We start from the raw sequence: 60948 nt of genomic DNA on the forward strand, positions 1-60948 counted from the left end.
GTGTGCTGAAGTCTGTGGATCCGCCTCAGGCAAGGGGGATTCTGACTACGAAAATTTTCACAGTTTGCTTATGTAATTTACATATGTACATGTGGTTTGGCGCGCCAGGTAGTGCTGACACGTCACAACTGCGCAAGCGCGCCACAACTCAGTAACTCAGGGAAGGAGTATAGTTACAATGAATTGATAAGTTGTAACTAGGGTCAAAATTGCATGAGGAAACAGAATCTGAAGTCAAAACAAGGTTATCTCTTAAGATGAAAAAGATATAAAGTAATTTATATGTAACAAAGGTAGAACAGGCAGCTTTTAGGTCAGCTGTGATGACTCTAAGGCTGACAAATAAGGTGTTTTAAGACTATTCAAAAGATGAGCATCACCTGAGCCAACCACAGCTGAGCATCAGCTGAGCCAAGGCTGGTCTACAGAGCATTGTCTGAGCCAAGGCTGGTCCACAGATAAGCATCAGCTGTTACAGGAGTGGTCAGAAGCTGAGAATTGACTGGGCCAAGATTGATCCAAAGCTGAAAATCAGCTGATGCAATACTGTTCCAAAGCTGAGCATTGGCGGGGTAAATGATAGTCCTAATCTGAGTCTAATCTGAGCCATGACTGGACTAAAGCTGAGAATCATCTTTTGGCCAGGACTGGTTCAAAGCTGAGAATGAGCTGGGCACCAAAGCTGAGCATGAGCTGGGAGCCAAAGCTGAGAATGAGCTGGGCACCAAAGCTGAGCATGAGCTAGGAGCCAAAGCTGGGTATCAGCTGACCAGAAATGAGGATTGGTAGTGCACAGCCAAAAATGAGGATCTCCTATGGAAATTCCAAAATGTAAGTAGATGGGAAGGAAATGTGGTTAGACTGTGGATACATGGTGGTTGGCCCGCTGGAGCTGGCATGATGTTGCTTGTCATGAATTGACTATTTTTTCTTCCTGGTGTATGCTGCTATGTTGCAACTTTGAGAACCGCAATTGTTTTTCATAAAATGATTTGTTGTGCAGAATGGGCACTAAAACATGTTGAAGTCTCAATCCAGCACTCCTTAACACAAAGTTGCTTACATATACAATCACCATTGGAGGCTAAATCAAACATCATCATAAGCACACACCTACTGTATTCAACAGCAAAAAAGCAATGTGTACTTACACCATTTGCAAATTGATGTCAAGTTAATAAAACTAAAGCCTAAGGCGGCTGCACCACTGTGAGTATCTGTCCTATAGTCTGCAATTAAAGTAGTTAAAATGGACTCTTATTAAGCAAGAAATTTTTTAATTATTATACAGACTTACTTCGCGCACGGCGGAAAAATCTTTGTGCACTGTGCAGTGCGCAAATTTCCAAACTCTTTGCACACTGCAGGTGAAGGAATCAAAGTTTTCAAGATTTTTTTGACAAATCAATAGAAAGGCCTTTTACTGCCCTCTGGGCAATTTTTAGGAGTTTTTTGAAGCTCCCTTGTATGCTGAAATCCAAGTTTATTAAAGACACAGTTTTATCTCAATTGTAAAAAACAAGATCAAGGGTCCCCCCTACAAAATAACAAAAGAGAGAAAAAAAATCAAGGTTTTCCCCTTATTTAAAACTTCCAAAAAATGACCGCACTAATCTCCATACAATAATTATTCAAAAAAATAAAATCTCAACTTAGGCCCCCAACAACAGAAGAGATGTGTACTCAGGCTCAGCCCCCAGCCCGCGTCTAGCGCGCGGGTCAAAAGGGATGGAGATGAAGGCCCCCGGCCAGCAGCTAAGGCTACGGACCCGTGGGGGGGCCACTCTTCGCCCCTCAGACTGCGCATGTGCAACAGCAGAGGGGTTGAGGGCAATGGATAGCGGGAAGTGCAGCGTCTCCAATCAACAATGGGCCTTTACTAAACAGATATTGGTATAGTATTGGTATTGTATTTTTTTGGTCCAATAACAGTACTGTTATTTCCATTTTCAGTAATGGATTTTTAATAATATATCCAATTACATGAGGATTTTTTCTTTTTGGAGAATACTATATCCAAATGAAGGAAGAAACAAAAAAAATCTCAATACTATACTGGCCAGATGCTGCCAGTACCACTACTTTGTAGGGATGAAAATCTATCTATTTCTTGGGCTTGGGGATCAGAGCACCCAAATCCTTTCCAGCCTCAGCAAAGTCCCCTGAGAGGGTAAAATCCTCACAAAGCCACATAAGGCTGCTGACAGATTGTGAAATAGTTGAAGGGATCAAACTACCACATCTGAAGCCACATACATCTGCAGCCGCAGAGAACAAGAGCTACCTGGTGTTCCTAAATAAGCCCATGCTATTGCCGAAAGGACCAGGTAAGTGGAATGGTTTGCCTGTACAATCATCAGGAGTCCACATTTCATTGCCTTATGTTTACACCTGGTTAAGTGCATTATCGCAGGAACCCGGGGGAAAAAAAAAGTTACTATACCTGTATTTTTTGTTTCAGAAAAAAAACACAGAATACTATACAGGCCACTTGGAACAATGGTGCAACAAGTATGATACATGTAATTTTATTGGACTGTATTGTATTGGAAAAATTCAAAAATACATGTATCTGTATTGCATTTGTTTTCCAAAAAGTGTACACATGTATCATTTGAATTGTTTGGTGAGACCAATACAAAATACATTTGTTGTATTTGCATGTATCTGCATGAAAATACAATACAATGTATAGCCTATACAATACTTGTATCGTAATTGTTGCACCATTGCTTGGAACAAGAGCCAATACTAGTACAGTTATTAGTATAGGTTGGTACAACCAGACCTATACTATAACAGAAAGGCCTGGTTATTGTAGAGTATAATATAGGCCCATTGTTGCTCCAATTGCCCTGGGGAATTGATAATCTCAAACACTGCCTCTACTTTAAGCAGTTTGTCCTTTGCTGAGTTGCTAGACTCGCCACCGCCTTTCTCTCAACTCTCTCTGAATCAAATTCACCGTTACCCTTGCCACAACATTGTACACTAGAGATCAAGGCGGCTGCACCGCTGCGGGGTCTCAAGACGAATGGCTGTGTTGCTGCACCGGCATACAAATGGCAAAACCACTGGAAAATCAAGAATTACCCATGGAATCTCCATAATTGATGAAAAAAATTCCCCATCTTGTTTGGGCATTGATGTAAAAAGGTATACAGTTTGCAATCACTTTCCTGCTAAGCCCTCTGCACACCCCTTATATTTCATTATCTGGTGAAACAACATTCCTAATAGCTTAACAGCTCAAATAATATGCAAAATTGAAGAATTTCTGAAAAATTTGGACTGTGTGGGTTTACAACTAAAAAATTATATGTGTTAGCAGTCATTTTCCTACTAATCCCGCAGAATACCCCATATATCTTATTTGTTTCCTGTTATAAAATAAATAAAATCATCAATTGTTCAATACTTTGCAATACCTTACAATGTGTTTCAGGCTTTATTTGCAAAAACCAGCCTGTAACTGCTGTTGTCAAGGGTATTATTTCATTCCTCAAGGCTACCATTAGCTAACTTTTCTTTGATATTATAAGATATGTTGCAGTTATGTTTAAATTAAACAGTCCACCGTCGTAGCACACAATAACCTCCTGCCAAGGGATGTCATGGGCTTGCTTGGCAAGCTCACACCACTGCAGAGAGGGGCTTTGTTGAGTTCAAATCTGCTCATGATGGTTCATTGGTTTGGCTCAGGAGTTAAGCAGTGCAGATTTGAAACATGCAGGGAGAAAATTGTCCACAAATTTCCAAACTTGGCTGACAAAAGTGAATTTTTTGTGATTTGAAATGAGCAAAAGGTACATCCAAAAAGAGGAACAATCAACAATGGATTAAATGGGTAATTGAGAAACACTACAGATCACAGAAAATCAAAACAAAAAATCTACACATATATTGGCATGATCACTGTGGGATAGATTGGATTGAGGACATCTCTTTTGGGTGTGGTCAAAATGTGAACATTTGACAGGGTCTCTGAGCAAGAAGAAAGGAGTGTTGTTCAAGACCTAACAAACAGTTGAAGATATCATTATGCATGGGTTTTCTTTTTCTTTTTGTTTTTGATGACAGGGGTAGTGTGTTATAGTTACCCAGTCCCAAATACTTTCCTCGGTCTTGATCTTGACTAAGAAACCACAAGGGTCTCTAGCGGTATCTGGCAAGCCTCTTTCACCACCAACAGTTGAGAATCTAGCGACCACCGGGGCTTTTTTGCAAACCTTGTTGAGAATTTTTGTGGCAGGTTTGGGCGCAAGGGAATCTAAATCATCAGTTTCAGTCACCTTCATTCACACGCACACTCTACTCTCTCTCTTGATTGTAGTTTATTTTTAGACAACCCAATTGATTATCTCATTGATAAAATGTTAACAACCTTGTTTATCACTTGGTTTCTGAATGCATTCTAAAGAATTCTATTCATGACCCCAGAAGCTATCAAGACATGATGAAGATCAAAGAAGAGTTACAAATATCAGATGAGCAGTTGGTCAAAGTAGATACCAAAGACTTTGACAATATGGATAAAGTTAGTCGCCCCAATACCACAAACCAATTACCTGCTGATGTTCATTCACTGACTGGTTTACTGAATTTTTCTAGACTCTGAAAGCAGCTATGAAAGCTTAACTTGGGCCTATAAGCTTGTCTCACACAAAATCAAATTAACAAATACATGTGTAGGAATACATTCCATTGACAGCCTTTCCCACTCTTTTTTGTCTTATTTAGTGTCATGATCCAAGAATCTTGTGGTGCCCTAAATGCGACGTTGCCATGATCATTGTGGCTAGCATCAGATCGGAGATTTGGCTCGGATGGCTCCAGAAATTCGCCGCCTTGGCCGTCTGGAGCATAGTTTGTATTGACCCCAGTTTTGACAAAGGTTCACCTGTACGTACAAAAACCAAATAAGAAAACCAAATCAATATCAGTTCCCACTTGTGGAGTGTTTTCTTCACGACTGATGATGCCGATGATTTGAGAGCGAGAGTTATTGAGGGAGTTGAGGTTGGAGAATATTTGCAAGTCGGAGATGTCCTTGCAGATTGAACAGTCAATGAAACCAATGAGTAAATTGATCTTCTCCTTGGACAGGTTTGGATTGTTTGTACCGGCTGGGTTCTTAGACTCAGATTGGATCCACGGGCGGCAATCCACACCTGCCTCCGTGGCGCTCAGTGAGTGGGTAACGGAAAGAGCGGCGGCGCAGCCTGGTGGCTACCTGCCGCACTATCTGTGCAGGTTTCTGCACCTGACACAGCCGGGACGCAAGGACGGGGCTCAACCTGTATAGCAGGAGCCCCAGTTTGTCGGCCTGCGGCCAATGATGTATTACCCCTGAAATTCATTGTAGAACTTATGTTGATGAGCAAATGCAACAAAAAAAAAACACATCCAATTAAATCAAAATATTGCACAAAAACAAAGGAACCCAACACTAATACAATGAATACATTGTGACTCCCATGTTATAAGTGTAAATTGGCAAATAAAGGTGTTGGACGTTAGGCTTAGGGCCAGGGGTGTTTTTTTAAAAAAAACTTGGTCCCTCGCCATGCTCCTGCCCTTCTCTATTCACCACTCGCTCACAGGTCACAAAATCAGGCAACAGGTACAGTATAATCAGTTACAATTTACAGTGTTCAAAACTCTGTTTCAGTACCTGCAGCAGTTATCAGGTTCAAGGGAACCCAGCGGCGTTATACGCCGCGGGTTCCCTAGTCTCCTCCGAGCAGGACAAAAACCTAGACTGCTCAGGGAGTGGGGTTCGAGGCGCTAAGCCCACTCCTTGCAGTGCTTGCTGGGCGGGTGGGTGGAGCAAAAAAGAAGGAAAGCAGGAACTAAGGTCCTGCGCACAAGTAATAGCAAACGGAGGTGGGAGCTACAAGACAATCCCTTGCTCATGCTCTGTTCGCTACAGTGGCCTTCTTTAGAAGGCCACTGCCCATGACAGCTCTCTGGTGGTTCTGGGGACCACCCTTGGCCGGAGCCATTCAGGTTGCACACTGTCTTGTGCTACCTGAACGCCCATAGCTCTGCCTACAGAGCGTGACAGAACGTGACCACTCTGGCTCAATAGAGTCTTGCTTGACATGCGAGACTCTTGAGCTAAGGTCACTGGCTCACCTCTGGCTCCCGTGGACACCGGGGGCCTCTGAGCTGCGCTCTGCCGGCCACCTAACATGATTTGAAGGACTTGCTTGATCTGAGATGAATTGAAGTTGGCTTGACTGATGGAGAACAGCGAGCTGGTCAAGTTCTTCTTTTCTTTCATCTGCTTCTTCTTGTCTTTCGCTGCCAAAAGAGACTTGGATGACGGGTCAGACGTCGGCGGCTTCAGGGATCCTGCCAAGTATATCAACGAGTCGTACGTCTGCCTTCTTATCTTAGATTCAGCAAACTCTTCAAGACCGGTAAGATCTTTTAATTCTGTAAGAATTTGGGGTGCGCTTTTACTCCGAAGGGAATAATCAACACTGGGCTTGAACTTGAGCTCTCCAAACGGTATGGGAGTTGCATCAATCGTGGATACAAGGATGATAAGTTTTTGAGATTGCCGCGGATTAAGTTCCGCTCCTGGCAGTATAGACCTTTGTGTCTGAACAGAAGACAGGCCTGGTTGGTGGTGAAAAGGTTGAGTTAGATTGATGGGGTGGTAATGTTGGAGTAACCTGCTGCTGCTGCTGATGGTGGGGGTGATGCGTAACCTTGGTCTGCAGCAGTGATGGTTGGTCCTTTGCTGGCTTGTTTGAGGCTGGAGGCAGTTCAAGTAGCAACGTTGGGCGGGAGTGGCATTGGCGTCAAAGGGACATGGCGGTGGCGCCACAATGCCCCCGACAGGTCGAATTCTAGGGTCTATGTATTCCAGCTTCCAGTAACGCACGTCAGATTTGTCGACTAGGAAGGCCAGAATATCCAAGCCGTAGCTAACGCCTTGCGGGTCAAAAATTCATTGGCGGCGTGGCGGTGGCGTTGTTGTCAAGGAAAAATACAAACGGAGTCAAGAGCAAGGCTTGAGGCGAGCTTGCTGGTTGATAATTATGGTGTATAAATGGGGGGGTGCTTTTGTGTTTGGATAATACCCCAGGGCGTCCTCTGCCGCTGTACTTCCAGCATGTGGTTCGTCCTCACCCCCTCCGCTGTTGCAGTTGCGTAGTTTGAGGGGCTAAAATTGTTGGCCCCCCTTTGCATAATGCCTTCAATGCGGTGCGCTGGGGGTCATCCTCTCACCGTTTTTTAACCCTGCTAGACAGGGATGGACGGTGGGCCACGGTGCATCAACTTGCTGATGTTAGGTTGCAGGTTGTTGTAAAATTGTGTTTTTTTGTTGATTTTGAAATTTGTAGAGGGAAAACCCTTCAAGTTTTTTTTTCTAGAAGTTGTAAAGGGGAAACCCTTGATTTTTGTTTTGTGATTTTTCAAGATTTGTAGGGAAAACCCTTGAATTTTTGTTTTGCGATTCAGAGGCTTTAATAAACTTGGATATCCACCGTTGCTATCTGCAACCCACCGCCACACCACCCTATCATTGCTGTACACTAACAAACCACCGTGGCGCAACCTGACTCAGACTCGTACATCATATCTGCTGTTCCTTTGCCTCACATTCCTTTCCCCTGTCAATTTTTCTCCATTTTTCCGCTTCACTAATCTTCTCCAACCTTTGCAGAAAGTCTTGGACGCACTCACCCCGTCCTGGCCTGCAGGGCCACAGCCATGCTTTCAGCTACAAACCCAAGCGGGCACTCATCCGGCCACCATCAGTATCAGATCCACCAGTCGCCCCAGCTCTCCTTGCTTGCATTCACCATCTCCATCCCTGAATCTGCAGGCGCCGCCTGCGAGCCCTCACCAACCAACACACACCTTTCATTTGTGCCTGTGCCAACCAGAAGTATTTGCAAGATCCAGGGCAAAGATCTTGATTGGGACCCTAACAGCCAGTTTTCTACGTTCACCAGTAGCGCCAGTAGCAGTAGTCGTGGGGGAGGGACAACAGCGGGGTTGCAGACGTCTTTGGTGTTGGGAGGTTCTCTCACCAGGGGAGATATGTTCCCACTCCCCAGGGAGTGCCAGAGCTGAATTTGATGTGAGTTTTGGTCGGATGTGAGCCTGATGTGCATCAGTAACTCATCCCTAAATGAATTGAAGTGGATGCAGAAGTGAGTCAAAAGTCAGTCAGAATTGATTTGGGAGTCAACACAATGTTGTGTAGAATTCTTTTGTTTTCTAGGTACAACTAGAGGAAAAAATATGATGAAATGATATTTCACCGAAGTCCAACTCATCAATTGCTCCTGTTTGATGATGTCAAAGGATAGGAAAGCAAAATTGCCATTCTTGAATGTAATTCCTGTAAAAAAAATGAGCTTCTTGTAATTCAAATTATATGCCCTCATGTACAAAATTAAAGTAAAAGTCAACTTGGTATTATTGGGTTTAGAATTTTGGAATGTGGTAATGTTGCAGTAAAATTAGTGAAACCCATTTTCTTGGAAATGCTGTAATTAATTTGAATTTGGCTAAAAAAATGGTGATAAACTATTGTATTGGGGTGAAAGTCTGAGGTAAGTCAAGGTTGGATTGCAGTGCCACCCCAGTTTGGCCACATATCCTGGCCTCTTCACAAAAAGGATTGTGTGATTTTTTTTTTTGCTTTTCAAAATCCACATGTGCACATGCAAGTGAACTTTTTTGCACTTTGCTAATAGTCACCCTAATGTACGCGCGTACATTGAGGTGGAAATATCACAGGATGGGCCTTTCACAGCCACATGGAAAGTAAAAACTTTGTGTTGAGACAGCAATTGTCCCCCTGATGTACGCGAGCACATGAGGGGGACAATATGACATACTGCACCTTTCACATCCCCATGAAAAGGACACACTGGTCATGGAGCCAAGAAAGGCCTATATTTTGGATGAGTTCTGGATGAATTCCAGATGAGTTCTGGATTATTCCTTGGCAAGTTATGGTTTATTTCAGGATGATTTCCAACTGATTTCAAGCTGACTTCCAGTCTTTTTCATTCCTATTCAATATTTCTTTACCAAAGGCCTCCAGCACACACTGCCAGCATAATTGGCTCGGTTGAAATTATCCCAGTTTAGCTGGGACACATACAACCAATTTGAACTTGGTTGATCTCAACTGATGAAATATAAATCCAAGGTACCCCCCTTGAATCATATTCCATTGGTTGAAATCAACCCAGTTTAAATTGGTTGATTGCATCCCAGTTGAACTGGGATAAAGTCAACCCAGCCAATTATGCTGGTGGTGACAGTTATGGAAAAAGGTTACGGTAAGGCACTCCCTGGGGTGTGGGAACATATCTCCCCTGGTGTCTGAGGGAAAAATGTGCGATGCTGGCAGAGCAGGCGCGCATAAAGATCACCAAGAACAAGCTCTGGGAGTTGTCCCTCTTTGAAGCCACTAACCACTACCCCTTCTTCTCCATGCCTGTCAAAAAAGCCTGACCCCAAATGATACTGCCAACGCTGAAAAAAATACAATAAAGGAAGTGTATCTGGTAAACGTTTTTCATTGAAGATGGAGACCTACATGTCCTATTTTTTGTTTTCAGCCATCATATACATAATAATGGCTAAAAACAAAAAATAGGACATGTGGGTCTGCATCTTCAATGAAAAATGTTTACCAGATACACTCCATGTATTGTATTTGTTTCAGCGTTGATACTGCATCCCCATTCTTGTTCCTTATAACACCGGCAGTGAGCCCATCATTACTGTTTGTATATTTGTTTTCCTAGCCAGTTTTCATTCTTAATCTTATTGGTTCTTTCACATCCTGTGTTTTTATTAGGACCTAATTGATCCCTTACAGTTATTCTCATGGAAATCTCAATGCAAAATCCGTTGGAATACCCATTTTCTTGCTCTTTCCAGCTAGAGATGGAAAACGGGTACCCGGCACCCGCCAGCAGTTACTCATCAGGGTGGTGGGTACCGCCGCCGCGGGTGCCAAGTACGGGTACGGGTGTCCGTTTTTGTGCAATTTTTAGGCGGGTACTGGGGTACTGCCGTTTGATACCCGCCAAAAATGCTACCTTTTTCCCGCTGTGGATGTCCCCCCCCCTGTACTGTGTGATATCCCCGGCTGCGGCTCCACCAGCTGGCCAAGAGAGATCCCTCTTGGAGAGCTGGTGTATGTACAGCCATTCCAAAAAAGCTTGGCTTTGTTGGAAGGAATTTCCACCCAAACTTTGTCTTGGATTTGCCAATAATCACTGGCAAGGTTGGACATATGTATATTCATGCCCGCCTCATTCTTATATGCAGGGTGCATATACAGCAGCCAGATGCCCTCAATCATCTCCTTCCTTTCATTTTTTCCTAATTCTGAGTTCAGAATCAAGCAATTTGACTGATTTTACCCTGGATGGCATACTGATCCTGTTTGCGAGGTTGGATGGTGCTGGTCCCAGCGGCCGGCGTGTTTTTTTTCCGCTACCAAATGGCTTGATTGGTGGGATCCTGCAAGCGACTGCGCTCGCAGGTCTGGATATCATGTGTCCAACCTTGATGTTGGGTGCACATACATTGGCAAATCCAGAAGGAATTTCCAGCAGAAATTCCTTCCAAAGAAGCCAAGCTTTTTCGGAATGGCTGTATGTCAGCCCAGCAAGAGGGATCCCTCTTGGCAAGCTGGTAAATAAATTTACACATGCTTGCCAAGAGGGAACACTGGTATGCACACACCAGCTCGCCAAGAGGGATTCCTCTCGGCGAGCAGCCTCTCGGCGAGCAGCCTCTCGGGAGCATGTATTCATACACCAGCTCGCCGGGAGGAATCCCTCTCGGCGAGAAGGTATACACACACCAGCTCGCCAAGAGGGATTCCTCTCGGCGAGCAGGTAATACACCAGCTCGCCGGTGCCCAAGAGGGATTCCTCTCGGCGAGCAGGACCTGCTCGCCGAGAGGTGGTGTGTGTATACCACTGCTCGCCGAGAGGAATCCCTCTCGGCGAACTGGTGTTGTGTATACCAGTGCTCGCCAAGAGGAATCTCTCTCGGCGAGCTGGTATGTATACTTGATCACCGAGATGAATCCCCTCTCGGCGGTAGGTTATATACTGATACCAGCTCTCCGAGGCCCAAGAGGGATTCCTCTCTGTGAGCAGGTACATACCTACAAAAAACAACTTGGCGGGTAACGCCGGTACCTGCCAAAAATACCTGGATACCGCCGCCGCAGGTGCCAAGTACGGGTACGGGTATCTGTTTTGGGACAAAAAAGCAGGCGGTACCCGGGTACCAATTGCCATCTCTATTTTGTGAAGGTGTCGGCTTTTAGCAGGCTGTCAACCAGGCCCATGGTCAGCGGAAGGGGATAACGTTTCTTCACTGTTAGCACGTTGAGTTTTTTGTAGTCAAAACAGGGGTGGAGGTTTCCGTCCTTCTTCCCAGTGAATAGAAATGGGGCCGCCCATGGTGATGTGGTTCTCTGGATTGTTGCGCTGGCCAGTCCTTCCGCAATCAGTGTGTCAAGTGCTTGGTTCTCCGCTGGTGAAAGTGGAATGATCTGGCTTGCTTGCGGTGTGGCTCCGGGGACTAGGTCAACAAAGTCACATTTTCTCCGTGGCAGTAGGCTCTTGGCGCTGGATTTTTGGAAAATGTTGATGAATCAATGGTAGCACTGCCGGACTAGTTCTTTGGTGGTCCGCACTGCAATAGTGGTCTTTCCTGCCGCCGCTAGCTGGGCAGAGGTCAACCACAATGTCTTGGCGGTGCTGATCTCTGCAGGTTAATGTTCTAGGAGAGAAAGGGGCTTGCCAGCCTCTTTGGAGAATGATTGCGGAAAATCTGTAGAGACTGTAAAATGAAGATGTGTCTGGTGAGAGTCAAACTCACGACCTCAGCTATGCTGAGACACATACTAGAGTGCTGCCTTTACCAACTAGGCTACAGACGCTTGTGGCTGCCAGCTGGGTGGTTGGTTGGTAGTGCTCATGGGTCGATCCGACAGCCCTCCATACTGTGGTGATACATCATGGTAGCAGACTAACAGACAACTCAACAAAATCTTTATTGGACTCACATTGCGGGGGCGGTAAAACACACACCCCCTTGTCACAAATCCTAGCTTTCCCCATCATGGGCCCTTGGCCCTCTGTTGAGGATGTTTGCGGAGTGGAAAATACCCCCAAAGAGGTAGCAAGATTGTCTTCAGGGTTCCAGTCAGGTTACAGAAGGGCGGGATTCCAGTCGGGGCGCGGAGTGCTATCTACTGGGGAAACATGCTTGCCAGCCGCTTCAGGGAGTATGGATGAGGGTAGTCTACCAAACTCACATTGCGGGGGAGGTAAAACACACACACCCTTGTCACAAATCCTTGATTTCCCCATCATGGGCCCTTGGCCCTCTGTTGAGGATGTTTTTGGAGTGGAAAAAACTGCGGAGGCAGTTGCAATGTTGGAGTGGTCGGAGCGGAGAGTGCGGGTGGTCCAGTCAATTGGGTGTCCGTGTTTGCAGATCCATGGCATTCCAAGAATGCCGCCGTACATGTCTTTCAGTTGGGTTATGATGAATTTTGATGGGTGGGGTTCTTCATTCAGGTTCAAGTCAATCTCATACGCTGTCCGTGATGTGGAGCTGTTGAATCTGGAGACGGTCTGCTTTGAGGAAGTGGTGTTGCGGAGTTGTTGGATTTTTGTCTTCTTGTCCTCCTCTTCTTGCCCTCTGCCTCACTTTCTCCCCAGTCCTTGTTGTCATCTTCATCTCATCTTATGATCGCCCACCTGATTGTTTCCTTTTAGCAATGGTCATGCTATCTCTTGCCGTACTAGCCTTGTGACTTAGTTCCCTACCTAGATTAGCTGATTAGCTTTCCCTTCTACTGTGTTCTCTCGTGCGTGTGCTCTGTGTGTGATTGATTGTATGTCACCTGCCTGGTCAACCTGACACTCCATCAGGTTCTTTCCTTTTCTATTCATATTCAATGTGCCTCTCACCCACAACTTGATTGTATGTAGATAGTCTATATGTAGTAGCCTCCTACAAGCAATCAAGCCCCATTGTTTCTTCCTCTCTTCCATCCGCGCCACCCTTGATCTGCATCCGGTGAGCACTTCATCCTCACTGCCCCCCCCTCTTGAGCTTTTCTCATTGGATCTCATCTCAGCGTGTTGTGTGTCAAGTTCAAATCTCAACAGGAGTAATCCCACCGCGGCGACATAGGACTTGCTCAGCAAATTGTGGGTTTCTCCAGAATCAATCAGGAAGGAGGCAGAACTGCCAGAAGGTAATGTGAGATTTCACAGAACTAAGATTATCATTTCACAATGAGCTAAGAGATCTATCTGTCAGGCACAGAGACTGAGAAGAATGAGAAACAATTGTTACCTAAGAGCGGATTGGTGGCCGGCTCTGGTAACGAGATAAGAGGAAAGAAATGAGCAGCAAGGATGCTTGGACCATGCAATAGCGGCTGAAGACAAATGTGTCTGTAGGATAAATTGGTCACTGCGAGTGGTGTCAGTGGTAAGGCTTCCTGAAGGTAAGCTTAGGAGAAGGTTTTTCTCTTACAGGGACTTGGTAGGCGTTGCGCTCAAAACTAGCCAATCCGAGCTACAAGATTGCAGGAGCTGCCAATTGCTATGTGCGCAAGATAGCGGTCAGCTTCTGTCAATCCTAAACGGGCACTGCAGCGCAGGACTTACCTCCTCTTGAGGGGCTGGTGATCCTGTCGCTGAGGCTAGAACCGGGACGGTCTTGGTTGGCGTCGGAAGCTGGTGTGCTGTGTCATAGAGTAAACTCTTGTCAGCATTGCTGTCCTAGCTGTGACGATCCCAGCTTACCTACTAACCTTAAAGAGGTTTGGGTTTGCTTGGTTTGCTTAGGCACTCCGTCTGTTGCTGACGTGACTAGAAGGGAGCAGAGGATTTAGCGTTAGCTTGATCCTTCTGCCTGAGAGGAGTGTCATGCATATGCATGCGCCTGAGGGTCGCGCGGACTCACCGATCCCCCCTGCGGGGTTAGGTTTCAGTTCCTTGCGCTTCCTTTGCTCAGGGCCTGGACCTGAGTCTTGGAATTTCTCAGGGCCTAGGCCCGAGTCTTGACAGGTAATGGGGTCTGGGGTGTGGCTCTGTGAGTTGTGATGGTGCAAGAGATGAAACATTGGGGATTAATTTCATTTCTGTTTAAAGTTTGACTAGCACCAATACTACAAGAAAACTCCGCTGAGCTCAGGAAAGGCACAACCTTCATTCCTGAGCACCTCCATTTTTTGATGAGTTGGCCCGGCCTTTTCCACCTTTATCTGCTGGTCCGCCGCCATCCTGTCCACTAGTTGGCGGATCTGATCCTCCATCACTGCAATCCTGTTGTTTCCGCAGCCTTTGCCCTTCTTGGTCAGGCAGTTGCAAGAGATATGGACCTGTACTCCGCATCATAAACAGAGGCCTTCCCGCATCATCCGGGTCTTCTCTGAGTTGGAGAGTCGGCTGTTTAACGCTGATAGGTCCATGGCGCTGGGGTCAATCTTCTGTTTGGTCAGCGCTGTTCTGGTCTCCGCTCTGCTCATTGCTGTGTCAATCTCTAGTGCTAGGCTAGCAACCTTGTTAATAGTTTCAAATGTGGTGCAGGAAACAATGAGCGCCATCTGGATGTTCCGCTTCAGGCCCTGGCGGTACTGGCTGATCAGGGTGGGGATTTCCCATAGAGATAGTCATTTGGGACCCGGGTACCGCACCGCTTTTTGGCCAATTTCAGGTACCTAGTACCGCACCCGGCACCGCCTGGGAGGTACCACGGGTACCGCTGGTACCACACCAGGAAAAAATTCATGTCAACTGGGGGCAGGTGACATGAAGGAACACAGGCTGAGACTCTGCCGCAATTTCAGCATGACTCTGTGCAACATTTTGTTATAATCGTTTGCACACCAGTGAGTAAGATTGAGTCAGATCATCCACCAACATTGCTGAACTCCTGAGCTCAAAAGTTGGAGTTCAGACTTTTGTTCAGCTTCAGTTGCAAGGATATGCATTTACACCTTGAGAAGGATCTCTCTTGACTATGGCCATTGTGTGGCTGGCCATTGCCATTGACACCACTCGATGGCCTGTACATACTGGCCATCCAGCGGGGCTTTGCTTGATGACCGGTACACATGTCCACCATCGAGTGATCCAGGGAGGCTTGCCTCTGCTCAATGGCCCATACACACCGGCCATTGAGCAGGGGCTTCCCTCTGCTCAATGGCCCATACACACCGGCCATCAAGCAGGGGCTTCGCTCTGCTCGATGGCCCATACACACCGGCCATCAAGCAGGGGCTTCCCTCTGCTCAATGGCCCATACACACCGGCCATCAAGCAGGGGCTTTGCTCTGCTCAATGGCCCATACACAGCGGCCATCAAGCAGGGGCTTCCCTCTGCTTGATGGCCCATAATACATACTGACCATCGAGCAGGGGCTTGCCTCTGCTCAATGGCCCATACATACCGGCCATCAAGCAGGGGCTTGCCTCTGCTCGATGGCCCATACACACCGGCCATCAAGCAGGGGCTTCGCTATGCTTGATGGCCCATACATACCGGCCATCAAGCAGGGGCTTGCCTCTGCTCAATGGTCTATACACACCGGCCATCGAGCAGGGGCTTCGCTCTGCTCGATGGCCCATACATACCGGCCATCAAGCAGGGGCTTGCCTCTGCTCAATGGCCCATACATACCGGCCATTGAGAAGGGGCTTGCCTCTGCTTGATGGCCCATACACACCGGCCATTGAGCAGGGGCTTCCCTCTGCTCGATGGCCCATAATACATACTGACCATCGAGCAGGGGCTTGCCTCTGCTCAATGGCCCATACATACTGGCCATCAAGCAGGCTGCTCAATGGCCCATACACACTGGCCATCAAGCAGGGGCTTTGCTCTGCTTGATGGCCCATACACACCTCAATGGCCCATACACACCGGCCATTGAGCAGGGGCTTCCCTCTGCTCAATGGCCCATACACACCGGCCATCAAGCAGGGGCTTTGCTCTGCTCGATGGCCCATACACACCGGCCATCAAGCAGGGGCTTGCCTCTGCTCGATGGCCCATATTGAGCAGGGGCTTCCCTCTGGTCAATGGCCCATATCAAGCAGGGGCTTCCCTCTGCTCGATGGCCCATATCAAGCAGGGGCTTCCCTCTGCTTGATGGCCCATATCAAGCAGGGGCTTCCCTCTGCTTGATGGCCCATATTGAGCAGGGGCTTCCCTCTGCTTGATGGCCCATATTGAGCAGGGGCTTCCCTCTGCTCAATGGCCCATATCGAGCAGGGCCTTTCCTCTGCCCAATGGCCCATATCAAGCAGGGGCTTCCCTCTGCTTGATGGCCCATATCAAGCCGGGGCTTCCCTCTGCTCAATGGCCCATATCAAGCAGGGGCTTCCCTCTGCTCAATGGCCCATACACACTGGCCGTCGAGCAGGGGCTTGCCTCTGCTCAATGGCCCATACACACCGGCCCTGTGTTGTCCTCCTTGATGCAAGGGCTTGGCCAAGTCCACCCCAAGGCCCCTGTATCATTGCAAGCACGAGCTGTGCCATTGAGTGAAGGGAAGCCCTAGCTGGATGACCAGAGAAGGGGAAAGCCCAGCTCATTTCTATATATGTATGTACATACATACATAAATACATACATACATACATACATACATACATACATACATACATACATACATACATACATCCATACATACATGTATGTACATGTTCTGAGCATAATATGGTCTGATGTGTTGATGAGCTATGCTAACCAAGTACATACATGGAGGTGAGCAGACTAGCTGAACATAAAATGAGCTCATTGCATGAGCAGTACAAGTGGTGGGCCGAGTGGAGTTGGAATGGAGACTGAACTGGAGATGCCTTCACGTCACCTGCCCCCATTTGACCTGAAATTTTTCCTGGTGCCACCTGTGATATTTTTTGGTGTGGCAGCGTCCTGCTGTCCTGCTTGCTCCATCCAGTTTGTTGCCGTCCTTTGCGACAAGCTGGAGGGCAAACAGGCCACTGTTTGCCGGGAGGGACTCTCCCGGCAAGCACTGGCTCTCCTCTTTGACCGGAGGAATCCCTCCGGTTGAGGAGGAATACACACCTCTGACTGGAGGAATTGATCCATCTGATTGGAGGCATGTACACCTCTTTGACCGGAGGAATGGCTCCGGTCAAAGAGGCAAGTCCACCCAGCGAGCTGGATATGCGTCCAGCTCACCCGGTGGACATCCCTCGCCAAGCTGGATACATAATATGTATCCAGCTTGCCAAGATGGCTCATCCCTCACCGAGATGGATACACAATATCCAGCTCGGCTAGGGAGGTCTCACGGCGAGCTGGACACATCCAGCTCCCTTGGAAGATTCCTCTCGGCAAGCTGGATACATGTGTATCCCGCTTGGCGAGGGGACTCCTCTCCAGCTCATCAAGAGCTTCTTCGGCGTCCGCGAGCTGGATACAATATATGTATCCAGCTTTGCGGGTGGATTCCCCTTGGCGAGCTGGATACGCCGAGAGGAATCCTCCCAGCTTGCTGGGAGGCCTTCGCCGAGCTGGATCTACCAAGTCCAGGCTCTCAATCCCCCGGGGGGTGGGAGGTACTTGTAGGCGGTACCCGGGTACTGCACCGCCCGGTACCTAGTACCGCACCCGGCACCGCTGCGCGGGTGCGAGGCAGGTGCAAGGGGGTACCCGCCAAGCGGTACTAGGTACCCGCCGCGGGTACCGAATGACTGTCTCTAATTTCCCATCCTGCAGCAGAGGTGTGCTTTACAAAGGAGTGGGTGTAGTCCGCCACGGATCCGGTCTGCTTCAGCACTCAAAGGGCTTATTCCACCTTCGCCTTCTTTTCCAGGTCAAAATACATGCCCCGGAAGGCCGCCGTGAATTCCGCATACGTCAGGGTGGGTGGGTCCACTGCTGCCTGGTCAAGGAATGGGGCGGCCCATATGCCTGCCGGTCTGGTCATGTAGGAGGACACAAAAAGTATTTGTGTTGTGTCGGTGGGCCCAGGAACAGAGCCTTGTTCAAGGTCATATAGGTGCCGACCTGGCAGGAAAACTTCTCCGCCACCACTCCGCGTTTGCCATTAAAATTGTCCGGTGTGGTGGCCAATACGGTGGTCAAGCTCAGTTCTCAGTTTCCGCTCTCACTGGGGTGGTGTGCCAAATCTGTTTCAAGTATCAAATTACATAAAGTGATGGTTGAATACATGAGAAGGATGATGAGATGAACAGGGGCCTGAGGACAGCGTGCACGAGATGAGGCGAGTGTGTATGGTGTGGAAGGATGTGAATTTCATCAGTGAAAAGAAAGAAGAAGAAAAGACAAAAGGAAAGAAAGAAAAAGAGAGAAGAAAGAGAGAAAAGAACAAGAAACTCTACCTGAGGACAGCGTGCACGAGATGAGGCAAGTGTGTATGGTGTGGAAGGATGAGGAAAGGTTCCTTCCACACCCGCTGCCTCAAGTAGTCTACAAGGTGTGTGACATGAGAGGGAAACACAGGTGACATGGAGAAAGCATAGAGGAAAGATGACAAAGAAAGAGAAAGAGAAAGAAAAACACAGATTTTCTGGCTCAACAAAGGAGATATATTCTTAGATTTATTATTGCATAATTAGATTCTGAAGGTCATTTAACCCCTAGTCACTCACTTGAACCACTAGGATAGCTCCACTCAGTCAAAAGTTATTTTGGTTAAATGGTTTGTGACAGAACATAATCAAATACTATAGAATTATATTTGGTAGTACATAGTATAGAATCAGGTACAAATACATAGTTAGGGTGTATTTTCTACAGGTGCACACACGTACCCCTGTATGGTTGCATGACATCATCAGTCACATGTTGGATCACACGTTTATCAGAAGGCTCACTAGCTAAAATCCCTCAACGGAAGCTTCCATGCATCAAAAATCCCTCACAGGAGAAGTCAAACCAGCATAAATCCCTCAACTGACTTCCCCACCAGCAAAAATGTGAAGCCCCCTTCGAGAGCTCACAAGCGGAGATTACATAAGCCACCCAACAGTCTCTTAAGCTTGGTTCCCCCGCGCCCTCCTAGCTCAGCAGAGAGAAACTGATACATCTCTCCTGGGCTAGGTGAGCATATTCCTTTCATCATTTCATTATCCTAGTTGTATGTACAGAGAGAAACTGATACATCTCTCCTGGGCTAGTTCTATCTGCAATACAAGAGTGGTTCATAGAAACCTTTTAGGCCTCGTGCCTCGTGCCAGCCCAGTTAGTGAAGAGTCCCTTGAGGACTCTTACACTTTTTTTTTCTCGAATACCACTCCTGGAGGTCCCTTTCGCGATGGGTTCCTCAATCATTTCATCTTTGTCGAGCATTTCGGCTCGTTTTCCGTCTTCGCCTTCGTCTTCGCCCTCGGCCTCGCTTCCCCCCCCTCTTCCCGAACCATCCACCAGCGACCCTTCTCTGAATCCCATTAAACCAGCGCGGGTTATTCTCGAGCTCCAATTAGCAGGACGTTGCTTCAGGGCCCTTGTCGACACGGGTTCCGAGATCGACCTTATCTCAGATAGTGCCGCGGACGAATCCTTCTTAGCTCGTCGGCCATTGGGACAACCGAGCTCAATCAGACTGGCGCTTGGAGATGGCTCAGCAACACCCCTCACCATTCGACATTACGTGACGACTACGTTGCGCATCGCTTGTCCATCCTTCATTTTTGAAGACGTACCGCTACGCGTTGGACCTGTCCTAGGAGATTTCGACATTATCCTCGGAACTCCGTTCCTACATCGACATGGACTTTTGGTGTCCGTAGAACTGCAGGCAGTAGAGTGCTCTCGCTCAAATACCCTGATTTACGACTACCGAGTGGACCCCGAGACGCCTCAGTCAGCAGCCGCGGTGTCCACCTCATCTTCTGAGTACCCCTGCGCAGATTCGGAGCGGTTAATCTTGAAGGAATTCGCGGACCTTTTCCCTGACGACATCCCAGCGGTTAGCAGTGAGATTGACGAGGATGTTCGGGCGTTGGACGACTTTTTTCCGAGAAAACTCCAAGACGCGGCGTCCCGCACTCGACATAAAATTGTTCTGACAGATCCCAACGCCGTCATCAATGAGCGTCAATTCCCCTATCCACCCAAACATCTCGCGGCGTGGAGGACTCTCCTGGATCAACACATTAAGGCGGGTCGTATCCGTCGTTCGACTAGCCAATATGCGTCCCCAAGCCTCATCATTCCAAAGAAAGATCCGACGGCTCTTCCCCGTTGGGTTTGTGATTATCGTAAGCTCAATAGTCTTACTGTTCGCGACCGCTCTCCACTCCCCAATGTCGACGAACTTGTCCGTTTAGTCGCTTCCGGCAAGGTGTTCTCGATCTTGGATCAAACGAATGCGTTTTTTCAGACCAGAATGAGAGAAGAAGACATTCCGCTGACAGCGGTCAAGACGCCATGGGGACTTATGGAATGGGTGGTAATGCTGATGGGACTGACGAATGCGCCAGCTACTCACCAGGCTAGGCTTGAGGAAGCGTTAGGCGATCTCGTCAACGACATCTGCGTGGTGTACCTTGACGACATTGTCATCTTTTCGAACTCGTTTGAAGAACACGAAACACACGTGCGCGCGGTCCTCCGTAAACTTTGTCAAGCCAACCTCTACTGCAGCCCGAAGAAGACGAAGCTTTTCCGGGGTTGTGTGAAGTTTTTGGGCCATTGGATCTCAGCCAATGGAATCGAAGCTGATGACGACAAAATAGCTGATATCCAATCCTGGCCGTCGCCGCAGTCAGCCAAGGGGGTAAAACGGTTTCTTGGTACTGTGCAATGGATGAAGAAATTTATCTGGGGCCTGCAACGCTATGTCGGCACGCTCACACCTTTGACAAGTTCAAAACTTGACAATAAAGCTTTTAAATGGGGCCCTAGAGAAGAGAAGGCTTTCCAGAATATCAAGCGCATCATGACGACACTCCCTTGTTTAAAGAATGTCGATTACGAATCCGACGACCCGCTCTGGCTTTTCACGGACGCGAGCGGTTCGGGACTCGGAGCGGCTTTGTTTCAAGGCAAAGACTGGAAGATCGCTTCCCCGATTGCTTACGAGTCGCACCAGATGACACCGGCGGAGCGCAATTATCCAGTCCATGAGCAAGAATTTTTAGCTGTCGTACATGCACTCCAAAAGTGGCGAATGCTACTTCTTGGAATGAAGATCAACGTGATGTCAGATCATCATTCTCTAGTTCACCTTCCCCGACAACGCACGCTGAGTAAGAGACAAGCGCGCTGGTCTGAACTCTTGGCGGACTTCGACCTCAATTTTAACTACATTCGGGGCGAAGACAACTCTGTTGCCGACGCCCTCTCCAGGAAGGATCTTCCCGACGACGAACCTTCCACAGAGGAAGTGACTTGGGTGGCGGCATTAACGGAGCTTGGTTTGTCAATTGCACCTTCCCTCAGAGAGGCCATTCTGACCGGTTACGCACATGACCAATTTTGCATCGCCTTACGTGATGCTCTTCCTCTCCGGACAGATTGCGTGGAAGAGAATGGTCTCCTTTTCATCGATGGACGACTGGTCATCCCAGCAAACTTCAAATTACGCCGATCACTCATTGATGAAGCGCACCTGCGCCTTGGCCACCTCAGATTTCTCAAAACGACCGCCGAACTCCGGCGGGATTTTTTCTGGCCACGGATGTCCACCGACATACGACAAATTCTCAAGCGCTGTGATACTTGTCAACGCACCAAGGCTCCCACTACAGCACCGGCGGGAAAAATGCTCACTCCCTCTTTCCCTTGTCAACCGCTGACAGACATTGCGATTGATTTCGTGGGACCGTTGCGCAAGGCGTCCCACTATGATATGCTTCTCACGTGTACTTGCCGATTGTCCGGATTCATTCAAATTATTCCGGTTCTCCAAACAGACACGACTGAAAAGACAGCGAGCCGATTCTTCAATGGGTGGATCGCCCGATTTGGCCCACCTGCCTCCATCATCAGTGACCGTGATAAGACCTGGACATCACGGTTCTGGAAGTCTCTTATGTCCCGGTTGAACATTAAATTTCATATGTCGACATCCTTCCACCCGCAAGCTGACGGCCGTAGCGAGCGTTCCAACAAGACAGTAGGTCAGATCCTGCGGTCTTTCACCTCCAAACGCCAGACGAAATGGCTAGAAGCCTTACCTGCTGTAGAATACGCCATCAATTTGGCAATGAACGTCGCTACGGGGATCAGCCCCTTTGAGCTTCTCTACGGACGTAAGCCCTCGCTTTTTCCCTCCCGACCCCAACCTCTGAGCGACACACCTCCGGACCTCCCGGCCCTCGATAAATGGATTAAAATTCGTGAAGGTGCTTGGGCCGAGGCCCGTGATGTGCTCTGTGCCAGCCGGGTCCGACAGGCCATTCAGCACAACAAGAAACACACAAATCCTCCTCCTTTGACAATTGGTACACCGGTACTACTGAATTCGGCCGACTGGCGCGGTAAACATCAAACTGGCGTCAACAAACTGAAAGATCGATTTGAGGGCCCATACACGGTCACCAAAGTTTCAAACTACGGCCAAACTGTGACACTAGCTCTACCTGCTGGAGACAAACGCCATCCGACATTCCACATTTCAAAAATCAAACCCCTCCGTGGCGAATCGGATACCACTTCGGACGCTGTCTCGACGCTCTCTGATCACTCTTGACATTCATCCTCAAGGTCTTATAGGGGGGGAGACTGTGAAGCCCCCTTCGAGAGCTCACAAGCGGAGATTACATAAGCCACCCAACAGTCTCTTAAGCTCGGTTCCCCCGCGCCCTCCTAGCTCAGCAGAGAGAAACTGATACATCTCTCCTGGGCTAGGTGAGCATATTCCTTTCATCATTTCATTATCCTAGTTGTATGTACAGAGAGAAACTGATACATCTCTCCTGGGCTAGTTCTATCTGCAATACAAGAGTGGTTCATAGAAACCTTTTAGGCCTCGTGCCTTGTGCCAGCCCAGTTAGTGAAGAGTCCCTTGAGGACTCTTACAAAAAATCCCTCACATTTTACTATATAAGGAGCCCTTCCTCCCCCCTCATTTGAATTCAGCATGTGAATAGCAGCTACCAACCAACCAGTCACTCATTCATTTAACAGTGTGATCTCAAACATCCACTCACCCAACACCTGTGATCATAATCAGGTTCTTAAATAGCTTGTGTCATTGCACATCATCTGCATTGTTTGATCTAAGTCTGATAGAGACTACTACACATAGTGATCTCTATCAAGGTTTTGCCACAACAATAAATAAATTTTGTTGTCAGAATCCTTGTGTAGTACAATAGAGGGGCAGGTCCTTCAAACCACCCGTAAAATAAATATTGCTTAACTGCAAATATCATATTTGTTATCTCCCCCTTGCAGAACTGCCACCCGTCCCAAAGGAGTTCTCACACCGGCATCAGTCTTCAAGATTCACAACTTCAAGACCCTCAAGAATCCATTTTCTCATTTCCAGCCTCCTTTCCCATTCTGTTCTCCCCCCATCCTTTCTTCCCTCCCTCTCTCAAGTCAACTCTTTTGATTTTTCTTGGTCCTAACACAGCTTGTGCTGTGGGTTTATTTTGCTGTTTTTGATTCTGCTCCTTCTTTCCTCTCACCTTTCTTGCTTCTGTTTCTTTTTCCTCCTCTCTCTGTTTTTGTTTTCTGCTTTCTTTTTGTTGTTGTTTTTCATTACCTAATTGTTTGATTCCTGGTTTCTTTTTCTCTCTCCTTTTGAGTGTTTGCTGGCTTTGTTTTCTTTTCTGTCTCTTTGATGGTTGTGTTGTGCGCGCGTGGCGCGCAAGGATATGATAAAATGCATGTGACATGTTGTCTCCCCAAGTCCAAGTTTGCTGAACTTGGAGGAGGGGAGCAGCATGGCATTCTGATCCGCCGTCAAAAGGGTAAAAAGAAGAGTCAAGAGTCCTACAAATCCCCCCCCCCCTCCGACAAATCTCACAAATCTTTCAAGGATCTTCAACAAAGCCGCCGCCAAGAATCCAACCCTTGGCGAAACAACTCAAAAACATCTCCACAAAGCTATCCGCTTGAATCCCTTGACTCAACCTTTTCTGGACCAATCTGTGAGGGCAGCCACCAGGCACCTATCCCCCTCCCAGCGCTGCCGCCGGCCTAGCACTGGGCGGAGCTCCATACCGGTTGGGCCACTTTGGGGGCCTTGGTTGCAGCTACCCCTCCTCCGGCGGTTGGTACTTGCTTCAGGGGGGTTGGTTTCTGAGTTTGTAGTGCGTCTACTAAGTCGGCCTCGGCCTGGCGGCGTTTTTTCTCCTCTTCATTGGCCTTCTTAGTGATGTTGGCCAGTTGTTGTCAGAGTTTGCACTGCAAGAAAAACTCTAGAAACTGCTTGCAGTTGAGATTCAAGAGCTCAAGGCAAGCTGTGCCTCATGCAAGAATCAAGCACTGGTTGATTCAATTTCCATGCACATTGCATAATTTATGCAAGAGTGAGTCTAAGGTACAAAAAAATGATTGCAGGCTCCAAAATACTGAGTTGATACCTGTCTGAATTCCCCTATGTGCACATATCCCTTTTGTATGTATTCACCCCTTTCATAATGTGTACATACCCCTTTATGTGCACATACCCCTTTCATGTGTGTGTATCCCTTTCATGTGCGGGTATCCCTTGCATGTGGGTGTATCCCTTTCATGTGCGGGTATCCCTTTCATGTGCGGGTATCCCTTGCATGTGCGGGTATCCCTTTCACAATGTGTACATACCCCTTTCATCATGCTTTCATGACCCTTTCATGTTTATATGTCCCCTTTGAGTTTTTTACATCCTTTTCAACCCTTTCATCATTCAGGTTTACATACCCCTTTGATGTTTACATATCCCTTTCACATGCAAATACCCCTTACTGCAGATATCCCTTTCATGCATACATACCCCTTTCATGCATACATACCCCTTTCATGCATACATACCCCTTTCATGCATACATACCCCTTTCATGCATACATACCCCTTTCATGCATACATACCCCTTTCATGCATACATACACCTTTCATCATGTGTACATATCCCTTTTATGTGTTAATAAACCTTCTCACATTCCCCTTTCATGCGTACATATTCCTCTCATATATTACATATCCCTTTCATGTGTACATACCCTTTTTATGTTATTCTAGCTGGATTCAATGGTACATGGAGTGTTTTCTAAAAGCAAATAAAAGGGTGCTCAGGGGGATGCTCATTTGCAAGGTTGAACATTTGTCTCAGCCTACTGTATGAGCACTACAGCATGTTAAGCATTGAGATGCTGAACAAGGTGCACACTGAAGGTGCACCAGCATGGAATCTGGGTGCTTGACTCCAGCTTGAGCGGAGGCCTGATTCAAGCTTGCTGCATCTCAACTGCAAGCAGTTTCTAGAGTTTTTCTTGCAGTGTTGGTAGCTTTGGAGGCATCTATTTAATATCTGGGACTGCGGTTGGGTGTGATGTTGGAGCAGGATATTTAAGGTTTCTAAGAGCGGAGTTGGGATATTCAAGGTTTTGCAGGCGGAGAGATCTGGTTTCTGTAAGAGCTTAGTCAGGATATTCAAGGTTTTGGAGTCAGAGCAATCTGGTTTCTGTTGGTCTGTTGGGTTTTTAATCTTTGTCTCTCTGAAGTAGATCCTGCAATATGTTATGGTCTGTTCTGGGAGAGGAAGATGGAGTCTGGGGTCTGGGGTTCTGGGGGTTCTGGATCCAAGATGTTAGATTGCAGGATGCAAAAGAGGCTTGGATCTCCAGCCTCTTGAACCTTGAGCATGGTCTGTGACATGTATGTGTAGTCTATGTACATGTGAGTCTGCGCTGAGGAGCCCACGCTACGGCTCATAACATTTACCGAGTTGATCTCTTCTTGAACCTTTTTGCTTGAGCTGGTTTTATTGAGAGCTGGTGGGGATGGTCTTGCACTTGATGCCACATCAACTCAAGCTTTCCAAGCATTGAAAACTGTGAAAAAAAAACTCAAGAAACTGCTGTCATTTGACATGCAATACTAAAAAGGCGCCTTTGTAATATTGCATGTAAACTGGCAGCAGTTTCTTGAGTTTTTTTTACAGTGTAAGGGGTTGTACATTAACTCTAAGACATATCCCTGTTTGGAAGGGAAATACAACTTGAAGATCAATAGCCGGAAGCTGGGATTGAGAACAGTTGCAATGAGGATTGCATCACACCTCATTGCCTTGTTAAGATATTTAGTTGTATTTGTGAGCATCCTTTTCAGCTTGCAATTAAAAACTTTCTACCTGTTAGATAGTTGTATCAGTTTTTACTAAACCATCTGCATTAATCCCAAGTTTCACATCTTTTTCACTTTCACTCATGCCAATCTTCACATCTGTTTCAATTAACAAGTTTCACATCTGTTTCACTTTCACCTCCCTTGTTATTAACATGTGCCTTATGCTTCCATCTAGTGAAACTTGTATGATAGAACTTATAAGTTGTACTTGCTGGATTCTATTGTTCCCCAGACTTTCAGAAGAGACGGAAATAATAACTTCATTTTATTCAATCATTCCTCTCAAGCTTCAAGGAACATCAACACATTACTACTTCAAGCTTGCTCAACCCTCTCAAATCAACACATCACTGTCTGGGTCCGCAGGCCTGAATTTCTCAAAACTTATCATTGGCTGGGCGTAAACTTGTTGGAGCAGATTTGACCCCGCCTACGGCTTGGAGCCACTGGATCATCCCAGTAAACTCCCATTGAGTGGATTCTCATCAACTCCTGAGTAACCCACCACTGAAAATCCTTGCAAGCATTGTACTGAATTCAGGTTTGGAGCAAGATTGCATCTTTCTCTTGATGAACAATTTGATGTGTTGATAATCCAAAATGAGTAAACATGCTGAGGAGTAATCACCCTCCATTTTCTTAGTCAGATAGTAAAATTCCTAAAAAATAAGATTGTACATGATAGATAAGTGTTTTTTCAAAATGAAGGGAATGAAACAAAAATAAAATCAATGATCAGCTCACACTGAGATTTTCATTTAATCTATTTACAATCTTCCACTCTTCTGGGTTAATTTCAACATTGTTGAAGTAATGATTTTTCACTTCTGTTTCAACTCTTGTCTCACACATCAGGTGTGCTTGATTGTTGTCTCTATCTCAGTCTTGTGCCTTGTTCTAAAACTTTCTGGTCTCCTAAAATATCCTCTGCGCCTAGGTCTTCTATACCACTATGTTTAAAAATCTTTGCAGGGGCATTTTTGGCTAATTTGCTCCTCACAACACATCACCCTTTGGGGTTGCTCAAAGTGTGATCAAAAAGGGAGTTTGGAATCCCCTTTGGCTCAGGCACTGCCCAGTGCCAGGGGGGTTTTATTGATGACCCCTGTGATAAGGTTGAATGGGTGCAACCAATGTAAGATTGGTCTACCAGACTAATATTTGATATCAGCAGGGCCTACCAATACATTTTGCCTTTGTTGTAATGTATTGGTGGGCCCCACCAATATATGATTGGTCTCCCAGACTGATATAATATTGGTGGGGCCTACCAATACATTTCCCCTTTGTTGTAGTGTATTGGTGGGCCCCGCCAATATAAGATTGGTCTCCCTGACCAATATTATATTGGTTGCCCCTGGTTGACCTCACTGCAGGGGGTTGCAACCAATGCAACCACTTTTGCAGGGAGGTTAGCAAGGGAATTCAGGGCCCGTCATTCATTAGTGTCAACTTAGCTGGCCAAACTGCAACCATGAAAAAGTACATTTGGTTGAATTTTTTGCTAGCCTCTGTAATAGGGGGGTTCACAATCAAGTTTCAAAGAAACTTTGCAGCCCATTTTAAGGCCTTTTTATGAACTACTTTCTTAAAAATATATCAACGTTTGGGTCTTCCTTGGCAATCAGAAATTTTTTGCTCTTTAAAAAGTTGTTCATAAAGGCCTTAAAATGGGCTCTAAAGTTTTCTTAAAATCCTATTGTGAACCCCCTAATGGGTATCATTGCTCCTGTCTTTCCAGTCCAGGAAACGCGGCAACAGGGCAGTTTGATCACTTACTTCCACCCCACATGCTCCTCCTGCTCATCTTTTCCTCCCCCTCGCCTTTGGCGACGCCGCAGCTTGTCTAATTACCACACTGAGCATTTTTCCGGCATTTCAAAGGCATGGCAAACGAGCAAAGGCAACAAATCAAAGAAAAACAGAAGCCTACGAGGGAGATGACCCATCAGCCGACGTAAGATGGGACAGGTGAGCGAGGATGTTGGCCGGGCTGAGCTGGCGGGTCAAGAGTCCAGTACTATACTCCTTGATCGACGGGTGTCCGGTCTTAGCCTCGAGGAGCCAGTCAAAGACGGAAAAAAGACTCCTGCTGGCTGATGTAAGCTCTTGAGATCCAGCTGGCGACATCACCGGGCTGAGCTAGTTCCTGATCTAATCCCGCTCCAGCGCTGCTTGGCCCGACCCATCCAACGCGCCCCAGCTGAAGAAAACCATCATCTGCTCATCAGTTTCCATGTGCGCAAGATCCTTTGGCTCCTCTCTTGAGTCGCGGATGCATATCAGAATTACCTTGGAATTTCTATCGGCGTGAAGAGGGTCTTTGGCAGAGAAGGCCTTGGGGATCCTGAGCTTGACGAACTACCAAGAAGCTTGTCAGTCAGTTTTTTGAGATCCTCTCCATCTTTCTCGTTAGGAATCGTGTCGTAGGAGGCTTAGGGTTCGTTTTTGTTGAGTGTACACCACGGGGCGCATTCCTGGAAATGCCCTGCATCCCACGGACGTTTCTCACTGAGATATGTCCTGAGGATGTCCGGAGGGCGTCCAGCGGACGCGAGGGGCACTGAGCATCACTTGGACGCTTCTGGAAGTAAAGGAACCCAGAATGTGGTTCGCGGTAGGATAGATAATTTCATGTATATAAAGAGGAAGACTATTTATGTACATGCAATTATCTAAGCACAAAAGGGGTCTAGGAGAGAAAACTCACTGTAACCTCACTGGGTTACAACACTCCCCCCTCTCCTAGGCTCCGGACATGATCCTCCCCCGGAATCTTTCAAAAGGCTCTTTACCCAAAGCCTTGGTGAACACGTCAGCTAATTGATCCGCCGTGGGTACCCAGGTTAACTGAGTCTTGGCGTCAAACAGCGCCTGGTTTGTGAGGTAAAATTCACGGTCAACGTGCCGTACACGTTTATTTGCCGAGTCGTCCGTGCTTACCCGGATGGCGGCTTTGTTGTCACAAAACAGGTGACCTGTGAAGTCCCTCTTGAGAATGTCAGTCAGAAGATGCTTTACCCACAGGACATGCCTGGTTCCAATTCCCAGTGCCATATACTCAGCCTGGCACGTCGAGGCTGCAATTGTCGCAAAACGCCGCGACGCCCAAAGAACTGGGCAGCCGTAGAAGCTGATGAGTATACCATATGTTGACCGTCCAAGTTCCCCGCCCCATGACGCGTCACAAAAACATTTCAACGCTTTCTTACTCTCGTCGGGAACTAGATCCAGTTGCAGGTCCCTCGATCCAGCCAAGTAACCAACCAGATGCTTGACTCCTTTCCAGTGATTTACCCCTGGTTTTGCCGAAAAACGCGCTAAAAGGTTAACAGCAAATGCAATGTCGGGTCTAGTACCTACTGCCAGAAAACTGAAGGCTCCCAGGATGGAACAAAAAAGTGTCGAATCCTTCTCGCATCCGTTCGGATCCGTCACAAGCTCCAGTGAAGGGGGGAGTGGCATCCGGGTGATCAGTGCATTGTCCCAATGCTCGCGCAGAATCTGATCAATGAGTTTTGGCTGCCGGAGATGGAAACCTTTACTGGACCTTTGAACCTGTAGCCCGACAATTGACTCAATGCCATCCGTCCATTTGATCTCCAAAACGCCTTTCAAACCCGCCTCCAATCGCCGCAGTAGTCCATTCGAAGACCCAGTCACGATTCCATCGTCGACGTGGATCCAAATGATCCCGGTTTCCGCCGCATGCTGTAATGTATATAAGCTATTATCATATTGGCTAGCTTTGTAACCCAAACCTGTAAGAATGCCTTTCAGGTGGAGCCACCAGCACCGCGCTGCCTGCTTAGTCCCATACAGGGCCTTATGCAGCTTCATGGCATATCCCGGCGGAAGATCCAGTCCTTCAGGGGCCTTTACCCAGACCTCCTCGTCAATCAGCGAGTTGAGGTACGCTGCTACAAAATCAAAAGACCGGACCGGCCAATTGAACTTCGCCGCCAAGGTGAAGAGCAATCGCATAGAGACAAATGTCGCAGTTGGCGCAAAAGTCTTGTTGAAATTGTATCCCTCTACTTGTGTAAAACCCTTTGCGACATAACGCGCTTTCCAGCGCACAACCTCCAATTCGTCATTCATCTTCTCAGCAAACACCCAACAACTGTCCAGCGGCTTCCTGTTGGCCGGGCACGGGAGCGCTGACCAGACCTTCATGCGCATCAGATTGTTGAGTTCTTCCTTGATAGCCATCTTCCACTTGTCCCACACAGGGGATTTCATTGCCTGCCTATACATCTTTGGAACCGCGGCTGCAAAAAAGGAACATTCCTGTAGGAGTTTGTCCACGACAAGTTCTTGCTCCTGTACCTGTAAGTCCGCACTGAAGTCACCCAGCGTCAGTCTGTTCATGATGAAATTCAGCTTGTTCTTCTCTCCCGGTGGGACAGCGGGAGGATCAGTAATGGGATCCTTGACCAACGGGGTCTTCATCGGTGGGACAGGTAAGTTACTCAACGTCTTGTATTCTGCCGGTCGTGAGTCGCGCCACTTCACCACCGCTGAGGCAACCAATTTGTTCGCCGCGGGAACCCAGAAAATCCAGCCCTTGCTGTCATCGCAGTTCGCCACCACGCGCCCTTCAAGCGCCCTCTCATCCAGTTTCTTCCGCTGCTCCACTGGAATGTGGATGAAACCCGTCTCGCCGAAGATCCTAGTCGTATCAAAAACTGGTTTCCTACTGAAGAAGGCTTCCCATGGAGATCTGTTGCCACTTGTCTTGTTAGGTAGTTTATTCAGTGTGTCACTCGCCCAGATGTAACTGAAGCCCCAGAAAGACTTATCCAGCTTGCTGTCGATCAGAAGAGTGCGCCCCATGTCATTCAGCGTCCTATTGTACCGCTCAATCGCCCCATTCTGATAATGGTGGTATGGAAGCGCCCGTTCAGCAGTTATGCCCCGGTCTACTAGGAAATCAAGGAAAACTTTGCTGTTAAATTCCCCGCCATTGTCGCTGTGGATCGTTTTCACCCTGTCGCCCGTGATCAACTCCCAGCGCTTGATGGTCGCGATCAGCAGACCACATGATTGATCCTTAGTCTTCATAACCTTTGCTTTGGAGTACCCGGTACCAAGATCCCGGACTGTGAGCACAAACGACCCCCCATTGAAAGTCGGCACTTGGAACGGACCTATAATATTGCAGGAGATGATAGAAAGCCTGTTGATAACCCGGTCAGTACTCCCTAGTCGGTTTGTCAGTACACTCTTGCTGATAGCGCAATTCGCGCATTTGATACTACCAGGTGGGAGGACTCTTGGTAGTCCAATAACCTGGCCAAGTTTACACATATGTCTTATGGTCCTCAGGCTGGCGTGGCCAAAGATACAATGCCAATATACCAGTGTTTTTTCATTTGTTGTCAGCTCCTTGCCATCAAAACTCTCAGCTTCTGGCACATCGACTGGGATCACAAAAGGAGGTTTTATTTGCAGGCGCTCTGGGGTAGAAACAGGACAAAAGGAAACGACAGGTCTGGTTCTCAGGGGAATAACAGGAGGGATAGGGCACGCGATCGTGGCAGGGTTGGTCAAAGGTTTCGGGAACACCCATTTATTCTGGTGTTTGACAAAAGGACACGAGAAGAGATGCTTTTTGTCTCTTCCAAAAATCTCATAGGAGTCACGTTCTACATCATACGTAAAGTAACAGTCAGCTTTTCTGATTGCAGCTAGCGAGATCAAAGTCGTCCTTGCTAGCTTACAGTATAGCACCCCATGGACAGTAACCCGTTGGTTGTCAGCGCCACTGAACTGCAGGTCGCCTTGGCCTGTGATATAGGCGGCATTTCCTTCGGTGGCTACTTTAAGAGGAATGGGGATGGGTAATGAGCGGAAGTTGAAGAAAAAACTGCGGTCACCACAGAGGTGTTGAGACGCACCAGAATCCACAATGGGAGCTCCATCGGCCATGTCAACGTTGATTTGGCCAAAGTGTAGATCCGCCAGATCGTCGGCCAAGTCTCCCAGTTCCACAATGCTGGCACCTCCCCCAGAGTCATTGCCGGAGGTTCCCACATCTGCCATCCTCGCGCTGGCAGGGGTCGGTCTGCCCATCGGATTTTGACTTTGATGCGCTTGATCAACCCGCTGAAGTCGATATTGAGGCCGATAAGAATCGCCTCTCTGGCGTTCGAAACTTCCCTGCCGAGGACCGGGTTGTTGGCCCGTGGCTTGTTGGAACTGCCGGCCGGGAGGGGTCACAGTCGGGTAGGTCCCTACTGAACCGGCCGGGGCCACGATCGGATAGAAAGGCTGGAAACCGGATTGTTGAGTGACCGGGTACCGATTGTATGGGCGAACGACCGGAGGACCCCTATTGAAGTTGCGGGGTTGTTGGCCGGACTGTCGGAGCGGGCAATGTCGGAGTTGGTGGTCCGGGGATCTGCAAAGAAAACAAACACCCGCCTGCATCACTTGAAAATCCGCCGCATCCGGCATGTTGTCGAGATTCATCGGTGCTGCAGGGATTGCCGCATTCAGCCTTTCAGGCTGCATGTTCGTTGTCGCCGCCTCCGCCCTCATTGCTAAAGGGGTCTCCTGCACCCCAGCCCGGTCTGGGCCTCGCGCCTCAGCTTGATTCCGCATGTTCGAGCGAACCTGTCCAATTGTCCTGACAATGGTGTCGAAGTCGTCCACTGTTTTGGACCTCGATTGGCTCATTGACAGCTCCACTCGCCGGTCCACTTCGTCCATTAGCTCCGGGTCCAAGCCGAGGCCGTTTTGTAGGATCAGTCCAGCAATTTCATCCCGCGTCAAGCTGATATTCATCCTGCGTAGCTCGTCCAATTCGTCATTGATGGCGTTGCTAATCGTACCTGTTGTAGGATGATCGCAAATGTTGAAGCGCAACAGTCGTTGAAAGGCTGCAATCTGGCCACCGCGGCTGATGACATTGAACCGGAGTCGGATTTCTGCGAACATCCCATACACTGTTGGGAAGCGACTAAGAGAGCGCCTGAGAGAACGATCCACAGATGATAGGAGAATCGATCTTGCAATACGCTCGTGAAGGGGACCGGTGGATTGATACATAAGATAATCCGGGTCGTTGATGGCGTCGCGCAGTCGCTCCTCGATGAAGTCGCCCCAAGCGCCAAAATTGCTCCCGTCAGCAAGCAGTTGATCTTCATCTCTGATCTGGCCTGTGATGGCCGATATGATGCCGGCCGCATTTCTGTCGTCCGCGATATTTATCTGCGCTGGCAGTCTCGGAGGGGGAACAGCGGGATCCACTGCACCCTCAACATTCGGATCGTCGGCCGCAACGTTGTTGCGGTTCATGATGTTTCGGATCAAGGAAAAGAAAGAGGGGGTGGTTGTGAAAAGGAAAGATGGGAAAAAGAATTGAAGTCAAGGGAAAATAGGAGAGAGGTGCTTGGGAAAAAACTGATGTTGAGAATAATTGGAAATGGAGGTTCGGGGAAAAAGGGAAAGGGAATAGGGGTTTTTTTTATTTTTTTTTTATGTATTTTAATCGGAGGACGAAGTGAACTGGAGAGGAAAGGAAAGGTGTAAGTATATGGAAATACGGTAGATACATTCTAAGAGGAAAGAAGGTTTGGATTGACGGGGGTAAAGAGGGCAGAGGTAAAAGAAAAAATTGATGATTGGTATCGGCGAAGACAAGAAAATCCAGAGAAGGGTCGGCCACGTGTCGATATTTGTGAAAACTCTTTTCAGCCCTTGAACTCAGCGTCCTGAGTCAAGATATACACTCGGATAGCAAGTCCTTGTGTAGCTTATTTGGAGAAATGAGAACAGAGGACTTTCAGAGTTCGGAGAGTTTAGGATAAGAGGATAGAGAAAACGTGATTTGTTTTTGGATGATGATCAATCGATCTTCCGCGAAGAGAGTCAGAGACAGACAGAGACTGTAGTAGAAACCTTAGATGTAGAGAGAGAAAAGAGGAGAATGATAACGTTTGGATCCTTTAGACGAGAATTTGAGGGCTCATAACCTAAAGGAACCCAGAATGTGGTTTGCGGTAGGATAGATAATTTCATGTATATAAAGAGGAAGACTATTTATGTACATGCAATTATCTAAGCACAAAAGGGGTCTAGGAGAGAAAACTCACTGTAACCTCACTGGGTTACAACAGGAAGCGTCCAAGTGATGCTTGGCACTCGGAAATGTCCACTGGACATCAAAAAACACCGTCCAGCGGACACTCCCAAGTGAGATTGTCCGATGGACATCTTGATGTTCCACAAAGCTCAGCATCCATCGGACACTCCAGCCAGAGTGTCCGATGGACACCAAAAACCACTGTCCATCAGACACTCTTGATCAAGAGTGTCTGATGGACACCATGACTCACTATCCATCGGACACCCAAGCTGGAGTGACCAAAGGAATTTATCAATTCAACCATTGGAACAAGTCTCCAATGGCTGCATCTTGTACTGTCTAGATTTCAACAGTCCAAGATGTTCAGCTGCCTGTTGGGTGGCAAGAGGGTCTGCCGTTGCAAACTTGACCCTATATAGATTTTGTTTAGAGACCTTGCACTAAAGGCATGATGTTGGCGCACACCGCCAGCAAACGGCTGATGTAAACCGGATTTTGTCACGCTGATGAAATCCAAACTCAATTTCAAACTTGCGCCCCGGGTGTGTCGTCAATTGTTGTGGATTTCGTCACCTGCCATTCTCAGTGGCAGGTGCAAGAGGAAAGCACGACCCCCTCGATGGCCGGTGCTAACCGGTCATCAAGGGGACACACACACCTCCCTTGATGGCCCGTCTGTACTGGCCATCAAGAGGAACACCCTACATTTTCTCGTTGGCCAGTCAGTACCGGCCAGCAAGAGTAAGGCACTGTTTGCACTCTTGATGTGGCCATCCAAAGGTGATGCATATACCCCTCGGTGGCCTGTCAGTACACCGGCCATCGAGACAAAAACACTAAACTCTCAATGGCCCATACTGGCCGGCCATCGAGAGCAAAACTATTTTCTCAATGTGTATACACATCACCCTTGATGGCCCGTCAGTACCGGCCATTGAGAGGAACATAATACACTCTCAATGGCCTGGACTGATCGGGCATCAAGAGGACATACACACCCCACTCAATGGCCCGTCAGTACCGGCCATCAAGAGGAATATACTACACTCTTGATGGCCTGCGCTGACTGGCCATCACGAGTGCAGCGCTTTGCTCTTGATGACCAGTTGGGTCAATGTGCAAGGTGTGTATGTCCTCTCGATGGCCGATCAGTCCAGGCCATTGAGAGTGTATTATTTTCCTTTCAATGGCCAGTACTGACGGGCCATTGAGGGTGATGTGTATACACATCGAGAAAAGAGTTTTGCTCTTGATGGCCGGCCAGTACGGGCCATCAAGAGTTTAGTGTTTTCATCTCGATGGCCGGTGTACTGACAGGCCACCAAGGGGTATATGTGTCACCTTTTGATGGCCGGTCAGTAGCGGCCATTGAGAGTGCAAACAGTGCCTTACTCTTGCTGGCCAGTACTGACCGGCCAACAAGATAATGTAGGGTGTTCCTCTTGATGGCCGGTACAGACGGGCCATCAAGGGAGGTGTGTGTGTCCCCTTGATGACCGGTTAGCACCGGCCATCGAGGGGGTTGTGCTTTCCTCTTGCACCTGCCACTGAGAATGGCAGGTGACGAAATCCACAACAGGTGACGACACACCCGGGGCGCAAGTTTGAAATTGAGTTTGGATTTTGTCAGCGCAACAAAATCCGGATTACGTCACCTGTTTGCTGGCTGTGGCAGTTGGTTGTGGACCCCGCTTACCTCACACTGCGACCCGCGAGCGCGAACCCCAGGCAAGCAGGTTGGTGTTCAAGCCCCACTCAGGCCACGCCCTTCCCCCCGCCCCCTCCACACCCCCCGCATCTGTTCCCCACTACCCACCCAGCTCCATGGCCCCCCGCGATGAGCGCGAGTGAGCAAATACACCAGGGCATGGATGGATTTCCTACATTTTTTTCCAACCTGGTGATAGTGGAGGACTTCCCTTTGATTTACACGGCCGTGTAAAGTCAGATCTGACACGTGTAAAGCCAGATCTGACTCACCTTGTATTTTTTAGCTTTAGAGCTTTTCCGCAGGCTTGAGATGCCAGAATACCTGCCAGATTCACAACCACAGGTATTCCAGCAACTCGGGCCTCATCCCTCATTTGTTAACCCCATCGAGAGTACACAACCCTCTTGATGGCCGATATAGACCGGTCATCGAGAGGACCATCCCTCTCAATGGCTGGTACAGACCGGCCATTGAGAGAGAGGGCACCACCCTCTCGATGTCAGATCTGTGCCGGTCATCGAGAGGACACAACTCTCTCAATGGCCGGTACAGACCGGTCATCGAGAGTACACACCCCTCTTGATGGCCGGTACAGACCGGTCATTGAGAGTACACACCCCTCTCGATGGCCGGCACGGACCGGTCATTGAGAGGGTACAATGTCCTCTTGATACCCAGTACAGATGTGTCCTCTGTACCAGTTATCAAGAGGACACATCCCTTTCAATGACCGGTCTGTACTGGGCATTGAGAGGGTAGGTCATCAAGAGGACAAAACGCCGGTCATCGAGAGGACTCAAGCCTCTTGATGGCGGGTACAGATGTACCCTCTCGATGACCGGTCTGTACTGGCCATCAAGAGGGATGTGTCCTCTTGAGGCACAGGCCGGTCATCAAGAGGGCTTTGTCCTCTCAATTGTGCCAACCATTGAGAGGGTTGAATTCTCTTGATGACCGGTACAGACCGGGCATCAAGAGGGTTGCGTACTCTTGATGGCCGGTCTATACCGGGCATCGAGAGGGTTACGTACTCTCGATGGCCGGTCTGTACCGGGCATTGAGACGGTTGAATCCTCTCGATGATCGGTCTGTACCAGTCATCAAGAGGGTTGTGTACTCTGGATGGCCGGTACAGACAGGACCCAGGAAAGCCCCTATGGAACACAGTAACCTAAATTCCCATATTTTTGAAAAATTCATACATTTTTGGGGCTCATTCATACACGTTTTGTGTGTAGGTTCAGAGCTTGGTCTAAGAATTCATACAAATTTTGTGCCTACGTTTTTTTGGACAGCATTGATGCTGCTGCCAAGGGGGGGGGGGGAAGAAAAGAAAAAAAAAACTGGGAACCAGACTGCTGTAACTGTTGAGGGGGGGGGGGGGGGGAGGAATGGGGTCACTTGGGCAGGGTTATTAAGAAGGACAGAAAGTGGGATGCAACCTGTGGATGGATTGGGTGGCGCAGGGGGAGGTGGATTGATATACTTTGTATATAATTGTGGTGGTGGTACTGGAGCCGCAGCCAGAGGGTAGACTTGATTCAGACTGAAAAATAATTAGCACTGTTCACGTAAGCTAAACATCAGCAAGATTGAAATAAAGTTTATCCCATTGTTCCAGCCAATTTGGCTGGGAAAGTATGCTGATGTATATCTCTCACATGGTCATAGATTTCTTACGTGAACAGTGCTATTACAGACAAGGCTTTCAACCTTAGCTTGAGCCCCTGATTCTCATACATTTTTGGTTACTACCCCCCTTGCCCTCAGAAAAAATTCATACAATTGAGGTGAGTACCTTTACCGACCAAAATGACCATTCATACATCTGGGGTGCGTAGGTTTTTTGGTTTTTGACAAAAAAATCATACATTTTGGTTACTGTGTTCCATAGGGGCTTTCCTGGGTCCTGTACAGACAGCTATCGAGAGGGTTGAATGCTCTCGATGACGGGTCTGTACCGGCCATCGAGAGGGATGTTCTGTTTTGATCTAGCCGCTGAAAAGTGCGTGTAAAACCAGGGTGTAAAAATCTGGCTTTACAAGTGCCAGATCTGACTTTACACGGCCGTGTAAATCGAAGGGAAGTCCTCCAGTGGCTGATATCCGGTGGACGTTTGCATTCCATCCAGTGGATGCATTCTGGTGGGACGTCCGCCATCGCGCAATGCAAGTGGCATCCAGCGGATGTTTCCTGCAGCGCCAGAGCTGGACATCCGCAAACATGTCCATATTGTCCGATCAACGTCCGCGACGGCCCGTGGTGTAGGGACGAAGATCGGTTTATTCTTGAGCGTGCCCTGGGCCTCTTCTTCCAGCCGCTGCCGATCTTTCCATCATATGGCCAAGAGTTGGCATCGGGGGTTCGAGTATTTACCCGACCTAAGACGGGGATAGCTCGCCGATCATACGGAGCACACCCGAAACAAACCCCAAGAGGACCAGAAGAACGATTGAAGTCGAAGAGGATGCAAAACCCACTCTCGTATCAATGGATGACGAACAATAACAAATCGATCAGACTGCTGTCATCATTCCTCGGATTCTTCGATATCAAACTCGGAGTCACGATCATCTGTCTGATCTCCCTGCTTAACAAAGTCGTCGGCTTCTACGGTATCTTGGCCATCTTTCATGGCGCTAACCTCATTCAAGTAAGTTTCGCCCGCTGCATAGAATAAATGACCTATCCGCTAAACTTCTTCTTCCTCTTATTTCTTTTGCTTGGGTAAATGTAGATCTCAATGTATTTGTACAACATTCTGACGATCGGTTTGGTAATTTATGGACTACAAGCAACGGGTGAAGTGAACCAGGCTTCTCATCGATATCATCATTCCACAGGAGCAGAAGAAAAAATCGGATAACACTGCTGACATCCAATCAAATATTATGTTTCAAACCAAAACTCGACTGAATATGATTAAACGCAAACGATCGACCAAACGTTACCGATGTGATTTGATGTCCAAAAGGAGAACCCAAGACGAACATTTATCTACGCCAATTCTCTGCTTTTAGATCATCTGATTTCAACCCTCTATCTGGTCTACTTTGGCGTCGAGTGGTACTTCAAAAACCCTCATGATGGCCGAAGAGAGGCCCATGGAGACGCACAAAAAAATGTCGGTAATCAATCCGTTTCTTTCCCGGGTCCAAACTTGTGACAGAAAAGATTATTACTTTGTTTTATTCAATAAACGCCCCTGACATCTGCAAACTGCCAATAAGGTATCCAAAATCCTGACTTGAATTGAACCTGCTGAAAATGATGGTGATATAGATGATGAATCCGGACGCGCCTATGCTATCACCCGAACTGAGGAAACATGCCGCTCAAGCGATCTGGAAAGAGGAGCAAGGATTCGCCAGTGCGATTTTAGGGCTAGTATGGCTGACGAAAGTGAATAGGGAATCTCTTGCGTTTCGCACCTTTTCTCGAAACTGAACCTGACGGGGTGTCCTGTGACATGTGATACCAAAGACTGACGGACGTTTCTCTCTTTTCTTCGGCTGGATCGGTGGCGACCTGATGATGATTATAAAAGTTATACTTTATCTTTGTCGTTTATTCATTTGCGCTCCATCTACGTCGAGGCACTTACACCGCTCTACCACTCTCTCGGCCCCCATCAACGATATCCACTTCCTCCCGACTACGAGCCGTCTCACGTACCCTCAACCCCAACTCCTCAAGTGCTGAACTTGGCGTGAATCCTAGCAAATTCTCTTGAATCATTGGTCTAAAAACTCTTCCCCCCATTGTTATTATTATTTAGCATCCCTTTTTCTGAAGAACGATCCAACAGCAGCTTTTTTCGATTTCAAAAAACAAGTTAAAATACTTACTCATGTGGGATGATGTATTGCATACAGTCAGTCAAATTAGTCGAATCAATCAATTGACGATCGAAAAACTTACGATAAAAAAAGGAAGAGAGGGAAGTGTGTTATCATACATGCATTTGCTTGACAGGCCTCCACCGATGCGGATATTTATCACCTCTCCAAACCCATTCTTATGAAAAGAAATATATAGAGTTACAATCCATCCAAACTGTGCCTCGCATGAAGCAGCATCACTATTTGAGCCTTTGGAAAATGCAAAGTTTGATTGTTCTATATACTATCAATTCAACCAAAGTCTGTCCTCCATAAATTATTTGGAGCTTTGCGAGCAAACGACTACACATGGGCAAGAAACACTACACCGCCGACAATCACGACAGCAATGAAGATCATATCTCGATGAGACCGCCTTACAGTTGATCTTTCAGCCACCTCGAACGCTCCTGGCCAGTCCGACTGAATTAGAACCGGTCGGATTGACCTGTCTGAGGGCCTTGTCAGAGTGGTCGGCTTGTCTACTCAGGTGGCCGACTGTCTGACGACCTTTCAGGCCAGCCGATGCTCATGCCACACCCTTCGGGACCGTCGGCTCGATCCATGCGGTGGGCCGACCCTGATTACCAGTGCATCGGCATGGTCGGACTGCCCTTCCCGTCGGCTTTGGCGTCAATTTCACTCGGTCGAGGCTGGCCCTGGCTGGCCCTTTGGAATGTCCGACGCCGCGCCCGGTTGGCCTGGCCATAATCTGACGTCGGGGCAAAAATGACGTCGGCACTGCTCTACAAGTGGAGCCGAGTGTAGACTTGCACCCATCAAACTTGTAGGAGGATCGAAATAAAAAACATATAATTATATTTACATGTCGTAATACCGCCTTCATCATGCTACTGCGTTGGTATTTTAGGCTCAGGCAACACACACGTCAACACCCTACTAGACCCTATTATACTTGACATTGATTCACTCAATTGTGACTGCAGAGCCGATTTGGATCTGTCACTTTCTGGAATCAGAATTGACGTTGAAAATGTTGCGAAGCTTAATCAATGCATTGGCTCCACTCTACCCATTTACTGCCTCTTTTTTTCTGCTCTTGCTCCATGGATTGTCATCCGGTGAGTAATTACTTGATTCTCCATAGTAAATAACTAAGCACTTGTTCTAGCTGCTGATTTTTGGGACGACGTGCATCAGGTCTTGGATCTGAGGAATGTCTGAGCAACATGGGTAAGTAAGAATCGACTCCAAACATCTCTAGGAAAAAGCTCCCTCACCCTAACTAATAACTGGTCATTGCACCATTGAACAATTCTTTCTTCTTCTTTGGGATTTCATGTCTCAGGAGAAGTCGACTGGATTCAGGATAGTGACGGACAGGTGTACCAGCAAGCCTGGTCACCCATGTCGAACACATGGGTAGGCACACCTAAAGGTAACCAACGACTACTTTTTAAAACATCATCGTTCTGTGATTCATACTTAGATCCCCAGGAGTTGTGGCGTGCATCAGATGACAATGATACCGGGCCCAAGGACTGGAACATGGCAGATGGTTCAGTTCGGTCAGGTTACATTGAGAACATGCATGACCACTATCAGCCCAAATCCTACAAATCAAATTTACAAGGTAGGTGTGCAAAGTAAACCTATGTCAAACATCCTTGATGACACATCCGCGCTGCTTTGCCTTATCAACCTCCATTATTACCATATTCTTATTTCAATCCTGTGTAGATGCAACGGTCGAACAAGTTCGCAAGAGAAAAGTCTACACGGATACCAGCGACCTCAGCGGTTCTTTATCTAATCTTCCCAAAGAATTGCTTCAACAGTATTCGGCTAAAATATCGAGTAATCCCCCTGAAAAAGCAAAACTTCTTGACTTATCTTCGCACGGCATACAATTTACTGGAACTGAGCAATACATAAAAGGCGATGGAAACTGTCAATACCGCGCCTTGTCATATCTCTGTTTTCAAAATCAAGATTATCATTCAGACATAAGGAGATATGTTAACAATTAGAAAGTGGAAAATATAATGAATCGATTGACAGTGAAAAGCCCGGCGAGTTTTTTGCAAGACTGAAGAGGAGCGGGCAATGGGGTGCAGAACAGACGCTTGCAGCTGCGGCGGTTGTATTCCAAAAGAAGATTATCCTGCTTTCTCTAGCCTCATCACCACATTTCCAAGAATATGGAAGTGGACCAATTGATTGTGAAGCGCCCGGTTTGCTCTTCAAGGATGACCACTATGAATTGCTTTTTTCCAAGGGAAGCCAAATCTCCAATGACAACAGGATCTCAGAAAGTAACAGAATCTCCAAGGGAAGCAGAGTTTCTGAGAAAAAGGGAGTTTCTAAGAAAATCAAGGTTTCAAAAGAAAAAATAAAGACTAAACCTCATCCCAACTCTTCCCTCAAGGGCTCTTCATCTGCTTCCTGTGATATTTATATGATTGCCATGATGTTTGTGATGCTTGTTAATCTGCTTATCATGTGTTTTTGCGCCATGCATTTTGATTAGGCTCACAAATTCTTAGCACCCTCTAGTTAAATGATTGAACAGAACACTTTTTTCAAGAGGCAAATGATGAGGGGTCAGTGTTTAGGCACTCCAAAACATTACCACATGCACTCCAAAAATGGAGTGCATTACTGTGTACTCCAAATATTTTGGAGTGCACATTTCATGCACTCCAGAAACTTGGGGTGCGCACTTTTCCACTCAAAAATGGAGAGCATAATTACCTTATACTCAAAATTAAATGTTGGAGTGCACACTTCACTTCAGAAAACATGGATTTCAAATTATCGCACTCCAAAAATGTAGTGCATTCCTGTGAATAAAAATCTTTTTGGAGTGTACAATTCATGGAATCCAAAAATACTTTGACTTTATAACTCCCTTTAATGGCTGGTCTTGACACACCATCAAGGGCTCCACACTAAACCCAATGGCCAACAAAGACCAGCCATTGAGAGAAATGGAGTGCAATAACATATTGATTACTATTCTGTCCCAGTTATCAGCAGGCAAAACTCTTCTCAGTAATGGCTAGTCTTTACCAAAGTTGATTGAGATCCTAACTCAGCTAAGTCCCTTCTTGGTTTGGAGGGTCCCTGCGGGAAGTTGTCCCCCCTCCAATAGAGAGACTTAGTTCAGTTAGATTGAGATTAGGTTTTCACCAGCAAACAAGGTTCAGTAGACCCCTTTCAATCAGCCCATTTAGGCAGCAAGAAGTCCTCCACTATTGAGCTTCCTTTATTTAATCAGGATAACCAAGCTGTCAATACATCACTCAATAATAGACCTCTTTGGAGGGATGTTACATTTGGTCATAAGTAATGTAATTCCAGGAATGCTTGGACAGATTTTTGAGCTGTGCACACCATATCATATTCATGGGATCCTGAAATTTGAGTTCAGGGTTTTATCTCTTTATGCTGTAGTGTGAGCAACAAATCAGGCTTGGATGAGAAATGACCACAAGCTGTGTTGGGCAGAAAACCAAAACCTCTGAAGTGCACACTCCAAGGCCATAACTTTAGCTCAATCAACATCAAGCTTGATATTTAAAACATTACAAGTTGGATAAAAACAAAAACAATATTTTTGATACAGAAATACAAACACATCAGTCCCTCCAAAATCCCAATTTGCTTACCTATTAGCCTTGTAGCAATATGAGCCTGCTTCGCAGCCAGAGCCTGTACCTTGAGATTTATCATCACCGCAGGAGGGATTATTTATTCCATGGAGCCTCACGCCATCCCTACAATCTATCCCCAATCAAACTTGTAGGGGGATTGGAATAAAAATATGACATTATGTAGTAGTACACCTTCGTCACATTGCTGCGTTGCTAGGCGCATGCCAAACACAGGTCAACACCCTGCGAGTCCCCACTACTTATCATTGATTCACTAAATTGCAATTTGCGACTGCAGAGCCAACTTAGTTTGCTTCTTGGAAGTAGAAGTGATGTTCAAAATGTTACAAAGCGTAAGCAATGGATCTGGTCCAGTCTACTCATCCCTTGCCTTGTTTGTTCTACCAATGCTCTATGGATTCGTGTCTGGTGAGTGTTGAGCCTCCATAGTAGCTAAGGAGCTCAGACGCACTTATTCTAACTACTAATTTTTGCAACGGCGTGTATCAGCTCCTCGACATGGGCTATCTTGGAAGAAAGGTAATAGTAAGTAAACCTCAAGAATCGACTTCAAACATATCCAGACAAAAAGTTCCATCACCCAAACTCATAACTGATTATTGCATCTACGAACCATTTTATTTTCTTTGGGATACCATGCAGAAGGAGATTCCTGGATTTATGAGAATGAAGCAGACGGGCTATTGTACCAGAGGACTTGGTCAACTAAGCGGGATAGATGGCTAGACGCACCTCTAGGTAACCAAAAACTACTTCTGAACATCACTTTGTTATTGATGCTTCATTGTGAATTGAGCCAAAAATGGGCTCTGCCTGGTACGCATTAAAATCAGATGCCCCGATTGGGTCCATGGGGGACGCGGTGGCAGATGAATCGGTTGGGTCAGGTGAGGGGGAGAATTACGTTAAGAGCATGCATGACCACAAGTCTCGGCCAGAATCCTCCAAATCAAATTCACAAGGTGTGTAGAGTAAACGTTACCATGCCAAACATCTTAAGAACACATCCTCGCTGCTCGACTAAGAAACGTCCGTTATTGTCAAACTCTTGTTTCAATACGGTGTAGGTGCAAAGGGCAAACAAAATCGCAAGAAGAAAGTCTCTAAGGATCCAATCAACCTCAACGGATCATTGACTGGGATTCCCCAAGAATTGCTAAAAGGTTTCTCAGCTAAAATCTCAACCAAACCCCCTGAAGGAGCCAAACTGGTTAGCCTTTCTTCGGAGGCCGCCGGGACACCTCAATTTACTGCCACTCATGAGTACATAGAGCGCGACGGAAACTGTCAATACCGGTCCTTGTCATATTTCTTTTTGCAAAACCAAGATTTTCACTCAAACATAAGGGAATATGTTAAAAATGAGTTAGAAAGTGGAAAATATGATGATTCAATTGTGGGTGACGGGCCGCAGGATTTCCTTGCAAGGCATGAGAGCGATGGGGAATGGGGTGTAGAACAGACACTTGCAGCTGCGGCGGAGGTATTCCAAAAGAAGATTATCCTGCTTTCTTTAGCCTCATCACCACCATTTTTTCGACAATATGGAAGTGGACCGATTGATCGTGAAATGCCCGGGTTGCTCTTCAGGGATAGCCACTACGAATTGCTTTTTTCCAAGGAAAATAGAATTTCCCAGGGAAGCAGAGCTTACGAGGGAAATAGGCTTTACGAGGGAAGCAGATTTTGGGAGGGAAACAGAGTTTACGAGGGGAACAGAGTTCATGAGGGAAACAGATTTCATGAGGGAAACAGATTTTATGAGGGAACCAGATTTTATGAGGAAAACGGATTGTCAAACAGATCAAACATAATCTACCACGGAAACATCTTTCCCACGGAAAGAACAAATAGATCCCATCTCTCCTCTTCCCCAAACTTTCTCTCATTGTTTTCCACTGATTATTTTGTCATTTGGCTCTTTTTGGGTGTGCTCTTCTTTCATAATTGGTTTTTTTGATTAGTCTCACAGCTCGTGAACACCTTGAGTTGATTGAACCAACCAGTTTTGTTAGAGGGGCGAAGAATGAACAGCCCTGCCCTCCTTTTTCCTTTTCAATCACGCTCAATCACGTTTAATTTCTTAGTTTAATCCAATTTCATGAGCCTCTTTGACTAAAGAATGGATTAGATTGCTTTATCAGAAATTCCGAGTCTTGGCAAAGAAAGGTATTGACTTCTGACGGGGAGATAGATATGGACTGAAGATGATTACGAGAGCTTGATAAGTCCGGCTTGCAGTTGATCTTTCAGCCACTTCGAACCATCTTCCTTCGTTTGATCAGGATACTCGATCTGCCGATCAATCACCTTCTCAATGATTTGGCCTAGATGTCTTCCTGGCTTGGTCCCTAATACTTCACATATCTCTTTCCCCTATAATTGTTGCACCAAAATTCATAGATCAGCCTCAGATGGGTTTTTCTAGATGTTAAATCTTGCAGTGAAACCCTTTTTGTCTAGAAAGTTTGAAAAACGTACGTCTAATCTTCTTTTCTCAAATTCGGGCGTGACAACAAAGGTTAAGTCTAAGTCGGAGATCTTTTGAAAGACCAGATCATAAGACGAGATAATCGAGTTTTCGAGATCGGGTGATGACTCTGTAGTAAGATCATTATTGCCGAGGTTTGGCCAGAGATCAGCTCAAGAGAAAAGTGAGACGAAACGTAGGTCTATGAAAGCAATCGGACTGACGGGATTGAAGATGAGTGAGCTCGATGACCAGAGCGAAGAGGAGAGAAGTTTGCCAGTTCAAGCTTGCTTCAGCCTCGGGCTGCTTGAGATCATGAACATCGGGTAGCCGGAGAAGACGGCCTAACTCGAGCCGGACAGACGAGCTTTGCGTGTTCAGGAGTGATTCCAGATGGGCTGAGTTGAGAACCTCGAGTGCCCGGAATAGGTGAGAAATGAAATTCTTGTCGTGGGTTCCTAGCTAAGCGTGTTTTCCATTCCAAACAGTGAGCGCGTGATGTAAAGAAGAAGGAAAAAATCCTTAAGAAAAAAGTCAAAAAGATAAAACATCCAGCATTCGATCAGCATGAAACTCTTGCTCACTTTCAGACTCTCCATCAGGACCACCTCGCCAGCCCAGACCTGCTTCTTCCCTGTCTTGGCTTTCAAGAGGCGATAAGGTACGAGTGCACAAGCGAGGAAAAGACGACGACTGAGGGCGACCGATTGCGGCAACAGTTTGGAGATATTTGGGGGTAGAGCGGGATCGCTGGGGGCGGCGGATGGACGGAGAAGCCGGGCTAGCCACTCTGCCGTCTGGACTGCCAATGATGACTCCAGTGGTGTATCTTGTAAACTCAAAGGAGGGCTGAAAACTAAATTGTATAGCCCCAGATCTTCGATCATCTTGAGCGACGATAGCGGATCCCGACCTGTTTTCACAAACAAATCAGCTCCGGATGCTTTAGATTTCATATCGATAGAAGAAAAACTTTTATCGACTCTTACGGATGCTATCAAACTAACCTTTCAGCATCTTGTCAACTTCAGTTCCCACCCTCTCCCTGCTAATCTTTTCCTTTAATGCAACCTATTTGGATGACAGATGAAGATAAAGTATCAATAAAAACGGACATAAATGCTTTACTTTGAGGAAAAGGGTCTTACTCTGATGGGTTCTGATTTAGCAGCAGAAATGATATCGGAATCTAATTCGAATCCAAAGCGGGTAGCGAACCTAATACAACGCAGTAGGCGGAGAGGGTCGTCCTTGAAAGTGTGCTCGGCAGGGAGTGGGGTCCGGATGAGCCCCGCTTCGAGGTCTGCGAGGCCCTAGTAAAATAAAATAGATGAAGGTAAATCAGTGTTGGCATTGACCAACTGAGTAAGATTTGTTTTCTTGTACCTTTCCAGTGTGATCTTCTATCGCCCCGCTATGAACGTTGTAAAATAATGAATTGATCGTGATGTCTCGTCGTAAAGCATCCTCCAAAGGGGTTCCAAAACTCTAATTGTGTCCCAGAAAAAAAAAACACGTTGATAGGCAGCAAAACAAACAAGAAGGCTTTCATAATCTGTCGCAGCAGAAAAAAGGGACGAGTATATATTCGGAGGGGAGTCATAGAGACCTACGACGGCGCTTGGGATCCGACTATCCTGATCGCCATATTCCTCGCTTCTGAGTTGGACAAAGTCGAGGTCCAAGCCGAGGAAAGTAGTCGTAGCAGTTTCGAGATGTTTACTCTGGTCGGGGCGGGCCTCGATGGTTGCGATCTTGCCCAGCTGGAAGACTTCCGCCTTCTCCTGCCCATCTCTCTTCCGATCGAGCTGCTCTTTTCGATGTTCGTGAAGATACTGCGAAAACCGGGTTGCGAAGTCTTGACCGGTTAACGATGAGATCGCAATATCCAGATCGTTGGATTCGACCCCAAGCAACTGTATACATGTACGAGAATGAGTTATCAGTATCCGCTTCGGGATTTGGGTATGTGTAATCCTGACCTTATCTCTGACCCAGCCACCAGCGATTCTGAGGGTGAGGGAGTCGAGGTCTTGATTCGCCGATGATCTGAGACGTGAAGTACATTGATCGAGCAGTCCGCAGAGCTTTGATTCGGCCCGGTTGAGGGTAATCTCGTGGTTCTTGATGCCCATCTTCGATGGCCTGAATGGTTTCTTGTGGGGATGATAGTTGGTATCAGTCGTCCTTCGTTTGAGACATCCCATCAGTGCTGGTCGTTGGTCGAGCTGCTTCCTGAGTAACTGGGCCAGTCTCATCAGCCAACCAAAGCATCCAAGTATGAAAGTGTAGTGGCTGTTCGTGGTCAACAAGATCGGACAACACAACCATAAAACATCCCAAGACACAACCTCGTCACATTTGGAAAGTGGAACACAGAAGCACCGCATCCCTGAATGTAGCCTAACATATTCTAAATGAATGTGGTTGCAGACTTGCACCAAAGCGCGAAAAAAAAACATACGCTGAAAAAAAGAGTCATTGTTACATAAAATCAATTGAGTCGTGGTGTAATCAGAGAGTAACATAAGGTAACATAGGTACCGAAAATTAGACAGAGTAACATAGAAACCAAAAATGAAACTACATAGTAACCGGAGAATGAAAAATCCCAAAGGGATGAGCACATGAAACGAGGAACAAAGATCAGCCAGCCGCTGATTGGCATGGCCAACCCACTCTCCCCGTTAGCGAAGTCACGGTTACCTTGATGGAACAACATGACTTATAAGTGTCACTTCTTTCCCCCACCCCATCCATCCCATTCACCGTACAAACCCCCTTCCCGTCATATACACTCGTTGAGTTGTACCATAATTATGACCTTCATCGCTTCCTGAGAGTCGTCCATTCACCTTCATCTTCGTTGCCCCGTAACCATTTATCGCACCTGAACCCTTGCAGTCAAGACCCTCGCCTCCTCAAGTAAACCAACCACCTCAATCTCTCTTTAAACAACCCCACAGACAGCTCGGTCGAATTCGCAACAAACGCCTTTGAGTGCTTGCCAACTCTCAACAAGGCATACGTTTTCTTTAACGCTGCCAATCCGGATTCCTGCATCTGAAATGTCAAGGCGCGAACCTCCGCATTACTGAGCCGAGAAGTATCTGCAATCCCACGAAAGACTGGCTGAAGCGTCTGAGACAGGCCCGGCGAACGCTCTTCTACCATGTGCAGAAGGGCATGGCATACACCTTGATAGTGGTTCATGGTCGCCGGCGGTGTGGCATCGGCCATGGTGGTCCTATCCTTTTTCTTCTTCATCACCTCGATCGCACGCTTGAGGATGGTTATAGCCGAGTCGAGTCCCTTGCTGGCTGCTCCCTTCGAGTGAGGTGATGTTGGGTGACTGAACTCTTTGTTGAAATGGATTGGCAGGGCATTAGTGATGCAGGTAAGGTCACTAGGTGTCGCAGTTGGGGGTTCGAGTGGGCAAGCAGTAAGGTTTGGGTGTGAAGCGATGAAAGTGGGGATAGGTGGTGGCGCAAAGCGGCTGCGCTTGGAATCAGTCGCTTCGCGAGGTGAGAAGACACCAGAGATGCGTCTCTTGTGCATCCCTGATTGCGTGGTCTGTACGACTTCGATGTCCGAGTCTCCGTCGATAAAGGTTGGGTCAATGGTGTGTACGCTACTAGGTGCCCGCTCTACCACCAACATGCGGTACTCTCGGGCCAGGTAGTACATGTGAAGACAACCACTGCCAACTTGAGTGAAATGTTTGCAGGAGCAGCTGATCAGGCGTGCTCTGGAAAGCCCGACTGCTGCCTCGTAGTGGACGTGATAGAATCGCAAGCCCGGAGCTGAGAAAGATGAAACAACAAACTGTAGTGATATGTAGTACATTAGACATGTGAGTATATACTAGTCACCCACGATCAACGATAAAGAAAAGAGCTCACGTGCAATGTATACCGATGGATCTCAGTACCAATCACTGCCAGATGTTCCCTTGTATATCCGTGTGCCCGGGTCTTAGATTGTTGCTGGTATAGATTTGCCACTTGCTTGTGGAATCCAGTATCCACCTGGTAGAACTCATGGCTGAAGTGAGGTTCGACAACATCACAGAGAATTTGAATCAGCTCGTCGATTCGGCGACGCTCGGGTGGGGGAATGAATTTGGTCTTGAGTATGAGGTGCCATGCTTCGGTGTAGTTGTTTGTATGCATGTTCTGGTGAGCGGTCTTTGGGAAAAAAGGTTCTCTAGTCAGATATTTTGGTATTCAACAGCTGAGAGGAAAATATAGCACTGACGACTCTGTAGAACATTGACCAATGTTTGATATGCGTGTACCACTGTGAGTCTACGTACTTCGCAAAGGGCTCGTCAATTTCCCTCCATTTGCTGAGAAAGATCATTGCTCGGCTTTTCGGGAACGTTTTTGCATGCATCAGCTTTTGGAAGTCGCTGATCGCCTCGGCTGAACGTTGACCCAAGTACATTCTTGCCTTTGCCTTCATGGCTTTCATGACATGGAAGTAGCACCAATAGTGCCTTGGTGCTCCGTCCGCGAGGTCGCAAAAACACGAGGAAACCGCTGTCTTGATTGCCAATGCACAGTCGCTCATGACAGCATGAGGGACCAGCCCAGACGAGGACCGTAACCACCTGAGGATCTGTTCCAAGGGTTCACTGAAGCATGTAATTGAAAGTCAAGAAAAGATTAGCGGGATGTGAGTCAAGAAAGAATGTGATATTGGGCCACTCACATTGCAAGTGATCCCGTAAAAGCCCAGCAGACCGGCAATCCTTTGCCTGTGACTGGATTGCGGATCATGACGGTATCAAGACTAGCCTTCCGATTGCCCGAAAGAAAATGGTTGCTGACCGCGTTGTGAGTTGTGTCAACAAATAGCATGGTGGTCCCGTGCGCGAGCATCATTTCGCGTTGCCATGGGGACTGGAGCGCAAAAAGAAACATGTTGGAGTCCACAAGTGCCGGGGAAAAAGTGTACCATCCAAGCCCGTCAAGGTGAGATTGCCAGAGGGCCAAGGAGGTGAAGACGTTTGGATCCCGTCTTGCCGGAGCGATAAGTCGGGTGTGAATGAGATTGTGAACGAGGTCATACATAATGCGCCGGCCCTCGGGGGCAGCAGAGACGGTCTTGCAAAGCTGATAATGTGTCAAAAAGATGGTGTCAATGTCTTTTCTTGTTGGATTATACAAAAGAAAGTTGTCTTACTGTGTTGAGGTCCGGGGCCAACAGGAGCTTTTGAATCCCCTTCCATCCAATGCCTGAATCAACACGGTTGACAACCCACTGGTGCACGGAGACAGGAAGACGGGTGGCCTGCATGTCCTCAAGAGTATTGAGTTTGTGGCTGTGCTTCCAATGCCACTTGACTCTCATGGTGCTTGTAGGAAGGTGGTGTGAAATCTCAAACTTGGCTTTGCAGCCACACTTTCTATCGGATGCTTCTTTGCGGGAATTGAGAGGTGCTTCGTGGTGGCCACTGCGAGGACAGGCGTAGAAGATCTTGAAGTGGCACTCCGGTGGGCGGCCGGCTTTCCGAGATGAAGAGGCGGCGGCAGCGGAAATAGCTTTATAATTGTCGTATCCGTTCTGGCGGGTCCATCGCACCGTCTCCTGCATCTTCTCAACAAAATCATATGCATCCCCCATAGAATGACCCGGTATAGAGAAGCAGAATGGGTGTTGCGGGAATGAGGGGGCTACACCATTTAGCCGTTGGACCATTCGCATTGCAGAAGGGTGGGCTTTCGTGCCGTGGGGGGCTGGCACCTCTGAGGTGGTGGGTTCGGGTGCAACATCTTCGATATTGGCAATGAAGGGGTAGATTTCTGTCATGGTTGGGGAATAGGATGGCAAGAATGATGGGATTGGCTTTTTGTTGGTGGGGGAAGTGGAGAGACGGGAATCAGAGATTGGGCGGACAGAGTCGACTCGAGGGGCGCTGAGAGGAGGAAAGTTGGGTGAAAGGTGGCGGAAGGGGTTGAGAGCGGTCAAGAGAGGGAAACTTGTGCGGAGTCAAGAGGGGGGAAATTGGGGAAGTGCAAAGTTTTGCGGTGCTGTGATGATAAAGTAGAAGCTCAAAATTACAACAAAATATCCAAAACGAGGTATGTAGCTTGTGTCACCAACAAGAATAAACAAAGCTGAAAAATGAAGGGTTGCGAACAAAGCTGAAAATCAAGGGAGGCACCGGGCCTGAGTAACACAAAGGTGGGGAAAGCAGCTGGGGGTAATGCTAGGAAATGAAACAGCTGAAGTGGGATGACAGTTAACGGAGGGCCAAGCTGGCCCTTATATGAGCCTCTATGAAAGTGAGGCTCTCCTTGGGAAGCTCCAACTTAGGAAATAATTCACAAGGCGCACAGGCAAACACGGTTGGGGTGTGCTCATCATCCCAACCCAATCAGTAAGGTATGTAAGAGCATTTATTGTTTTTGGAGGATTAGTAACTATGGGGATTTAACCAAATGAGGAATTGGTTAGGTTATTTTCAACCCCCGAGAAGCACCTAAGTATGCTATGAACACTCCCTTTTCCGAGTTTTTCTTTCCCTAACATCCCGTTGGACCACTGTTGACCATCACCAAAGCTCACCCGGTGGTCCAAGAGGGCCCAAAGAGTGAAGAATTCCATCCAGCAATTGAAGCTTCACCTCCTCTGATTAGGTACAGCTATCTCGGGCGGCATAAGAGCTCATCTTTCCAGGCGACATCCTCAGCTCAACATTCCCCCATTTCCTGCACCCGAGGCCTCCCGAGGCTAACATCAAAATATATTGATGTTGTGCATGCTGCAAGATTCGTGCTTGGAATCAGCTAAAAAGCCAAGAGGCCCTTCATATAGAGCAGGTATTTCTATGGCACGCAAGATACGACTGCCCTTCATCGGGCCTTGCCGATCGCCATCTCTGCCAACCATCAGATTCGACAGCTGAGATCCCCGACAAGGGTGACGGGACCAAGCACCACCACGGGGGATTCATGGCAGAAGGTGAAACAACCCTGCCAAGCCCTTTAAGGTTGATCTTCGTGCCCTGCAGGCTGAACTAATTTATCCCCGTGTGGATGGGGCTGGCCACATTCTTCTGCCCTTCAACCACCTCCCTCCACCCCAGCTCTCTCCAGATCTCTCCCGCCACTCCATCCCACAACGATGTCCCGCCCTCATCGGCAGCCACCCATTTCTCAGCCGGCTCAGTCGTCCTCATCGGCTGCCCTTCAAAATCCACCAGCGGGTGGTCCCAATCAGCCCAAGCGCAGTCGACCCTCTGCTAGTCAGTTCGAGACACATTTTTTTTTTTTTTTTCATGCATCAAATACATGATCTGAAGAAATTTAAACAATTTAGATAAAGTCGTTCACTATCAGTCCTAAACTGCACAAGCTGATTTTCTCTTCTTTTGTTTGAATCTTTGAACTCCAGATGAGAAAGTTTATCAAGAGCTTCGCTCAAAATCCGCACTACGACGCTCATCCATGGACCCCAATAATAACTCTCAAACCCAAGAGGCAGACGTCACTCGATTCGACGTACATGACCCTGCGTATCGACCCCAATCAGTATACGTCTTTCCGTTTGGAGAGGATTCATCGGACGAAACCCTTCGCGCGATGATCGAGAGCGTCTTGCGAGATGGCATAATGATCACGGCTTGTCGACCACCTTTAAGACTAGTGTCCTTTGACATGGAGTGGACTACCGACCATCGTGCTCGCAAGCCACGACCGACCTCGTTGATCCAAATCTGCGGCCAATCGATCACCCTGATCATCCAACTGGTCCACATCCAGAGGCCCAAATGGCACCTACATGTCCTGCCCACGCCCATAGCCGAGTTCCTCAGGGACCCGTTTGTCGTCAAGTTTGGCGTCGGAATCTCCGGCGATGCCGACAAGCTGGCCCGTGACCGATTCACTGACCCCACTGGATCTAAAGTTTATCTGAACGCCTTCCTTGAACTCCTTGACGTCGCCAAGCTCATCGATCCTACCGCCCGAGAAGATATCCCGGCCGACAACTTCTCTCTCCAACGCTTCGTCGCCAGGTACCTCGAACAGTTCCTCCCTAAAACCAAGAGTGTAGTCACTTCCAACTGGGAATCATCTTACCTCTCACCCACTCAATTAAGCTGTCAGTTCTTCTCATCCACCTCGACCACTCTTTTTTTTTCTTTCTAGAATTGCACCACGTACTCATTTTCCCTCCCATTTTATTCTCATGTTTGTTTAAACAACTGGTAGACGCCGCTGGCGATGTAGTTTCGGCTATGCGAGTCTACTTGAAACTGTACATGCTACCAGCTCATCATCCTCGATTCATGCCACCAATCAGATACGCCGCTCCACATACCATGTAATCCGGTCCCTTTGGCTAATCTTCCAGCCCTCTGTCAAGTATGTCTTCTCAAGCAAGACCTAAAAGCATTCTCAAACAGCAATATAGCAAATCTTTTTGTTTAAAGCTGCTTCATAAAACAAACGAAAGGACGAAAACAAAGAGCCGAAGCTTATGTTTCTTTGAATAGTTGTAAACACTTATAACCCCACTCGTCTAAATTCCTACAAAAAATTGAGTTGGACATGCTACATATAAATACAAAAATGAATCTAGTTTCTTTGGCCTTTTTTCTTCTCTTGTCTGGGTTATCGATGCTCTGTATTGCTCTGTATATCATCCACCATATACATACATACACACCACTAGCATATGCCCTCTGATAAAGCCAAAGATGGATGCTATTGAGGCACTGCCCGCGGGTGAGAATGGGTAGCGGTTATTGTTGCGCAAGCACGCCTGAAGTGAGGAAGAAACAAAAGAAGCACAACTGCCATCCAGGCCTTGGGTCCTGGGTTATACCCAAATTTGACTCTGCCGGAGTGCTGATCATTGTTGATGCGGACCTTTGGATTCTGGCTGGTCGGACGCAAAAACGGGTGGGAGATTGTGCCTGAGGGCATCCGCATCGGTGCGGGAGTAAATAGGGTCGGAGTAGATTAGCCTAATACTGGATTACCGCTAATCCAGCCTGTCAACCGCATCGGTCCGGCATAAACACAAGAGTAAACTGGCTACTACTTCATCTACCCTGGTCATCCACATCGGCTCGATTTTACTACCAAACAATGGCACCAAGATTCCTGTTCAACGAGGAGGACTTCAACACTCGACGACACCTGTCATACATCCACCGAACGAACCAAGAACTCCTGAAAGAAGTTGACAACAGTTACCTTGATTCTAGCAGCTCTGAGGATGAAACACGACCATCAATCAAGTTAATTCGAGCGCCCAACAAGGACCGGTGCCACCTGAAACACCATGAAGAGCTTATGAACGACTATTTCAAGGAGGGCTCGCGTTATGACTCGGACGATTTTGCTCGGCGTTATCGCATGGAGAAGGGGTTATTTTTGCGTATTCTGAACGATCTCACGGCTCGATACCGTTACTTTGTTCAACGCCCGGTGAGACTGGTTTTTATTTCTTCAAAGATCCACGGCAGCATATCTGATTAATGATCTTTTCCTTCTCTGTAGGATTGTACTGGTAAATTGGGCTTGAGCCCGCATCAAAAGCTCACCGCCGTTATTCGACAGTTGGCGTATGCAATTCCCCTCAATGCGACCGATGAGTACTGTCGACTCGGAGAGACCACAGCTCGACAAAACATGGAACAGTTTTGTGCTGCCATTCAAGAAACATATGGACCAACCTACCTACGCGCCCCAAACAAAGAAGACCTCAAAAAAATTCTCGCAGAAAATGCAGCCAGGGGCTTTCCGGGATGCATTGGCAGCCTAGACTGCATGCATTGGGAATGGAAGAACTGCCCGACAGCACTCACTGGACAGTTCCAAGGCAAAGAGCAGACCCTGACCGTCGTACTAGAAGCAGTCGCCACAAAGGACACCTGGATCTGGCACTCCTTTTTTGGGACGTGCGGAGCTCTGAACGATAAGAATGTTTTGGATCAATCGCCTCTGTTTGATGCGGAACTTGCGGGGACGTCTTGGGGTGTCGAGTTTGAGGTTGAAGGCAATGTTTACAAGCGGCCTTACTATCTTGTTGATGGTATTTACTACCCATGGTCGAATTTGATACAATCCAAATCTCTAGTTGCACAAGATCGAGCAACGAAACTCTTTACGAAGCGGCAAGAGTCAGTCCGAAAAGATATTGAACGGACTTTTGCAGCCCTTCAGGGCCAATTCAAAATCCTAAGGGTACCAGCAATGAGTTGGTACCCAGGTGATTTAAATGCTATCATGACTACATGTATAATTCTCCACAACATGATTGTGGAGACCCGAGCAGTTCCGCAATCCTACCCACCACTCCCGGCATCGACTAAATTCATTGTGGTGACATCAACAGTGGCTCCCTCTCTTGCGCAACCATCTTGATTTGCCTCCGCAACTCGACCTGTCTTTGCTTTGCCGCCCAACATCTTGAACTTGGCCACGTGCCTCAGGAGTTGCCAGGGTCGCTCATTAAGAAAATGCTTTTTAACATGAGCATAGTATTGCTCGCGAGCCATCGTCATCCAATCCTCAGGGGAAGAGCCAGACGGTGGGTGTTTTTCAATTCGATCATACAGCACTGAGAACTTCAGGCAAGCTTGCTGCAAATTCTTCCACCTGTTTGCATCAGAAATCAAACAAACAAATCATTAAACGCACAAATAAGTGCCATAAAAAATAGAATCACAATATGAACAGTAATTCACCTTGTTTGTAAAGCTGCAGCATTGCGAACGGGTCCTGGACTGAACTTGGTGAAATCGTTGAAAACACGCTCCCAGAACTTGTCGATCTTTTGGTTATTTGATTTGATTGCGTCCTCGGAAATATGAACCCAGCTTTTCGCAAGCTGTTTGTCTTCCTCTGGGGTAAAGTTGGGTCCTCGGCGTTTTGTTGGATTGGTTGAGGCAGGGGGAGACTTGGAGGTAGGGGCTGGAGCTGGTGCAGAATTGGCTGCTGGCATGCTGTTCGAAGCTTGGGCTGGGCTGGCGTATACACAAAGACTTGTTGAGGTGGGGTGCGTACTCGGCACTCCTAGCTTAATCCAGCTTAATCCAGGCTGTTTTGAATATTCATCTTGCTATTACTCCCAGGATTAGCGAGGAGGAAATCTACTCCTCGCTAGTCCAAATTGGACTCCTGGGAGCAACTTAGCCCGATTAAATCGGGCCTGGTGCGGTTGCCAAGGAGGATTAGTTACGCTAATCCTCCCTTAACCCGCGACCGATGCGGATGCCCTGAGGTCCTGCTATTGAGGCACTGCCAGCGGGTGAGAATGGGTAGCGGTTATCTCAATCGGCGCGGGAATTGTTGCGCAAGCACGCCTGGAGCAAGGAAGAAACAAAAGAAGCACAACTGCCATCCTGGCCTTGGATCCTGAGTTAGACCCAAATTTGACTCTGCCGGAGTGCTGATCATTGTTGATACGGACCTTTGGATTCTGGCTGGTCGGATGCAAAAACAGTTGGGAGATTGTGCCTGAGGTCCCGGCAGCAGTTGTTTTATTGTCATCCAACATTCCAACTGACATTTTCACAGGCTGAGCATCACACGGACAAGCTGGATGCCCTACTTTTAAGTGGATAGCATCCAACTGACTCCGCCTGTAGCATGATGGAGTCCTGAACTCAGTTGGATGCTGTTTGATCATGAGTACGGAGGTGCATCCGTTGACAATTTATTATAAAGGTACTCTGACTTGTGCCACTTATCCCCATCCATCCATCCTCATCCGTATTGCGTTGGTGAAACTTACACTCTTTACTTGTACTTACATATTTATACCAACATGCTCTTCCCACCGTACCTAATCCTTCCCAAGATTCCCCCTCCCACCCTCAACCCACCGTCCCTGCCGTGTTTATCCAACCAGTTCATCCACCTATTCCTTACCCTCCAGCGTGACTGTAGGTCAACAGCTTCCCTTTATACATGTCAAATAGACTGACACTGTTTTTTTTTTCTTTTTTTCTTTTTCTGCAGCTGGTTTGGCTGAGGTTGCGGACAACCATTGCGTTGCAAACTTTGCCCTTGATGCTGTCGGCGCATGTTTGTCAGTCCTTGCTCAACAAGGTATGTCTTCTTTCCTTTCACCGCGCCTGCCAAATATTATGTATATACTGATTTTTTTGCATGTACTTAGGTCCAGAATTGCTGATTACACGGCGGACGCACTTTTAAGGTTTTTCGCCGAAAAACCTTCGAAGTGAGGGTTCTCACTTGGAGGACCTCCGAAGTCGCCGTCCTTTGGATGATCTTGGAAGAAAATCCGAAGATTTTCCAAAGGTGGGGCAAAAACTTCGAATGACATTCGAAGGTGACAGAAATATCCGTCCGACCACCGGGTTGGACCGGATAAAACCTAATTTTTTGACATCTCACTCTACTCCGAAGTACATTGGGAGGAAGGACCCTCCCCTCCCAATATTCTTCGGAGGACCTTCGAGTGCCGCTGACTTCGAAGGATCTTCGGAGGCGGAGCCCTCCCCTCCCAATATTCTTCGGAGGACCTCCGGAGGACCTTCGAATGCCGCTGACTTCGAAGGATCTTCGGAGGCGGAGCCCTCCCCTCCCAATATTCTTTGGAGGACCTTTGAATGCCGCTGACTTCGAAGGATCTTCGGAGGCGAAGCCCTCCCCTCCCAATATTCTTCGGAGGACCTCCGGAGGCCCTTCGAATGCCGGTGACTTCGATGGATCTTCGGAGGCGGAGCCCTCCCCTCCGATTATTTTTCGATGGACCTCCAGAGGACCTTCAAATTTCAACCCGTTCGATGGAGGCGAGTGGAGCCAACATCCATGGCGAAGGGCATCACTCACCTGGACCAGTCTCCTCGACATCCCCCACCAGCTCCCCTCCGCCAACAAAGCCACCGATGTTGTCTCAGCAGGAGGACACCCACCCAACGGTAAGCGGGTTATTTTTTCTTCCCTCCTTGCTGACAAGAAAGAACTCACGTTCTTTACATGATTGGACCCGATAGGCTCGCGAGGAGTCCTGCGACGGGTCGCCGCCTATCGGCCCCCAACAAGACGATGTAGCGTCGCAAGAAGACGACCCCGGCCCCCAACAAGACGATGTGGCGTCGCAAGAAGACGACCCCAACCCCCCCCCCCCCGGCCACCAAAACGCAAGTCATTCTTGGATAAGTTTGTCGAACAGACGGACAGGTTCTTCTCCGGCGACTTTGGTGACAACAACAATGGAGGCGACAACGTCCACTCGCCAAAGGAGGAGCGGTCGTCACGGGTCGATCAACTAGCTTCGTCCGGTTCGTTGGCTCATTTGACTCAATCTCCCCTGACACCAAAGCGAGTCAAGACCAACAGTCAACCCGAACCTGTGACCCCAACCCCTCCAACCTCACCACGCGACCTGTCAATGGACCAGTATCTCGAATTGTGCCACATCGAGGCCGAGGACAAGGTGACTCAAGCTGTGATTGAGAATCATTCGCTCTACCACTGGACTATCTTCAAGACCACCTCTGTCAAGACCCTCTGCGACCTCGGGATGCGCTACGGGCCTGCGGTTTTGCTTACAGACGGCGTCCCCGAGGCCATGAAACGACTCAACCAGACCTGACGTGTTCCCTCCCGCACCCGCCACCACCCCCACTGCTCATTTGTTTGTTTAAAATGTCCTGTTACCCCTGTGACCCACCCCCTGCAATTCTTGTTTTGTGCCATAAGCTCATGCCCCCCTTGTGTGTTTATGATGTATTTATTTCTGCTGATTTATTCTATTGTGCTTGCCTCTATTACCAATCCTGCTCTCTCTTGGTTTGACCTGCAATCTCCTGCAAGCTGATGCAATCTCTGTGTCTTATTTATTGATTTCTTGTGAATTACTCTGATGGGAATATCATGCTTATACAATTTCCCTCTGAAGAATACTTATCCAAATTACCTCTGAAGAAAAATGAAGAAGTCAACCAAAAAAACTAAGTTCAATTGGGCTATACAAAAGCATTCAGACTTGCTTGCACAACAATGATGGAGAGAAATTACCAAGCTAGCTTCATAAATAATGATTGACATAAAACATGCTACACCCATTAATGAAATGTATGTGGTGAACAGCTACATCCTTTGGATGAAATGGTTGGGGTCCCTTGTATGAAACGGATGGGCTGAAAAATTCTACATAGTAGAGGAACATCCATTCAAATAAACAAAGACATTTTAATCACTGAGATCATCAGGCTCATTTTCTCCGCGCCACTTCTGGAGTCCCTCATGTAATGCGTTCATCATGAGTGATTCAGGAATGTATTGTGGCTGCAAAGAAGATTCATGGCGGTGGATCTGACCCTCATGATGTGCAAAGGAATTCAGCAGATAACTGTTATAGTTTGTGTGTTGGATGTGATGACACACAGATGTTCCCTCCTGTCGCTTGTTGACTGGCAATGCGCCTTCAAACATATTGCAGCCTCCATCAAAGCAGTTATGCTGTACATTGAGACAACACTTGACCACCTGTTTGTAATTGTCAGGAATCAGCTTTCTCTTGAACTTCTTGATTATTTTCAGTGGATCCTCATGTGTTTTTTATATCAGAGGGACTTACAGGGACAGGTACAATGGTTGATGTGGAACTTTTGGCCAGCGTCCACATTCGTGTATGATGATTTATCTGCCCACGTGTGCATTCCACTCGACGCAAATAGAATCGATTCCCTGGAGTGACCTCCCAAACTGATTGAACACACGCTATCACATGGCTATTTTGGGATCCTTGCTCCTATTAGCCACATAAAATGGATAGTGTTGTTATTACTGGTTATCAGTGGTAGTATTTTATGAGTGTTTTGCATCTTTGCTCACCAAATAAAACATTC

At 47.5% G+C, this 60948-nt stretch overlaps 5 protein-coding genes across 5 annotated transcripts; 3 read left to right on the forward strand and 2 right to left on the reverse strand.

Moving 5' to 3' along the window:
• Nucleotides 1-38584: 38584 nt before the first annotated feature.
• On the forward strand, nucleotides 38585-39850 carry PtA15_13A134 (uncharacterized protein; the record flags this gene model as incomplete). Its single annotated transcript, XM_053162301.1, has 5 exons — nucleotides 38585-38770; nucleotides 38855-38923; nucleotides 39092-39241; nucleotides 39400-39519; nucleotides 39665-39850. The coding sequence occupies 5 exons, from the start codon at nucleotides 38585-38587 to the stop codon at nucleotides 39848-39850; spliced, it is 711 nt and encodes a 236-aa protein (XP_053026290.1).
• Nucleotides 39851-40992: 1142 nt separating this feature from the next.
• Nucleotides 40993-41808, forward strand: PtA15_13A135 (uncharacterized protein; the record flags this gene model as incomplete). The annotated part of the gene is made up of 5 exons (XM_053162302.1): nucleotides 40993-41080; nucleotides 41160-41192; nucleotides 41308-41592; nucleotides 41700-41759; nucleotides 41798-41808. 5 exons carry the CDS (start codon nucleotides 40993-40995, stop codon nucleotides 41806-41808), a joined length of 477 nt encoding a protein of 158 aa, XP_053026291.1.
• A 4039-nt stretch (nucleotides 41809-45847) lies between these two features.
• On the reverse strand, nucleotides 45848-48634 carry PtA15_13A136 (uncharacterized protein; the record flags this gene model as incomplete). Its single annotated transcript, XM_053162303.1, has 9 exons — nucleotides 45848-46012; nucleotides 46118-46236; nucleotides 46331-46568; nucleotides 46691-47019; nucleotides 47114-47177; nucleotides 47255-47419; nucleotides 47493-47594; nucleotides 47720-48022; nucleotides 48089-48634. 9 exons carry the CDS (start codon nucleotides 48632-48634, stop codon nucleotides 45848-45850), a joined length of 2031 nt encoding a protein of 676 aa, XP_053026292.1.
• Nucleotides 48635-49010: 376 nt separating this feature from the next.
• On the reverse strand, nucleotides 49011-49766 carry PtA15_13A137 (uncharacterized protein; the record flags this gene model as incomplete). Its single annotated transcript, XM_053162304.1, has 1 exon — nucleotides 49011-49766. One exon carries the CDS (start codon nucleotides 49764-49766, stop codon nucleotides 49011-49013), a length of 756 nt encoding a protein of 251 aa, XP_053026293.1.
• Nucleotides 49767-53237: 3471 nt separating this feature from the next.
• Nucleotides 53238-54441, forward strand: PtA15_13A138 (uncharacterized protein; the record flags this gene model as incomplete). The annotated part of the gene is made up of 3 exons (XM_053162305.1): nucleotides 53238-53358; nucleotides 53508-54215; nucleotides 54326-54441. The coding sequence occupies 3 exons, from the start codon at nucleotides 53238-53240 to the stop codon at nucleotides 54439-54441; spliced, it is 945 nt and encodes a 314-aa protein (XP_053026294.1).
• Between the last annotated feature and the right edge of the window lie 6507 nt (nucleotides 54442-60948).

Source organism: Puccinia triticina, chromosome 13A (assembly GCF_026914185.1).
Source record: "Puccinia triticina chromosome 13A, complete sequence".
Taxonomy (NCBI): domain Eukaryota; kingdom Fungi; phylum Basidiomycota; class Pucciniomycetes; order Pucciniales; family Pucciniaceae; genus Puccinia; species Puccinia triticina.